The 60948-nt window shown below is 36.7% G+C and overlaps 1 protein-coding gene across 1 annotated transcript; it reads left to right on the top strand.

Moving 5' to 3' along the window:
- Window positions 1-234: 234 nt before the first annotated feature.
- TMEM65 (transmembrane protein 65) lies at window positions 235-43780 on the top strand. Its single transcript, XM_081214352.1, has 8 exons — window positions 235-974; window positions 28230-28274; window positions 31277-31344; window positions 35648-35702; window positions 36565-36607; window positions 38480-38585; window positions 40616-42546; window positions 42787-43780. Exons 1-7 carry the CDS (start codon window positions 689-691, stop codon window positions 40715-40717), a joined length of 705 nt encoding a protein of 234 aa, XP_081070478.1. The 5' UTR covers window positions 235-688; the 3' UTR covers window positions 40718-42546; window positions 42787-43780.
- Window positions 43781-60948: the final 17168 nt, after the last annotated feature.

Raw genomic sequence — 60948 nt, 5'->3', positions numbered from 1 at the left:
TTCGGAGGGGGTGGGGACACGCGTGCACGCCCTTTAGCCCGGAGAAAGCGCGGCCCGCAAGCCTGCACAATGCGCCTGCGCGGCCCCGCCTCACCCACCCCGCCTCTTTTCTTCGTCCCGCCCTGTTACCCCCTATATTGCCGCCAGGGGTAGCGGCGGCGGTTGTGGTTTGAGAGCGTGGCTGCTTTGAGGGCGCGGAAGCCGTACGGTGTGGGGACTAGGGCTGGCAAGAGGGTAGGAAAACCGGCGAGAGAGGAGGGCGGTGCCGGGGAAGGGCGGTGCCGGGGAAGGGCGGCGCGTGGCTGACTCATCCCTCTGGAAGATCAGACTGACAGACACAAACCCTTGCCGAATCCGCCCGCCCGCGCCGCTCCTCTTTGGTTGGGAGGCGCCCGCCCGCACCGCCCGCCCGCCTTCTCCGGGAGCGCTCTCCCGGCCCGGCCGCCTCAGAGAAAGTTTTTGTCGTTGGGAGGGACCGGAGGCGCCGCGAGCCTTTGGGAAGGGAAGGAGGACTGAAGAGGAGGCTCCAGCCGCACGGGCCCGGCGAGTGCATGGTTCCCGGCGCCTTGGCTGCCTGTCAGGAGGACATCGGGGCGGGGTCGGGCTGAGCCCAGCTCCTTCTTCCCACGGGCTCGCCAGAAATAGCCCTCCCGGACTGCCGCGGGGCGTCCCCGCTCCTCAGCCCGCCATGTCCCGGCTGCTGCCGCTGCTGAGGAGCCGGACCGCGCGCAGCCTTAGGCCGGGCCCAGCCGCCGCGCCCCGCCTGCCGTCCTGGTGCTGCTGCGGGCGGGGGCTGCTGGCGTTCGCGGCCCCGGGCGGCCCCCGGGAGCTGGGCACCCACCCCAAGAAGGAGCCCATGGAGGCGCTGAACACGGCGCAGGGCGCGCGCGACTTCATCTACAGCCTGCACTCCAGCGAGAGGAGCTGCCTGCTCAAGGAGCTGCACCGCTTCGAGTCCATTGCCATCGCCCAAGGTAAGGGGGGCGAGCCGGGGACGGAGGGGCGGGTGCCCAGAGCCCCCCCCCCGCCTGCGCCCCGGTCGCCCGGCCACCCCTCGGCCTGGGCCCCCTCGCCCGCTTGGCCTCGCGCCTGGGACGTCCGGGGGGGCGGGGGGAACTTTGCGCCTCCTGAGTGTCCCCGGGGCAGGTAGGACAGGCGCGGATCGTGCCAGGCAGCCAGGGCCAACGCTTGGCTGGTTCCTCCCCAGCCTCACAGTTGGAGCTTCAGCCCCAATTACCAACCGACGTTGATTTGATTTTGTTTAGATTTGCTGTGCCCCCCGTCCCCCAGCCCTCCTGTCCCCCTGTAGTCCTTGCTGCTTACTTATGAACGTGCAGCCATGCCGTTGGCCTGCGGTGCCTCCTTCCAAAGCGCTACAAAGCCGAGAGGCAGGGGGAAACTTCGCTAAATGGTTATCAAACGAAGATGTGTCAGGGTCCGAAAGAAGGGATGTCGCTTCGTTAAGGCAGAGGTGTTCTCAGCGGCTTGTTTGCGTACACCTCCAGCTGGATTCATTTAAGCAGCCGAAGGAAACATTTTCCTGGGAAACTGAAAGCGTGGATCAGACCAGCAACTGCAGATGCATACTTGCAAGCCCATCACAGGCTTGGTGCTGCCCAAGTTAGACTCCCGTTTTCGTTGTGCCCCAAGAGGGTGAAAGAATGCAGTAGTTAAGAAGGTATTTTTCAGGAAATCTGTGGCTCTGCAATAAAAAGCGGACTTCTGCTCAAAAATAATTTGGAATGGTGAAAGCCAAGCCATTTTTAAGCTAACCTATTAAAGGAGGATATTTTTCAAACCGGTGCAGCATGCTGGTATGTCAGAATTTGAGTCCAAGTGAAAACGCTAAAACGTCAGAAAATCAGGAGGATGAAAGGGGCCAATGATCAAATCATTCAGTCTTAAGATACTTTGGCCATTTAAATACCGTGATACAGACAGAATACATTGCTGCTGTTTCATGTGATACATTCTGGTGTGTTGGAAAGTGGTGTTTTTGGTTGTTGTTTCTTTTTTGTTGTTTGTTTGTTTTAACAAACAAACCCCTCCCTCAAGGTTGGTAGGTCCATAAGCATTCCATAGGTTCTGTAAGTTAAGAGCACATTGATTTGGAGCAAGGCATTTGATCTGCCACAGGCACTTGAAAGCGCTTCTTTGGTCTGTATTCAGGAATGGAGGAGAGAATTGTCTACCTCATGAGCAGGACTTTTCTACACTACTTCTTTAGAAACTTTTTATTAGTTATGCCTTTTAACTGCTTTTTTTTTCCTCCGTTCAGGGAATTGTGGACCAATTTATGGTATTGGATGATTCCAGACATTGTCTACCCACAGTGCTTCTATGGGAACAATGTGACATCACAATCAATTCGGTTACTAAATGTAATCATGTTATTACATGAAGTCATAATCAAATACTAGCATGTTTGTGAGCTATGTGTGCACTCAGCGTGTGGTTTTTAAATATTCACTTCTGAAAATGTGACCCTTGGAAAACTATAAAGACATTCATGCTAGAGCATTAATTTTAGGAATCTTTCTCCATGGGTAAGACTGTTTGAACACATATTTGGCCTTTTCTAAGTAATTTCTTGGAAATTCTCCATTAACATTGTTACAAGATTGGAGGGCTTTATTAATATGATTTTATGACAGTGCATGAAAAGCATGTCCTGTGATACAAATGGATAAATTTTGCCTCATACCTTATTGTTTTAGCACATGCCAGTAGGAATGCTACATTTTCCAGTGAAAATGGGAAATGTATTTTAAAATTTAACATGGTTTTAAATATTCTGGAAAGGACCTGTAAACTTCAGTCAATGGAGATCAGTTAGCGTCAATTAAACCTAATAATACATACGTTATATGAGAGAGAAGTTGGTAATTTAAGTTGTCTTTGTTCAAGATAAAGGATATAGGAAACAATGTGGTATTCAAATGCTTATTTGACTTAAAAGCTAAAGAACTTCAGAGTTTGAGTCAACTAATTTTGCCAATGTTGATGACTAAATTATTGCTCTTTGACTCAGAGACACTTATTGATGATGGTGGTTTAAATTTTAGTCAGTCTTAGTGTTCTTCGTTGTTTTCAATATCAATACGTATAGTTTCTATGGAGATAACTGGGATCATCACTAGTAAATTACCCTATTCATTAACCATTTAATGTAGAGAGGATTTATTATGTTGAGAATGCATACAGCTCATTCTATTGCTGAAAGCAATTTTTTCCCCAGACAAATGAAAAATTGCCATGTTTTTCTTTTATTGTTGCTTTTTGAGTGTTTTTAAATGCTCAACCCATGTATTAAATATGTGTGTACTAAGTGCACTTTCTAATGAAATAAATTATGTTAAAAGAGCTGTTTCTTACAATAGGAAATCTTACGTGTTCTTGGAAAGAGTGCTTGCATGATCTAATGAAATGTTTTGGATTTGGTGTGGAAACATTACAGGAAAAGAAAATCTGTGCTTTGAAACGGAAGTGGGCTCTACTGCTGAAATTTGTTATATTTGCCCTTATTTTTCTTATGTGTTTATCAGTAGGCATTTGATATAGTCTGTGACAAGATAAAGCTTTAGAATCAGTTTGTAACAGATAAGGCAGACTTTGTGGGATGTCTTGTTAATAGTTAAGTAAGATATTGTGATTTTTAAATTACAAACTGATTTCTTTCCTAGTTTAAAAAAAGTTGATGTTCTGTTCTCAATTTATCTGCTCAACCTGCTCTCTATTCTTCCAGAAAGAGTCCATATTCTTCTGATAGTGCACTGTTGGTTCATTGTTTTTACAAGTAGGACTGGCAAGCTGATGTTATTACTATTGCCTTTTAATTTTAGCTGAGCTTTTTAAACCAAATTTGTTTTTCAAGTTTTGCAGTTACTATTTCTATTTATAATTATTAAAAAAGTTTTAAATAACTATTTGGTTTTTGAAGGATGAGCAGTGCTCATTGCATTAGTTAGTTCTACACTGCTGTACAACAAATTACCCCAAAGCACAGTGGCTTAAAACAAACATGTATTGTCTCATGGTTTCTGAGGATCAGGAGTTCTGGGGCAGCTTAGGGGGATGTTTCTGCCTCAGGGTCTCTCATGAAGTTGTAATCAAGCTTTCAGCTAGGGCTGCATCATTGAAGTCTTGACTGGGGCTGGAGGAACCAGTTCCAAGAAGGCTCACTCACATGGCTGTTGGCTAGAAGTCTCAATTCCTTGCTCTGTGTGTCTCTCCACAGGGCTGCCTGAGTGTTTCAAGACATGGCAGCTGTCTTCTTCCAGAATGAGTGATGAGAGAGACACCTAAGCTGGAAGCCACAGTCTTTTATAACCTGGTCTTAGAATAGATAGTCCATCCTTTTTTGCCCTCATCATACACTGTGGGAGCATACTATACAGGCAGGGTGTGAATACCAGGGGGTGGAAATCATTGGGGGCGTCATCTTGGAGGCTGCCTTCCACACTTACTTAGGTGTTGTAATTAATGCTCATTGGAGAATTACACAGAAAGGTAAGAGCTGGCTTTTGGGGAGACACAATGAAAGATACGATTTGAAAAAAGGACCTTCTTAGGGAATATTTTTGTTAAATGTGTACTTAAAGTATTTTTAAAAATGAGATTCTTTTTATATATGGCAAATAAGGGATGTTTTGGGGGAACAGCAGTTTTTCTACCAATGTTAGATCTTAATCAGCTTGCATTTTTTTTGTTTCTCTGTGTAAGTGATAATTGTATATGTTTAAAAAAATTTTTTTTACAATTTTTTTTTTACCATTTATCTACATCCATATAGATACACCATATAATTCTAAATTTAATCTTGTAGTTCCCCACCGTTGTGATTATTTACTTAAGGTAGCATGAGTTTTGTTTTGAGAACTTGCCATATAGCATACTTAGAATACATAGAAACAAATATGATTTTTTGTGGAGTTCCAGTCCACTAGGGATCTTGGACTCTTAACAAGAGTATCCCCATTTTTCTCAGCTCTTTGTATAGGATTATATAAGAAAGTGGCAGTGCTGTTAAGCTGTTAGCCTCTAGATGAATTGGAGATAATCTTGGCTTTTGCTCAAAGAGAATAAGAAAGAGGGCAAGAAAACATTTCATACTCCAAATTAAGATTTGTGAATAAAGATATTTAGGTGCCTTAGTTGAAACAGTAAAAGAGGAATAAAGGAATAACTAGACTTGCAAGAGGAGAAGAACAGGATGAGGATATGAAATGTGGATTGAGTCAGGAAGAGTGAGTGATCTCTAATAAGCTGAGAGCTTCTATATCCTGGCCCTGGATAAGTAAATGAAGCTTTGTTACAATCACTTATTTTACCAATATGGAAAGAAACTAATTATAGCAGTATATTCCAACAAGGTTAATTACGATACTTTAGAGTTAATGGGAATGTTGGAGTAGCCCTGTAACTAGGGATTACTGCCTAGAAAACAGATAATATAAATAGGATTTTTTTCTTCCATTACAAAATGGATATATTCTATTTAACAATCTTTAATCATCATTTAACATGTAACTTGAGGTCCAGAGTTATTTGTGACATAAAACAACGACCGTTCCATTATTTCTCATGATTATGTGGATCAGGAATATAGGCAGGGCTCAGCTGGGTGATTCGTCTCTTTCACATGGTATCTATGGGGGTCACTCGGTAAACGGCTGACAGATGAGCTGGTCACAGAGTCCAAGATGGCTTCACTCACTTGTCTGGCACTTTGTTGGACATGGCTGGAAGGCTGGGTTCAATGAAAACTATTGACCAGAGTAGATGCATGTGATCTCACCAGTATGACAGTCTTAAAATGGTCAGGACTTCCAGAGAAAATGTTCCAAGAGAGCTAAGTAGAAGCTGTAAGACTTTGTTATCAGTTTCCCATTGTTGATGTAACAAATTGCCACAAATATAGTGGCTTAAAACAACACAAATTTATTCTCAGAGTTCTGGAAGTCTGAGGTCCAAAATTAGTCTTAAGAGGGGCTAAAATAAAAGTGTTAGCAATGCTCTGTCCTTCTGGAGGTTCTAGGGGAGAATGTGGTCCTTGTTTCTTCCAGCTTTTGGTATTCCTTGGTTCTTGCTCAAATTAATCTCTGCTTCGGTTGTCACATCATTGACCTTTTTGCCTCTCTTTTATAAGGACCCTCGTGATTACATTTAGGGCCCACCTGGATAGTTCAGGATAATCTTTCTCAAAATCCTTAACTTAATCACATCTGCAAACTCTCCTTTGCCGTATGAGGTGATGTATTCACAGGTAGGAGGATTAGGATGGGGACATATGGGGAGGGGTATTATTCAACCTACCACAGTTTATGACCTAGCCTTGGAAGTCCCAGAATGTCATTTCTGCTGCATGCTGTTGGTCACACAAGTCACTAAGACCAGTCTAGATTCAAGGGAAGGGAAATTAGGAGGAGATATTCTAGTAGGTAACCATAACTAATAATTGTAGTTTGTTCCTTTATATCAGTTCCTTTATATCCTTTATAACATTTAGAAATTAATTGTTTCTGTTGGAAATCTTGTATTACATCTTTCTTTATTAATGCATACCAGTAACATATTAGTTTTTGTTTGTTTGTCTTAAGACTTTTTTGTGTGTGTGGTACACGCGGGCCTCTCACTGTTGTGGCCTCTCCCGTTGCGGAGCACAGGCTCCGGACGCGCAGGCTCAGCGGCCATGGCTCACAGGCCCAGCCGCTCCGCGGTACGTGGGATCTTCCCGGACCGGGGCACGAACCCGTGTCCCCTGCATCGGCAGGCGGACTCTCAACCACTGCGCCACCAGGGAAGCCCCTGTCTTAAGACTTTTGACCATTCGTTCTTGTACTGAGTGCCAGTATAGTGATAGTGATTTGTTTGATTGATAGATATAGAGAGAGACAGAGGGAGACAGAGATGTGTAAGACTCTTTCCTCTATATCAGGATATCTTAGCCTTGGCGGTATTGACATTTGGGCTGGATAATTCTTGTTGTGGGCCTGTCCTCCACATAGGATATTTAGCAGCATCCCTGTCTTCTAGCCACTAGATGCCAGTAGCACCCTCCCACCCTCCTCACCCCAAGTTTTGTGTACCAAAAATGTCTCTAGACATTGCCAAATATTCCCTGGAGGAGACACTGGGTGGGAGGAAAGGGAGGATTTTAGCAAAACCAATCTGCTTGAGGGCCATCGCTTTATATGAAATGCTATATCAGACTCTTCACCTCATTATCAAGTAAATGAGCTTTGTGATAACTCTTTTCCTTGATTGTGATGTCCTTTCACTTCTAAGTTCTTAACTAAATTCTAAATATTAGACCCTTAGAAAATAGGGCTTCCAGATAAGTCAAACACTACCATAGTTGAATTCACCAGTAATTTGCTGGTGTTCCTCTCAATAGTCACTATTTTCTTACTTTTTATAGCAGTTGTGACAAGCAAATTTTTATAAAGGTGTTTATAGATAGAAAAATTGAAATAATATAAAGCCTGCAACTTTATAGGGTCATCCAAAGGGTCAGGCAGAAATAAAGATAATGGATAATCTTGAGCGTTGTGAATGATCTGATATTGAACCACTATCAGTGGTGATTGTTTTAGTTTTTCTAAAAATAGTGATGAATTTGTATAATTATACTCTTATCTGGTTTTCTCTGGCATGAGAGAATATAAAGCTAACTGGAACAAATAGGGACTAAATTCCTGAGTGCAGATTTTATTAGCATCTTGCTCGTCAGCTGAATTAATTAGTATGTAAGATTCTAGCCTTGTCTTTGACTCATAGGTTTATGCTTTAAGTGAATGAAAACAACGACATGAAAGCAAGTAGTTCTTTGTTAAAATATAATAACGTAGTTACCTCAGACCACCTGGTAAATGAGAGACTCTTCTAGACAAAGGACCTTGCAGGTAACAAAACGTCATTCCTCTTTTTTTTTTTTAATTTTATTTCATTTTTTTATACAGCAGGTTCTTATTAGTTATCCATTTTATACATATCAGTGTATACATGTCAATCCCAATCTCCCAATTCATCCCACCCCCCACCCCCACCCCCACTTTCCCCCCTTTCCCCCCTTGGTGTCCATACGTTTGTTCTCTATCTCTGTGTCTCTATTTCTGCCTTGTAAACCAGTTCCTCTGTACAAAACATCATTCCTCTTAACCTCAGAAACATTTACTTTTTTTTTTTTTTTTTTTTTTTATGCGGTATGCGGGCCTCTCACTGTTGTGGCCTCTCCCGTTGCGGAGCACAGGCTCCGGACGCGCAGGCTCAGCGGCCATGGCTCACGGGCCCAGCCGCTCCACGGCATGTGGGATCTTCCCGGACCGGGGCACGAACCCGTGTCCCCTGCATCGGCAGGCGGACTCTCAACCACTGCGCCACCACGGAAGCCCAGAAACATTTACTTTGACTGTGTTTGATGGCAACATATTTGAACATACTGCTTTTTTCTCTGCCTTAGTAAAAGTATAACGAGCACAGTTTTGCCTGTACCAGATGTCCAAGTCCGTGTATACTGTATTTTAATACGATGATTTTCTTTGGGGCTACTTAACTTCTATTTGTAGAGATACGAGTCATCACACCAGATGCCCCCAGAACGCTGTGCTGTTTCCGTTGGCATGCTTTCAGACCGTGTCATAGTGCTGGCGAGGTGTGTCCGATTTGTCCTGCCCCTGCCCCACTCCATCCACAGTGCCCTCGGACCGCGCTGCTCTATCCCCATTCGTCCCTTGTGGTAAACTTTGCTGCTGTGGAAGGAGGTCTGCTTCTCGGGCGTCTGTTGTTGTTTCTAATGTCTGCTCTTTGTCACTCTTCCATGGTGGTTTTTTTTTTTTCTTCTCATATTTCTTTCAGTATCTCTTTCTCTCTTCACCCTTATGCTATTCAGTAGGGTTTAATCTTGATAGACATTTCAGGGTCACAGACCACTACTCTCCTGTCTCTCCAGCTAGCCAGCCGCACCTATCACATTGCTATGGACCACTGACTCTTCAGATCTCACACTGAAGATCTTGTATTTCTGCTAATGTTACGATTATGGCCGTTCAAAGGATTGTTGCTGTAAATACCTGAAAGGCACTTAGGTTCAGAGAAGTTTAGGTTAGAATGGTGTTCTTTACTTGGTTTAGTTTAGATTTTCTGTCTTCTTTCTGAGTTTTAGGGTAGACTATTTAGGGCACTGGGTTATTAAAACAATTGTAATTTTAAAAATAGCATGATATTTTGTAATATAACTTCTGAATTTCTGTTGTATAATGGTTCTTGTATTTTATAGAAGACATCCCACTGCTACCACTATTGCTGCTGCCAGCACCATTTTCATTACCATTACTTAGCAGTTATTGAATGGTACAGACATACTGAGCTAATTAAGTGAGTTTTCATGTAATTATTCTGTTTACTTCTCTTGGAGAGAGAAGGAATTATCTCTATTCTATGGATTAAGATGCTGAGACTAAGAGCAGCTTGCCCAAGATCCTAAAACCTCTGTGGCAGAGTAGAGTTTTTAGCTTAGCTTTGTTTGACTTTAAAACCCCTATTCTTATTATTGCACCTTTCTGTAGATATTCATACCTGGAATTTTTTTAACACGTGCTGGGACGAAAGGTAACAACTCAAATGCTCAATAAAAGTCACATGTGCTGGTAGTATATCTTAGTCTATCTTTTATATGTTTGCATAATATACACATTCAATACAAAAGCAAATATAGCATTGTTACTTTTAAAATAAGGGAAATAGGGCTTCCCTGGTGGCGCAGCAGTTGAGAGTCCGCCTGCCGATGCAGGGGACACGGGTTCGTGCCCCGGTCTGGGAAGATCCCACATGCCACGGAGCGGCTGGGCCTGTGAGCCATGGTCGCTGAGCCTGCGCGTCCGGAGCCTGTGCTCTGCAACGGGAGAGGCCACAACAGTGAGAGGCCCGCGTACCACAAAAAAACAAAAAATAAAATAAAATAAGGGAAATCAAAGTAAAATCAGTGTGCAAAAAAGTTTATAAATTGGGGGATTTTGAAAAAGTCAGAAAACTAGTATTTGGGACTTCCAACTGTTATAAATCTTTAACTTTCTAACCGTTATTCTAATTTTCCTTTAGATTTTTAAATGAGTTAAAAAAATGAACATGCTATTCATAGAAAACCTTTCTAAACTTAGAAAATTTATTTGTGTAACAAATATTTGTTACTCTCCCTACCGTAATAGACTCGGTACTGCATATTGGAGGTGTGTCAGAGAATTAATTCAGGGAAATACTCTCATGAAACCTACATTTTTGAGAGAGGAAAGATAAGAGCAATAAAGTAAATAATAAAATAATTATAGATAGTGTGTGCTATTAGAAGAATAAATAGAAGGACATTTACTTTACTTGAAGTGATCTGGGAAGGCTTCTGTTTAGGTAATATTTAAGCTGAAAATAAAGGATTGAGAAGAAGCCATTCATTCAGACAGATGGAGGAAGAGCATTCTCAGAAGGAAAAGCAAATACCAAGAGCTTGAGATAGGAAGGGACTTCACATAGTGTAGAAATTGAAAGAAGGCAAATATGAGTGGAACTTAATGAACAAAGGGTAGAGTGGAATGGGATGAGATGTAGGTAGGCAGAAGCCAGATTAGCCAGGACCTTTCTGGGTAAACCATATGAAGGCCATTCAGGCATTTACACATTAGTGAAATAATGGTATTTGAAGAGCCCTCTGGCTGCTATTGGAGAACAGATTGGAGGGTGCAGATGTGTAAGCTGGGAGACCACTTAGGAAGCTGTTACAGTAGTCTAGGCTAGCAATGATGGTGGCTGAGACTAGGTGGCCACAGAGATGAAGAGGAGGAGATGGAGTCAAGATATACTTGTGAGAGTGAACTGATAGGACTTGCTGATGGGTTAGAAAGGGTCAGATAATGAAGGGAAAGGAAATAGTAAGTGATGACTTAGGTTTCTGACTGTACTGGCTGAGTAAAAATCGTTATTATTAACTGTGAGGGAGAAGACTGGGGAAAGAATAGACTTGGGGGTGTGGAACTTGAAGTGTTAATTTTGGACATGTCAGATTTTAGATACCTTTGTGAATATAAATGGAGATGTCAAAGAAGTAGGTGTGTGTGTTTATGCATGTGTGTGTATTTATACACTTAAATCTGGAGCTCATAGAAGTTTAGGCTGAAGATGTAAGTGTGGGTGTCAACAGCTATATATAGATGGAGAGGAAGATCCAGGACAGAACTCTGAAAAGCACCAATGTTTATTGGAGGGGAAAATGAAGAAGGATCAGAACTAGAGGGAGACTGAGGACTGTCTACAAAGTCAGGAAAAATAACGAGAATAGTGTATTCCAGAAGCTAAGTAAAGAAGACAGCGTTTCAAGAAAGAGGGAATGATCTGATGCTTTAGATGGTTCAAATAAGAGGAAGACTGGCAGGTGGGAGGGTGGAGTAAAGAAGGTCTATTGGATACAATAGCACAAAAGAGAGTGATGTCTTTGTCAAGAATTATGTGGGGAGAAGCCAGATTTTAGTTGGCTGAGGAGGGAGTATCAATATGGAAGGATTCAACTCTTTAAAGGGAACTTTGGATATGGAGGGCAGGAGGTATTGGGCAGTAGCTTGAGTACTATTAAGATTCCCTCTTTCCTCATCGGTCAGAAGTCTGAACTTATTTTAAATATATGTTACTAGTTTACTCATTTTTTACAGAGTCCTGTGTAGAATTCTAGTTTATCAGAGGAAAATGTAATATCCCAGGTAAGCAAATTATACCTCTTTTTAGCAGTATTGTATAGAAAATATACAGACCATTTAGCAAGTAATGTCTTTTCATTTTCTTTGGTAAGAAGCTTAGAGAAATCAAGAAGATGATTTGAAACTCCACTTTCAAATTAAAATACCTAAAGGCTAGGGAGAACATTTTTTTCCTGGGATGTGGGACTTTAAGTGCTAAAACTGAAAGAGTCCCAGGCAAACTGGATGGTTAGTCACCCTACCTGCCCATGGGTGACAGTATTTTTGCCTTTCTCACAGATTAAGGCTTTTGACTCATAGGAGAGGTTGAGAAAGGGATCCAGGTAGAGTTTCATGTCCCTTCTGCACTACTGCTTTTTCCCTTCCTCTAGGTCTGTACCACAATGGATGCTTTCTTAGGGCTCCTTCTATTACCTTTTGTGTCTGGTGAGATTTCTGGTGAAAGAACCTGCAAGAAGGTACCCTAATGCCTTCACACTGTTGCACTGGCTGTCACTCTGCCTTCACCTGTTCCCTTACTATTCTAGCCATATTCTTATGGTGTCCAGTTGCATCTGTCTCAAGTAAGCATGTGCTAACGTCTCCTCTGTCCTTGCAGGTGCCTGCTTCTCTTTTGATTTAGGGCCAATTGTTTGCTTTGTGACTTGAGTTCTCTTATGGGTTTGAAATAAGTCATAAATTTGAATTTAGTTTGACTTCATTTCACTGTAAGGGTGGGAGCAATACTCTTTGTAGCTCTCTCTATCCCACAGTGAAAACTAGAACCCGCTTCACAAAGTTTAATGTACATATAAAATGATCTGGGAATCTTACTGAGATACAGATGCTGTTTCAGTAGATTTGAGGTTGAGCTTGAGTTCTGCATTTCTAACAAGTTCCCAGTGATTCAGTGCTACAGGTTCAGGGGGGCAATACTTTGAGTAGCAAGGTTATAGCAATTGTCTTTGTTTTTAAGGTGAGAAAGTTGAGGTCATATAGATAAACTCAGGCATCCTTGCATTTTGAAAGGAAACAGGCAAACATGTGAGAGTGATAATATAAGATGTGGCATATTTTGTGAGCTGGCAGAATTTTGTTTGTGTGTTAGAAAGATCTTATGGTTTAAGAAAACATTATTATAGCATTTTTTCTACTCAAAGGGACCTGTTAAGAACATTACAAAAAGTGTGAATTGTTAACACTGATTTTATAAGTTATACAACGATCACTTTTGAGTAATAAATGCTGTGTAATAGATTTATTCCTTTGTTCTCATTTCTTTTTCTTTCCCATTATTACCTTGAATATGCTGTTCATTGGTTAGTCTCATTTCTTCAGTGAACCATGTCCTGTGTCATACTTTTTTTCTTCTGCTTTTCTTCATCCTGTTCTTCCTGTTTTCCCCACTCAATTTTGTATTACTTTTAAAATTTAGAAACAATCTCAAATTTCTGAAAAAGTTTCAAGTGTAGTACAGTAAGATTTTTTTTCCCTCCCCTGAATCATCTGAGAATAAGTCGCTGACATGATGCTCTGTCATCCCTGGCACAGGGTAGGTTCTTTGGGAAGCAGTCTTTGAGACAAAATTTAGCATGCAGGAAGTTTACTGGGAGTGCTGTTTGGAATCCTCACCTTAGAAAGGCAAGGGAAGGAAGGAGTTTCGGGCAGAGATAGAAGTAAAGTGATGCAGTCTCCACCGAAGCCTTAGCTGAACCTGAGGAGAGGTCTAGAGATAGAACGACCCTTCAGTGCCGTCCTGAGTTGGGTGAGAGGTCCAGGCCTCTTCCTCTGTGAAATTACATGCGGAACTGCCGTGGGCAGGGGGCTGAGGCAGCATTCTTCAGCTGAAGCAGTCGCCTAAGAAGACTATCACTGAGGGCTGTCTCTCGGAAGGACTTCGGGCAGCTAAGGATCAACTGTGCATCACGATGCCCACTACAACTGGAGTACTTTGGCCTGTACTTCCTACAAAGAAGAATATTGTCCCATATAAGCCACAGTATAACATGGATAGATGACTACCATCTTATTCTCTGTCACTCAGGTTTCACCAGTTGTCCCAATAATGCTCCTTTACACCAAAAAGATCCAGTCCAGAATCACATGTTGCATTTAGAATTTCCTTTATTTGAAACAGTTTGTCAGTCTTTCCTTTGGCTTTCATTACCTTGATAGTTCTGAGGATTACAGACCAGTTATTTTGTAGCATATACTTCAATTTGGTTTTGTCTCTTTCCTCATGAATAGATTCCAGTTATGCATCTTAAGTAGGAATATCACAGAAGTAATTTTATGTTCTTTTTTCATCCTATCCGTTGCTCATGATTTTTCTTTGTTCCTGATGATGTTAACTATTTCTTGGTTAACCATTTCCTTTGAACATTTGACGAAGTAATATCTGTCTGACTTATCCACTAGACAGTTACTATTTTCCTTTTTGTAATTAATATTTTGTGGGGAGTTACCTTGAGTCTATGAAATATCCCATTCCTCATCAACTATTCAAGTTATGAATTCATATCAATATATATTCATGAATTCTTACTCTATTTAATGGGTGACAATTCATTACTTTCATTTTTGACCCTCAAACAGTCCCATATTTCACCAGTGGTAACTCCTTCAAGTTGGCTTCTGTGTCTTTTTGACACCTCCATTACTCTTTGAACGTTTCCTTACTTTTTGGCACCATGAGATATTCTAGGCTAATCTTAGCACATTTCCTACCCTAGCCCTGGAATCAGCCATTTCTATAAGGAGCCCTGTTTTTTTTCAGTGTAGAATGGTATTTAGAAACCAAGACGTGCACATTAGGTGTGCTCATAGCTATTAGGGTGTTGCTGTTCTCAGGCCCCCACAGTGCACAGAGTTAGTGAATATATGAATGTATGTATTTATATACATAATAAATATGATTTATATTTCTCTATCTATCCATATCTATTATAACATGAGTTCATAACAATTTTTCCAATCCTGATCCAACATCACAGGGTACATTCTTGTTTCTGTCTTTCTAACTTTATTCTCTGATGGAAAAATACCTGACTCCCATTATCTTAATATATTTATTCTTTTGATCATTCCTCCTACATGTCACCAATATCCCATCACCACCATTGAATTTATGCTCATTTCATTAAATAATTCATTTTTTTGTTATTGCAGTCAGTCCCTGCTTTACACAGTTCCCGTAAGCATGAATTTTAGTAACCATGTTTTAGTTACATAACACCAGTCCCCAACAACAAGGTTCCAATTGTATTTACCACGGTGTATGAACTCTGAGTAATTACATAAAGTATTAACGTTGCTGCTGGCTCCTCAGTCCACAGATCACTGTGTAAAACGGGGGGTGCCTCATGGTTGTGGCCAATCATATCACTCTTTCACGGTCTGTCAGTGATTGGTCACTACTTATCTGTTATTCAGTTCACACACAGACAGCAAAATGTGTAGTTGTGTTGCCTCCTTGTCTCCCAGTGGTATACCTATAAGACGTTTAAAAAAAAAAGATAATGAAAAGGGGATGGCCCAAAAAAGATGAAAATGCAGCAAAGTGCTAATACTGAAGTGAAATTTTAATCAAATGTAAGTGAGGTTATAGAAGAAAGAGCTGACTGTGGGAATGTTCACACGCTGTTGAACTGCTGCCATTTGAGAGACTCCAGATGTGCAGCCAGAGGAGCTAAGAGACCGCAAACTTATGGACATGAGTGAGGAAAGTGAGAAGGTTGTGATGGAAGGGATGATGTTCCAGAGAAGTGACTCTGGTAAAAATTTCACATTAAAGGAACTCTCAGATATTTCATGATATTGTAAATATGAAAGATAAAATGCAAGTTATTTCAGACTTAGAAAGGAGTGTGACAATTCACCAAGGCATAGAAAAGATGCTTGTTCCATATTGTAAGTTATATGATGAGAAAGAGAGTGCTAGCACGATTGAAGCGACTTTTGATCATTTAATTTTTTTTTACAAAGCATAAAACACTTTATTTCTCAGTGTTTCTAATATTTTAAATTACAGTATATTAAATAAACATCAGTTTTACTATTTAAAAACTTTCCCTATATATTTATAACTGCCAGTAAGAGAATTTTTAATGTTTTCCAAAAAAATTTTTTTTAAGTCATAGAACAATTTTGATTTTTCCCATCAGTTATTGTTTGCTTTGCAGCTTGCATTGTCATTTTTATGTCCCCACACTATTGTGCAAAATGAGGACTGCCCATATTCTAGCATGTTTCACTTCAAAATTTCATATACATTTGAAAACTGATACGTATTTTATTTATATTATTGCTTGAATACATTGATTTAAAAATATTTTTAGCATGCAGGTATCCTAAACCCGAGATTGCCATTGTGAAGCGAGCGAAGGAGGTACCATCAGCAGAGGCCCCTGATAGTTTTGGTATAGTACAATCTTGCAGTATTGATTGTTTGTCAGATGTTTAATGCAACTGGAAAAGCATCTATTTGACAGAACTTCTTGCTTGTTTGAAGTAGAATGCTTTGGTTATAGTGATAGTCTTTTTTGTTTGTTTGTTTGTTTGTTTGCATCAGTGTTTTAGACTGTCTACAGAATATTTTTATTATCTAACCCTAGACCTTGTGGATATGGTCAACTAATAATTGCATGTTTAATTAACTGAAAGATTACATTTATGATCTTAAAAGACAAAATCACTTATATTTAATTATATTTAAATAACATATTTTCAAAGTTGTTGAAATAACGAGAGCAAGTGAGACATAAGAAGCAACAAAGATTATGAATATCTTTAGGATGAATGAGTAGGATAAAAGGACCACACACAGGGAAACCTTCAGAATATTGTAAAGAGAAACTGTTTAAGTAACTGAACTTTAGGAAAATATGTTTTAAGAGTATATTCTTGAATAGTTTGGAAGTCTTATGTAAGTTCACTTTAATGCCATTCATGAACTTTTTTCAGATTCAGTCTCCATGCAGCTTGATATCTAACTTCTGTTGCGCGTTGTGATGCTGATAGTAGAGGAGGAATTGTGTTAACTGAGTGTGTGTGTGTGTGTGTGTGTGTGTGTGTGTGTATGGGGGGAGGGGAGGGAGAAATAAAATATTGCAATAAATACTTCTCTGTCCATATTTTATTTTTTGATTATTATTTAATATATATGCGTTGCCTAAGAAGTATAACACAATGTTTGGAAAGGAATAAGAAATATTTTATGGGCCAGTTGAAATTTTGTAAGGATAAATATAACTCAGTTTTCTTAGGCTGTATGTATAGTGTCAAGAGCAGGAACTAAACTGTAAGAACCTCTGAGAAATGGAGAGGCATATAGTGTGTGTGTATACACATACACACATGTGTACATATTAACATATTAGGGCAGTGCAAAAATTCCCCAGTTTGCTCTACTTTGCCAGTTCTAATTAACTCTGAAGTTGAAAAGTTTAATCTCAGTGTGTATGCAGAAGTTAAGCATTTAATGAAACTGTCTTTTGAAGAAGAAAGTTTTAATTTTGGGTTATTCTGTAGATTGTTAGTCCTCATTTTTAGGACAATGTAGGGAAAAAGGAATGATACTTATTCTATAGATAATGGCAAATGATATCACTAGGAGGTAAGGTGCTGCTGAACAATAACTAATCGTAGGATTTAACCTGTCAGCGATCAGCCTTTGAGACTCAGTCTTCAGTTATAACCCTACTCACTGTAGCGTGCTTCTTCATGAATGTTTAGGTGGTATGCCTCTTATTTTTTTTTAAATCCTACTAGCTATATAATAAACAAGAAATATAGAATTAGAATCTTAGAGCTAGAAGGGATGCAGAGACCCTAAACTCCTCATTTTATGTAACATGAAACTGAGATCTAGAGGATTTATGATATAGTCAAGATTTGGTGACTAGTTATATATATATACATATGTAGCAGGGCAGGGATTAGTGTCAAGGCTTTTGGATTTTTAGTTCAGTGCTCTTCACTATAATAAATTTCTTCAGGGTTAGCAGGGGAGATTAGCACTATACTATAGGTTATCCTGTTGTTCTGAAACCAGTAGAAACCATGTAATTTTCCCATTCAGAAAATATTCTATTTGTAACCATAATAAATCAGTTGATTTCCTCTTCTTTCTTCTAACTTTGATGGATATTTGAAAATGATGTATATGAAAGGGAATGACATTTTAGGGGAGAAAAAAGGAATTTTAAAAGGTGTTAGTATTTTAATTAATTGCATTTTTACTTCAATTTCAAATACTAATGCATGACCAATGTTTTGACAGTGTTTTATGTATTCATATACAATTGATTCTTGGTTCTTTTATGTTTTCCCATTGAGAATTGACTCATTGAAAGAGAAGTAGAGCAAGAGAATGAGAATCTGGGTTCTAGACCAAGTTGTGTGTCCTTGAGTAAGTCACCTAACATCCCTGGACCAAAGTGGCTGAATCTTCAAAATGGAGAATTAAGTCAGTATACTACCAAGTGGGCAAACTATTGGCATTTGGGCTGGATAATTCTTCATTATGAAGGGCTCTCCTGTGCATTGTAGGATGTTTAGAATCCCTGATGCTAGTAGCATTTCTCAGTCATTTTCACATCCACAAACAACGCTGCATTTCCAGGCATTTTCCAGGGTGAGGTAGCATATTGAGAACCACTGGCAGATTGTTTCTAAGGATCCTTTCAGCTCTAACATGCTGTGAAAGAATTTTTATTTGGGGAATGATTGAAAGGGAAAAAGTCAATGCACTGACTGAAAAATCTCTGCTCCTTCCTAATGTTAAGCAATTTTATTTTAAAATGAATGTTTTCTGGGGATTTATGTCACCATACCCACAGATATACCAACCACTTATGATGTTCCAAGACGAATAATTTTTTTATAACTCACTTTAAGCTTTCCATCTATAATATAATGTTATGTATACTTAGTTATATGATTTTTTAAATTTAATGTTATATAGTACTGTTTCTCTCTATACCTAATAAGTAAAAGTAACAAGATCTGACTCTTTTTTTTCTTATTTTGGCCACACTGTGCAGCTTGTGGGATCTCAGTTCCCTGTCCAGGGCTTGAACCCAGGCCACAGTAGTGAAAGCACCGGCCGAATCCTAACCACTAGACCACGAGGGAATGCCCCAGATCTGACTTTTTTTTTAAAAGTTGTATTGTTGTTTTAATATCTTAGCCTTTAAAAAAAAAAAAAGGAAAGTCATTATATATAGTAATTATTTGCCTTGTCTCTTTTCCTTTGACATGAAGGAAGGGAAGGAATATAGTCTCTGTGTTAAGTAGTGTATATAATTACTCCAAATACACAAGTAAGATGTGTAAAAGCAACCACAAATCAATAGTATGTTTGATTATCCTAAACAAAAAAAAAACTCCATGAGATGACAGACATAAGAGAAATAAATTACTGTACATCTATAGTATTTACTATTTCTTAAGCCAGAGTTAAATAATTAACAGGTTACTACATTAATGAGGTTAATAAAGGTGATGATTAATTGGGTACTATCAGCTTCCTCATCATTACTACTGGCCAACTCCTGTCCTCAACTGTTATACCACTGGACTGCCTCAGACCAGGAATTGGTTAGCTGCCCTTAAGTAAACTGGATCCTAGTCTAGGTTGCATTGAAGCCCCAGGCTGCATGTTACCTTCCCCTGAAGGTTAGTGAGGTGACACTATTGCATGATCTAAGTAAAAATTTCTTTACTAAATAATGTACAAGTTGCAGTAAACTTTTAAATGCTAAATAAAATTACAAAATCATAATAATTTAAAAGTCCTTTTATAATTAATAGTCATTGTAAAAGACAAGACCTGTTAATTGAAATTTACTAAATTAAAAAGTTCTTTCAATTTCTAAAGTGTTTCATTTTTCAGTTGGAATGTCAGTTTTTATAAGTATATTGCTTAGTCATATTAATTTGTTTCTTTTAAAAAATATTGCCTTGTAGCTTTATAAACCCTTTTTGGTGCATGTTTGAGTTTTTTGGCATTTGATATGATTTACTTTGCTTAAATTATTTTGCATACAGCATGGTTTTCATTTTAAGTTTGTTTTCTTTAATGTGTTATATATTATTGTAAATTTAACCTTACCCGTTGGAACTCTTGGTTCTGTTAAAAGTCTAAGCAGATATCTATTTAGAAATATGGGTAATTGAAACCTGTAATCCCAAAAACTGTTGTTTAAATGCAGCAGTTCCATCTCTGTTCTTTTCATAAATCTCTTTTTAGGTCAAATTGTGATTTGTGTTGCCAAAGCTACTTCCTCTCCTTTCTCAGGGAAGATTCTGCGGTGGGGCTTAGAACAAATACTAGGTGGTCAAATGATCAGAAACTGCATCAGGGGACACTTCAAGGATATTGAGTTATTTGTAATTAAAGGAATAGTGCGTGCATTAAACTGTTCCTTTTATGTCATCTCAGGGTGATGTTGGCTTCTGTACTTTTCTTGCTGTCTATTATAAATGATTCTGAATTTTTCCCTTGATTTGTGATCTTATTGATATTTATGTCCATGATAATAGACTGAAATAAGTTACCACATTTAGAATTATTTTTGCTGTGAAAGCATATTGGAAACCAAGACCTTTCTTTTTGTTCTTTAGATTTTCTTTCGTTTCAAGTTTGGATTTATACTTGTAACGTATGGTTAAATTTAATGGAAGGTTTAACAACGAAAATGACAGATCATAGTTTTTTTAAAATTATTTATTTATTAAAAAAATTGAAGTATAGTTGATTTACAATGTTGTGTTAGTTTGAGGTGTACAGCAAAGTGATTCATTTATACATATGTATACATCTATTCTTTTTCAGATTCTTTTCCCTTATAGGTTAAAATATTGAGTATAGTTCCCAACAAATTATAATTTTTATTACATAATGTTATAGAACTCACTGTGTTAAGGGGGGTAGTTTTGTTTTCCAGCACCACCTTTGTAAACACGTTTTGTTTTATAGCGGAGGCTAAAATGAAGTGTAGGTGTTCCACTTACTTTTTTCTACTTAAGTATTTTGATTTTCTTTTTTTTTTTTAATTAAGGGTACTTTAATTAATTAATTTATTTATTTATTTTTGGCTGTGTTAGGTCTTTCGTTTCTGTGCGAGGGCTTTCTCTAGTTGTGGCAAGCGGGGGCGACTCTTCATCGCAGTGTGCGGGTCTCTCACTACCGCGGCCTCTCGTTGCGGAGCACAGGCTCCAGACGCGCAGGCTCAGTAGTTGTGGCTCACGGGCCTAGTTGCCCCGCGGCATGTGGGATCTTCCCAGACCAGGGCTCAAACCCACGTCCCCTGCATTAGCAGGCAGATTCTCAACCACTGCGCCACCAGGGAAGCCCTTGATTTTCAATTTAAGATATTTTTCTTAGTACAGTAACTTATTTAGAAAAGAAATACACTAGGCTTAGTTTATCCTAAAAGATATTTTAGAACCACTTGTCGATATTGGACTGAAGATTTTTTAAAAATTATTTTTAAGGGGAAATATAGTAATAAACTCCTTTGACCTGTCCTACCTATTTGTTGTATTGGAATCTTTTGCCACTTAAAATAACTTGGCAATTGATTGGGGCCTGGAAATTTCTTTCAAGGATTTTGTTTTAATGACATTTTACCTATATTCCGAAAACATGAGAATATTTTTAGTACAGTATAACAATAAAAAAATAAAAATGTAGCAAGATGGGAGTAATTTAGCATACTTTTTCTGAGAGAAATTTTGCAAAATTTTAAAAATCCTTAAATGTATGCCCCTTTTTTTGGACTCAGTAATGCCACTTAAGAATCTACCATAGGGCTTCCCTGGTGGCGCAGTGGTTGAGAGTCCGCCTGCCGATGCAGGGGACGCGGGTTCGTGACCCGGTCCGGGAAGATCCCACATGCTTCGGAGCAGCTGGGCCCATGAGCCATGGCCACTGAGCCTGTGCTCCGCAACAGAAGAGGCCACAACAGTGAGAGGCCCGCGTACCGCCAAAAAAAAATAAATAAATAAAAATAAAAAGAATCTACCATAAAGAACTTTCAGGGGAACATAAAAAGATTTAGGTACATGTTTGTGTAAGTGTTATATATAAATGTGAAAAAGAATAAAGAATAAATATCTAGTCATAGGGGATTAAACTACTATGTATCATATGATGAAATACAATACCACCAATACAATTATTGCCTTAAAAAATTTAAGGGGGAAATATTCACCACATAGTGCTTTGTGAAAATGGCGGAACACAATTTTGTGTATACCTCTCTATAGAAAAAAGATTGAAGGATAATACATCAAAATGTTCATTTCTGATAAATTATAGGTAGTTTGAAGGTTTTTTTTGGTTTGTTTTTCTGAGTCTCATTAACTTTCTACAATAAAGGTATATAACCTTCTTAGTTGAAAAGTGTAACTTATTCATTTAGATAAACCAAAGGAATTTAGTATTTAAAATGTTATTTTCTAATTTTTACTTAAAAATCACTCTTAAGTTAAAAAACTCAACATCCTTGTCCTTTTTATATACATAAATATGAATAAATAAATATTTGTGTGAATTATATACGTGTGTATATAAATATGGCTTATTTAATGTAAGATGTTTGCAGTAAATTCCTATGTTTTGGGGGTTTTTTTAATTAATGGAGGCTCTACAGTATTTGGGGGTTCTTTTGGTATCTTCATTTCATTTTTTTAAAATTTTATCTTTTTATTGGTGTATAGTTGTTTTACAATGTTGTGTTAGTTTCTGCTGTACAGCAAAGTGGAGTTCCCTGTGCTATACAGCAGGTTTTTATAAGTTATCTATTTTATACATATTAGTGTATATATGTCAATCCCAATCTTTGTTATATCCAAATTGATATAACAATCAATTTTGACTGAAAAGCACAAAGGCACAAGGCATTTTATGGCCAGGTTACAGGCACTTGTTCTATTCCCAGTGGTTCTATTCTAAAACTTGCATGTTGTATATTCCTGAAAAGCACAATTTAAAAGAATTTTCCTACTTTATTCTAAGCATTAATATAAAAGGTAAATTTTAGTATGTTCATAGCAGTGATAAAAGTATTTGAATGTATGTTACATTTTAGTTATGAAGGATTCTAAGACATTTTGGTAAAACCTAGTAGGAATTTTCCAGGATTAAAACAAATGTGAGGGGCTTCCCTGGTGGCGCGTGGTTAAAAATCTGCCTGCCAATGCAGGGGACACAGGTTCGAGCCCTGGTCCGGGAAGATCCCACATGCCGCGGAGCAACTGAGCCCATGTGCCCCAACTACTGAGCCTGCGCTCTAGAACCTGCGTGCCACAACTACTGAAGCCTGCGCACCTAGAGCCCATGCTCTGCAAAAAGAGAAGCCACCGCAATGAGAAGTCCACACACCGCAACGAAGAGTATCCCCCGCTCGCCCCAACTAGGGAAGGCCCACGCGCAGCAACGAAGACCCAGTGCAGCCAAAAAAATAAATAAATAAACTTTAAAAATAAATAAATAAATAAAACAAATGTGAGCTTTAAAATGGTGATATTTGTTCTTCTATGATTAGAGGTCATCGAAATAGTGTAGTATAGGCTTGATTGTAGGAATACTGTCCCAAAGGTATGTCTTGGGAAAAACTGCTTCTTAATCTTACCAATCAAAAAATTATTATTGTTTATTTTTCACCACAGGAAAAAAAAAAACTGATTGGAATTCAGCTTAAATTAGAGCCTACAGTTAGTTAATTTCCGTTCTCACCAGATGCCATTTTAGGTTTAAAAAAAAAAAAAGACAATGATAAACAATTGGTCAGGAATTTATTTTAAAATAAGCTTTTAGAACATGGCCTGGGGATTTGGAAACCTTTAGATCTGTGTCCTACAGCAAAGCCTGGGAACCCCTGGCATAGCTGGAGATAATATCTGTTCATCTGGTTTTCCCATAGTGCTTAGCAGTGTGTATATATTAGGAGGTATCTGTGTGCACAGTGGAGTCTGATCCAAAGGTGTCAAGTGTAGACTACCTGATGACTAATCAACAAAGAAATACAGTAGCGGGACTGAAAAAAACCATGTCCCACCAACTCATTTGCCCAGATCTAGGAAGTCTCTTTCTTGTGTGGCCTTCTCTGAGGCTCCCTTCAAAAACTCTCTCTCTCCCTCCCTTTTTAAAAATTCTCTACATTTGTTCCTCATCTGTTTTTCTTACCTTGCTCTGTTTCTCATTTCTCCCTTTGTCTTGCTCTTCCTAATCCAACTTCCCCCCTTTTTAAGTGAATATAGTATAAAACAATTCTTATATTCTTATATTTATATAATAAAATATAAAAAGCTGCTGGATTAAATATATTTTTATTCCTGAAATAGGAGAAAAAAGCCTTAATTTGTGTTTTGTTCTCTCCTGATTTTTATGTGACAGTGACCCTCAGTTTTATATCTCCTAAATAGATAATAATTGAGCATGAAAATGATGATTCTGATGCACTATAATATTCCAATTCATCAAAGAAGTATTTCTTTTTAAAGAATTCAGTATTACTTAGGTAGTAACAGTATTTTATAAGCTACATCTGTTCTCTGGTTGCTTTAGTTAACTAGAAAACTAACTGGAATACCTCATTCTTTGTACATTCTAAAAAATTAGAATTTCATTTAATAAAAGTGAAATTGCTTTAAATGTTTTAAACTGTTTTCTCTAATCTTCCTGGGTTACTGAAGCAAAACAAAATGTTGAAAGTGTTGAAAATTTTTATATTTAAGCATGGAAAGTACTTTCTTATGTTTTCAGGATTTGTAATGAATATCTTAGGTGCTTTTTAATTTGGAAAAGATTTGTCTATACAATAATTGAATATATGTTCTCAAGGACAGATCAGAAGGAGAGATAGTCCCACTTAAAATAATTTTTATTTGATTTGGTATGGTATAAATTAGCAGTTTGCAAGAACTGTCTTATTTACTCTCCCTCCAGCAAAGACTTCTAACTGTGAAATCAAAAGGAAAAAAATTTTATTTGTAAATACTATCTCATAGACACATACAGGTAATTTTCCTAATCTATATGTTTCTAGACATGGAACCTTGTTAAGCACAACTTCTCCTTCAAACAATGAGAAATATCAGAAAGGGAAAAATGTAAGGAAGTCTGAATGTTAGTTATTTTTTGCCACTATTGTGAATAAACACACTTTGGGAAAGCAGAACAGTTATCATTCCATTAAAATTTTTTCTGTCTGTGTTCATGAGGGATATTGGTCTGTAGTTTTCACTTTTTTGTAATTTCTTGGTTAGATTTTTTTTTTTTTTTTGCGGTACACGGGCCTCTCACTGTTGCGGCCTCTCCCGTTGTGGAGCACAGGCTCCGGATGCGCAGGCTCAGCAGCCATGGCTCACGGGCCCAGCTGCTCTGAGGCATGTGGGATCTTCCCGGACTGGGGCACGAACCCGCATCCCCTGCATGGGCAGGCAGACTCTCAACCACTGCGCCACCAGGGAAGCCCTTATTTTAAAATATTTAGAAAAGAAGAGAGAAATTATGATGCATGTAACACATACATACACACATAGAGTAACTGAAAGAACTGGTTTTTCTAACTCCAAATTCTGATTAATAAAACAGTAGATTAGAATACATTTCCATGTAAGTGTACATAGTTTACCATATGTCAGAAGAAAAATTTTATCGTTAAGATATATATGTAGGGCTTCCCTGGTGGCGCAGTGGTTGAGAGTCCGCCTGCTGATGCAGGGGACACGGGTTCGTGCCCCAGTCCGGGAAGATCCCACATGCCTCAGAGCAGCTGGGCCCGTGAGCCATGGCTGCTGAGCCTGCGCATCCGGAGCCTGTGCTCCACAACGGGAGAGGCCGCAACAGTGAGAGGCCCGCGTACAGCAAAAAAAAAAAAAAAAAAAAAGATATATATGTAGGGAAGTAAAGCTTTGGGGTTTATTATGACTTTTCATGGAGGTTAAATTGGAAGCCATGACATTTTAAAACTTGTATAGATTGCTGAAACCTTGGGCTTATTTCCAAGATTGAGTTTTGCTGTGTGTTATACATCTAATGTTTTTGACTTCTTTTTTTTAAATTATTTTTTAAATTTATTTATTTTATTGGTTTTATTTTTGGCTGCGTTGGGTCTTTGTTGCTGCTCGCGAGCCATCTCTAGTTGCAGTGAGAGGGGTCTACTCTTCGTTGCTGTGTGCGGGCATCTCATTGCGTGGCTTCTCTCGTTGCAGAGCACAGGCTCTAGGCTCGCGGGCTTCAGTAGTTGTGGCACGTGGGCTCAGTAGTTGTGGCTCACGGGCTCTAGAGCGCAGGCTCAGTAGCTGTGGCGCATGGGCTTGTTGCTCCGCCGCCTGTGGGATCTTCCCGGACCAGGGCTCGAACCCGTGTCTCCTGCATTGGCTGGCGGATTCTTAACCACTTCGCCACCAGGGAAGCCCTTTAACTTCTGATATGTATTTTATTTTCTTTCAGTTAATGTAGTAAAGAAGACAACTTATAGTGTCAGAATCCTCAAACTGATCAATTTATGATTCACAATTTTTTATAGATACTTTCCCATAAAATTTTCATGTTCTAGGAAATGTTCCTTTCATATTTACTCTTATTACTCCCTAGGTTCTTTATGATGCAGGAGGCAAAAATCTGTGCTTTGATTTTACTTTAATCTCTGTGCTAGTGGTTTTCTTTCCTGCTCTGTCTCCTTTACTTTATATTTCTTTCTTTTTCACTATCTTTTAAAAAAATTATTTTTCATTACCTTTAATTTTTTAATCCTTATGTGTACTTGGAAAGACAGATTAAGAATATTGGTTACATTATTTGATTTTTTTTTCCTCTTTACCGCTACACGTTATACATTTGCCTAGCCCTTATCCTTTTGTCTTAGGAGTTGTAAAATATTTTAAATATTTTGCTCAATATGTAAGGAATTTGAAGAAGTAAAAGCAAGGACTCTGTATATTCTCATTATATTGGGAAGGTCCTGCTTGTTGAATTTTTAGGTATTTCAGGATGTTCCAGTCAACTGACAAGGACTTCTCACAGTGTCAGAACTGTAGTGATAATGAGAGTAATGCAACTAGGAAATAGTTCTGGTATGTAACCACTTTTGCATGTTTACTTCACCAGAAAACTCTGTGGAAGTACAGTGATATCTTATATTTCTTGTTAAAAATTTGGAAAACTATTTGCATGCTTTCAAAGTAGATTTTGAAGTAACAGTGCTAGTCAAAGAATGGAAAGTATATTCTAAGCAGATGTAAAATTCTACGAAGTTTTAGGATATCTTCATTTCTTAACTGTTCTAAAAAAGGAAAAACAAACTTGCATTCTTAGAACTTTCTGAATAATTCAGTAATTGCCTAAACTCTAGGTTTTAGCGTATTTCTTATTATAAAGCCTTTATGATACTATATGCTTTTTAGTAAAATAACATTTACAAATATGAATCATACTCCTTTTTATATAGCTTATTAATGGAGATTTATTTGCTTTTTCCTTTTTAAAAAATAATTTCTTCAGTTCTTATGTTGTCATAGATTATAAATAAATATTTTAGAAAATATATATCCAGTTTGTAATGAATTTCCTTGGACACTTCGGTTGTTTGTACTGAATCTTTAGAGCAGAGCGATCCATGGTTTGGGTTCTTCTGTGTAGGTTGTCAGTTACTTCTGTTGGATTGAGTGAGGATAAAGAAGGTGGAATTCTCTGCCATTTTACCATAGCTTACTCTTACTTATAAATGGTGAGTTGTTTATTGTTATGAGATTAGGTAGGTAGATTCTTTGTAACAATTGTTAATTTTTAGATTTAATGATGGCACTTGAAGTTACTTACTTTGATATATATACTTGGGAAAACTTTCTGTGTTTATTATGACATATAAGTAATATTGCTATTTGTTGAATGATACTCTACTCTTTTGGGTCATTTTATTGTGTAGAATATTCTAATTATCCAGTAGTATAGGTTTCAAAACTCAAAATATTCAGTATATTATCTAGGGATATAAATTAAGGAACATAACACTGGTGAAATTACTGGTGTAATACATTGCTTTAAAATATTATTTTCCTATTTTTAAAGGACATCTAGGTCTACTTGAGTATTATCAGTGTTTGTTCGGTATATATTTCTTAAGTCATTTAGGGTTGCCATTTTAAAGAAGGGTAGCTATATTTCTGAAGTTTTTTTTTTTTCACTGTAATTTGTGTGAACAGTGTCATTATATAGATACAAGGACTTACGAAAAACCAAAAAGCAAATTATTTACTCAGGGCTATAGGGTCCATGGTAGGCCTGTAACTAAAGCTCAGTTTTGTTTTCTAGCTTTGTAATTTAATCTATACCAAGTAATATTTCCTGTATGGATAACTTTGGTCCATTAACCTAAAGATAATTTATGAAAAACTCTATTCTCTCACTTTGTAATTCTGCTGGTATTTTCTTCATTGTAATAAAAAAGAAATCATGCTATAGTAACTAATTCTTGACCACACCCTTTCTTTCCCCTTCAGAAAAATTGGAAGCTCTACCACCCACCCCAGGACAGCTGAGATATGGTAATGGTTCTATAATTGTTAAATATTTGTGCATCTGTCTTTTGGACTTGAAATAATTGTGTTACTCATTAATAGTACAGAAATCATTCCAGATAGAGTGGATTATCCTATTTATTATGGTGAAGCAAAAAGTTTGTAAACTTGGTTTAAGACATATTACAGTATTATGGAATTTCTAAGATTGTTAACCATATCTATTATTGTTTAAATATTGTTACCGTCTAGAGATAGAATTATAGTAGAGGTTTTCTTAATTCCCAAGGAGAAGGGTATGTTTAGTTTGGATTTAAGTTGGGTAATTTCAGAACTAGAATTTCTAGGCTATTTTCTTTGGTGGAGAAAATACTCTGATTTGTTGTTTGTAATAATGAAGAAAGTAAAGTTCATTTTAAACCACCAGGAAGAAGAACTTTACAGTGCTGCTGATGTGCTTTCTTTATTACGATTGGAATAAATATTCAAGGGCTAACACCAAAGTAATGTAAAATAGTTTGGGATCTTACTATAAAGACAATGGAAGAAGAGAATTATTTAGCGGTGCAGTGAATTTGAATAGGTTGTAAGTTAAAGCTAAATATTAGATGTGATTTGCTAACAACTACTGAGTTAGAGAATAATATTTCCCAAAGGAAACTGAAGAAATTGGTAGGATATCATTACATGCTGGAGAGCAAACTTATATAATTAAAATTTAGTAGCCAGTTCTTTTTAATAGTTCTTTTTACTCTCAGAGGTAGAATATAATTTGTATTAGAAATAAGTAACTTTTCCCAGATATCAAAACAATTTAAGAATTCTTTAAGACCTTTCTTTCCTAGGTAATCTTTTTTTATTCTTCTAGCCTGGATTCATACAATCAATATCCATAGCACTGTATAATGCTGTTACCATTTTGGGGGTCATATTGAAATTACCTGCTTATATGGCTGTGTTATCATACCCAAACTTCTTGAGGGCTGGTAACCAAGTATCTTTGTATCTCAAGTGCCCTGTGGAGTGTCCAGTACATGTTTATTTGACTTTCTGAAACTTACAATTTTCCTTTGGAATGAAAATAAATTTTTAGTTGCAGGACACATTTACTTAGGTCTAAACATCAAAGCATAATATATTTTATAGTTCCAGGTAATTATTATAGCAGTGTAGCAACATGCCTTGGTTTTATGACCAAGTTTTTACTAAGATAGCAATTAGTCTAATCTTAAACTTAGTTTAATAACCTTGACACCTAATTTTAAGATATATATAACTAGCCAGTTTTAGAGATGCCATCAAATTAACCCTAAAATGTTTAGTAATCCCAAAGGTTTCATAGTTACTTTGCCATATTTACATTTCAAAGATGATTGAGATGTCTGGAGAGTCTTCTCTCCAGATATACATTTAAGTAGCTCTCTTTTCACTGTAAATGTTTCATATGGTGAATTTTTAAAATTTCATTATATTCTTTTGGCATGTCAAATTTGTAATATGTTTTTGAAATTCTGTATGTGTTTTAGAAGCTGATTATAAAATTTTGAATGTCTGGTCATTAAGCAGCTGGATCTAGGCAAAAAGTCAAAGAACTAAGTCTAGACTCTTTAATTAAAAAATCCCATTTCATTAATGTGCCACTTGATTTTTATCATCTTTCATAGCTTTTAAAACAATATGCTTAAAAACAAAACAAAACAATATGCTTTATAATTTAAAAGATGCTGCTTTTTACCTGGGACATTCTTATTTGATAACGAGAACTCTGAAATGACCTAGGATATATACTATTTTCCCCCTTGATCTTAGTCTTTGACAGTGCTTGTGGGTAGAAATGTTTCTTGTTTTACTGTTTATTAGCCTTCTCTGATTGGTGTAGAGTGGTATCAAATTTTCATAACTTCTGGATTATATTTTAATTATACTTTTTGTGGACTTAACTGCATTAAAATAAAAAAGATCTAAAGGCACTGAACACATATATAACCAATCGGTTTAAGGGACTATTTTTTGGATGTGGTATAAAACTCAGAGCCTTGATGTTTATTTTTAAAAAGTCCTCAGTTGAATGGATGTTGACTATACCTTGGCAAATTTATAGAATAAAGTCTTAACTATCCCCAGCTTTTAATCTGTTTCACAGTCTTCCTTAAATTCTCTTAATCTGGAATTCTCTTCCTTTCCAAGTTAGTTGTCCTCAACTTATTTAACTAATGTTTATTGAGCATCTACTGTGCACTAGGCATTCTGCAATGTGCTGAAGATGTAAATAGGAAAAAAATGACACTAAATATATTTTTAAAATAGGTATTAGTTCTTCCTAGTTACACTTCTGTTTTCTCAGGTCATTCAGATTATGTACTAGATAAATAGGGTGAGATGTGCCTTTGGTAGGAAGAGATCAAGTTACATTTTCATTTAAATCAAATATTGTTTGTTTTAGTTGGTGAAAGCTATCAGGGATACTGATGTGTTGAGGGGGGAAAGAGGACTTTGAACACAGATGTCTAAGACAGATGAGATCATCACATTTTCCTAACATTTGTTTAAAAAATTGTTTAGTGAGTATAAGTGACCACCAGATAGCTTCCCTGATATTTGATTCAGAACACTTTTTATTATTTCTAATATGGAGATCAATTTTATGGTATCAGTCGTTAGGTCTAAGAGAGAAAAAGATTGATGTCAATAGTAATTTAACAGGTAAAACATGGTACTCGTGTATTAATTTGTTGTGTCATTAACTGTATGTAATTTGTACGTGTGTGCGTTGCCAATAAGGAAACACAAAAGGCTAACACAATTAATTTTACATGTTATGTGTTTTTTATTTTGTTTCTTCCCCAGTATATCTTCCACCAAGTATATAAACAGAGGAAAAGCAGAATCTTTTGTCTATGGGGAACGGAAAGCAAATTCCAAAACTTAAATCAAATCTATTTATGAGAGTTTAATCATATAGTCTGTTTTTGTCATTTTAAAATTATAGAAATCTTAAAACATATTTTTCTGTTTTTGATGTTTTTCAGTATTCATCCACAATGCGATACCTTTCATAGGGTTTGGCTTTTTGGATAATGCAATTATGATTGTTGCAGTAAGTTCTTTCAACCCTTCTATTTTGAGTTAATAAAGAAATTAATGTGGTCTAAATTTTCCTAATAATTTACATATTGTAGCTATAAAGTTTTAATTAATATCATAATGAACAAGGCTATTTTAACTATATTTCAGGTTAATTAGACTGTAGCTCAATTTTTAAGGCATCATTAAGACTTTTGGTAAAGCATTGACAATAATAAACACATATTTATTGGGTCTGTATTATTCTGTTCTAGTTTCAACATTCTTACTAAAGAATAAAGTATGTAAAATTTTCTAATGTTCTTTAATTGTATCAGCAGTTCTCATCATGTGTATGTTATTAATTAGTTCCTTGTCCAGTTTTCCCATACAAAAATGTTTTAAAGGGTGTTTGGATATACAATCTATCCATTTAACCCAAAGATGATTTAAGTTTCAATTCAGAATACTGTGAATAATGAACCCTTCAGTCTTTGTTTCATCATAGTGTTAAAAAGTTCTCCTTTGCTGAAGTCATTTTAATTTAAGGTTGTTTCTTACAAGTATTGTTTAGTCTCAGGGATGGCTGACTTATCTTTCTTACTCTTCTGTGACACTTCTTTGTCACTAGATACCAATACTGGATCCAGATTATAAAGTCATGATGAAAATGCAGGTCTTCTGAAACTGCCCGGTGCTCTCTCCACTTCTCTTCACTGACTCAAACTTTTAAAAAGCTCTATAAATTCTGGGTGTTTTGTAGGAGACCACTCAAAAAAGAAATAGAATGATTTTAGGATTATTGAATGTGAGGGAAATATATTTGAGAGATGCCAGGGTTTTTTTTGTTGTTGTTGTTTGTTTTTGTTTTTTGTTTCGGTGTTTTGGAGGTCACATGTACTATAGATGGATATAAATAGAATATTTGGTTTCAATATAGGGATAAAAGTATAATTTACATTGTATGGATTATAAAATTTGCTTAAAGAATATCTAAAATTGGTTCATTCAAGAATGGTTTTCTTTGGTATGTAGTCTCACCTTATGTCCAGATTGATAAGGTGGGATCAGATATCCAGAAAGTCTAGACATTCACCTGGTTGAGGAAACACAGGGTTCACACATCAGGAAGGTATCTTGCTCCTTAAGCAGTCACAGAAGATACTGTAGCATGGACATAATTTGAAGGTGATAAACACCCATTGGATACATAATTCTTTAGCAAAGCAGTCTGGTAAGAGCCTCTAAAATACAATTTCAAAATGCTAGTTTTTTTGACTGATTATGACATTTTCCTATTATGTATATAAGAATCAAGTTGGCTATTTTATATATCTGTGAATATGAGAAACTTATTCAACCATACCACACTACCTTTTCTGAAATTACTAAAACCTTGAGTTGGTTAGATTATTTAAATAGTTAATGTAAATAAAATCTAATTGTAATGAAAACCCCACTATGATGAATTTAGAAGCTATAGTTTAAGATCTGATGTGTTCTTGAATAGATTGTCCGAATTAAAGCTTCTCTGTTTCAGTTTTACACTCAATATTTTAGATTCTCTTTATTGACAGCTGGTATCTCTCATTCTACCATCTTAATAAGCATTTGGTTTTTTTCACCTCAGTTGGGCAGACCTTAGATATTCAAATGATGCAAGACTGTCCTTCCTACAGGGAAGTGTTGAGATGATATATTTTGCATAAAGAGGGGTGCAGGGAGATTTTGAAGAGATATCAGAATAGGGAAACTGGGTAGTTTCTTAGATCCTGAATAAGACCTTCACAGTATGGTCTTATTATTTCTTTGAAATAAATATCTAAAGTAACAAATATCTGTGTTTAAATACAGATACCAACAAGACAAAACAAACAGAACAACCACATTCTAAAGTCAAATTATTATAATGTTCCTATTTTGTATTACTCAGGCCTGTGTCTCATTATTAGTGTAACTGAGAGTGGACTATTTTTCCAGGCCTGAGATGGTTGACTCTAATTCAGTAATATTTGTTTTTCTGGTTTACATTGAAATCCAGTTTCAGGAACGTATTACCCGTTTTTTATTTATATAGTACTGAAATAAATAATTAAACTACTGGCTTAAACCTTATTAAGAGTAATAGGTATGGCAAAAATATTATCCTGTGATAATTGCAAAATAATTCAAGAACAGTTAAATTTTCCAAAGAGGCTTTTTAATAGACTGCTAAGACTAAAATCCATAAATAATATAACTGTAGGATCTATGAAAAGGGAAATAAGTGAACATTATTATCTTAAGAATGTTTTTCACCTTTTTTTTAAAACAAAACAAAACAAAACACTGATTGCCTCCAAACATTGTAGGATAGCTATGTTTGAAGATAGAAAGTCAAGAAGATATTTTATTCTTTTCTATCATGCCATTTGATGTTTTTCCTGTTAGGAAAAACATCTCTTAACTGCTACCTAGTTGTAGTCATGTAAACAAATTCCTATATAACTTCTCATAGTAGGTTTGACCTTTATTCTTGGCTGCTGTTCATACTAAGCTTTTGATTTCATAGTTTTTTATTACATTTTTATATTATTGGGATTGCTTTTTATAACTTATATTTTAGTGGGTTTGGGGGGGATTATTTTTCTTATAATTTAATTAGGATAGAATTGATTAAAATTCTAGCATAGATTAATCATATTAAGGTGATGAACCACGTATAACTTTAAGACAACTAGTATTAGGTTTATTTATAATTTCTACCTCACCTGTTAACATGAAATTTGATGTAACTATGGGAAAAAGGAAAGGAGTGGATAGTCCATTGCCTTCAAACCAACCTTGACTTTATGTGAGGCTTTTCATGCTGTTGTTTGAAGGATCTTCACGTTTCTTAAATTCAACCAAATGATTAAGCACTTAAATGCTTTATAAATACATGTATTGGCAAACAGATTTTTGGGGGGTCATTTCTAATGATTCATTGCTGTTAAAGATCCTGTATTTATTTTTTTATACACTATAGCTGTCAAGTGCTTCTCTTCTATAGTAATGCTCCTGATTTTGCGGGTTCCATATATATAAGGATACTTCTTCATGCCTGTTTTCTTCTTCAGAAATCTGTTTCTTTGGGTATCTTTACAACCTTGTAACTTTAAGTGCCTGGGAGACTTTTGTACATCACGCTGTTTGGTCCATACTCTACAAGAATTATATTTTAAAGGAGTGGAATCAACAGGCCTAGGGGAAAGAAAATTGAGGAAATTAAACTTAGCCTCTCTTCAATTTTGTAAATAATTGAGTAATACAATATTTCTATATTACCAGATAGGACATTCTTTTTTTTTTCTCCACAAATATCGTTGAGATTTGTAAGGCATTCTTATTTTTCTCCATAAGTATTATTGAGATTTTTTTAAAAGCTTTAGAAATTTTCAAGCATCAGTATTCAAGAGAGCTTTTGAAAATTAAGTCCACTTATGGCAGAATTGTGTAAGGATTAGAACTGAATTAGCACAATAGGTTGTAGGATTTCTTCTTTATTCTATGTAATAAACCATTAGAATAGTTTAATCTTCTTCACTTCAGTTCCTTCTCTTTAAAGTAGAAGTAAAAATACGAGCCCCTCTTTTCTTTAAGAAATGAGATAGACATAGAAAATCTTAAACTCTCAATAAATTCAGTGGAAATACAGTGGAACCTCATTTTTGCTGTAGCTCTATTGTATTAAATGCTATTGTTGCTTATAAATGAATCATACAGTCTCATTACTTAACGGTTAAAGAACTAAGTGTTTTAAGGATAATTTTTGAAGTCTGATTTTTTGAGTCCCTAGAAACTGGTTTTGTCTGTCTTTTAGATCTTTTATAGGGTAAATATCAATAGTATAGTTGTATCATTCAGAATTTAAAATGTAGGTGAGTTGGTTGTCTTTGTGTTCAAAAGCATTAAAACAACTTTCTGTGGTAAGAAAATATAAATTCTAGATTATTAATGATGAATTATATTGCTATATGTGTTGCTATTTTTTATTTTTATGAAAGCCTAATTTTAATAAATAAAATATTGATGTTATTTCTGCATGAATGTATATATTGGGTTGGCCAGAAAGTTCGTTTGGGTTTTTCCATAACCTCTTATGGAAAAATCCGAATGAACTTTTTGGTCAACCCAATATTTAATAATTAAGTGAATTGCTGTAGTATATGTGTATATTTATGCATATTTTATATATACAATTTTGCTGTGATAACATATTGCTTATTTTACCTCTTTAATTATTAATGTTTTGCTATTCTTTGATAGTCACTTCAGTTTTAATTTTTAAGATTAATTTCTTTGTAATCATTTTTCAGGGAACCCACATTGAGTTATCTATTGGAATTATTTTGGGAATTTCAACTATGGCAGGTATTTAATAATAGTAATATTATTATTCCATTGTATATTTATGAAACATTTTAGTAAGTTAGGTTTAGAAGAGGATACTTTATTTGAATGAGTTTGTTCACTGAGATGTCTCTTAATTTATCTACGTAATCCTATTCCTCTAATTTTTAATTTCGTATATGTAGCACATATTTTTCTGAGAAATTTTAGGTACTTTAAGTTAGTTAATGGGTAACAATAATCTACTAGATTGACTATATTAAAAATTCTTTTCTCTTAATTCAGTGTTACCCTAAAACCTTCCTACTCTTTTTCTCGATCAAATTATTTATTTTCAAGTTGGGCAGAAAAGTCAAGGAAGGAAATACAAGATTGAAAATCTAATTTGGTTCTATCTCCTTCTTTCCCCCCAAATGCCACTGTACTCTTCATGATGGTGACATGTGGGAATGATTCTGTGTTGTTTTATTCTGTGGAACACGTGAAGTAGATGAGTTAATGAAAGAGACATTTCCTCTCCTTGATTTTCTTGAATGTCATAGCTGTACATATAGTTTACTCTTTAACTTTCAAGTATTCAAATTCTCTTAAATATTATCTGAAAGTTAAACTACAAAACATTGTACAGGTGTTTTAATACTGAAACCAAAATGGAAACTGGCTGCCACATTAGAAAAATCCTACTACTTGATGGAAGTAGAATACTATAATCTCAGAAATATTGTGTTCTATTTTGGAGATCTCAAGATTCAGAGCTGTCGAATGAACTACTTTGGATATTGTCATTGTAGTTTAGAAATGTGCTAACTCTTCCAGACTGGTGCTTTATTGATTTTTCTGACTTCTATGTAATAATTCACTTGTCCATTTTTCATTTTTTTAGCTGCTGCTTTGGGAAACCTTGTGTCAGATTTAGCTGGTCTTGGGTAAGTTCATTCATGTATTCATTTGTGCATGTGTGTACTTGCTCTCTTTCTCTTCTCCATTCTCCTTTAATTGAGAAGGATTTTAAAAAGGGACATTTATTTTTACATGTGTGTTTTATAACTAAATTTTTAACTTTAATGTTTCTAAATCGATAGCACTAAATCTTTAAATCTTTGGTGTGCATCAAATATAGATGTCTCGCTCACATCCCAGTCATGCAGAATTAGTGTCTCTGGGGATGGGACCTTGACATTTGTGTTTAATAATCTTCTCAAGCAATTCTGATATGTGCAAAATTTTTTCTAAAACTACCATAAGGTAAGTTCAATTTTCATTTACTGAAGTGTTTATATGTATTTTATAAACATTTCCAAGGGTGAGACAGGACTAAAAGTAAGAACCCCTATCATTATTTCACCCCCACCCTCCTCCCACCAAACCCAAAGATAAGAAATATGGCTCAAATGTGAGGATACTGACTGGGCATGTTTTCTAGAGAGAGGAATTTTCAGAGAATAATGGCCAAAACATACAGGGACTTGGCTAGTTTTTGCTCTTTTTATTCCATGTGGTAGAAATGATGAAACAAACTGAGGATGCCTACTTGGAAAAGGCCAGCTTTCTCTCTTTCTGTTTTTACATTCTCTCTTCTAAGCAGCAGATGGCCTGGGCTGCTTCCTGAGCTTGGGGAAGCCTGGGAAGTATAAATTAGACTAAGTTGGCATTAATTTTTGTGATAAACATATTTTCTCTTGCTCAGTCTTTGGTTCTGTTTCTTCCTTTTTTGGTTCATTAGAATGGTAAGTTTTGAGATTTGGATCTGGGTCTAGCAGAGGTCTACTTAGCCCTATAATCTGGAGAAAAGCAGCTTTATATATGACCTAACTCTATATGTTAGACTTCTGCACTGGAGTTTGGGGCCAAAGCTAATGTTAAAAACACAGTTTCTTTGTTCCGGGCCAAAGCAAAAATTTTATATTCCTGGAATTCCTGACATAAACCTATAATGATATTACCCCTTAAACATTCCATTTCCCAGTTTCCAACATTAAGGTTAATAATGATAATATTATATAACTACTATGATAGCTTTCTATGTTTAATAGAATCAAATGATCTAATAGATCTCTAAGGCCATTTGGTTTTAGATTGTATTATTAAACAATTATTTTTTTATTAGAGATAAAGATTTGTTGGGAGTCTTATATTTAAGAACTACTTCTCCTCTGCCTTTTAAAAATAGCATTAGGTAACAAATACCACATTTTATCAATCTTAGTTGTACAGGTTTTTAGAACTTAACATATCTGACATTGAGATCCATCTTATAATTGATGGTATGCATAGTTTAATTGGCAATTTTTTTTCTTTCTTACAGTTCTTAAAGTAAGATTGTATCCAATAAGCAATGGCAACTTAGAATTGATAAATACTTGAAATTGCCCTGAAAATTGTAGGCTGTTTTTCTTAGTATATCAATATGATAAATTTTGGAAATTTTTGTTTTCTGCTGATAGTTATTAACTTATATGTTAAAGTGCTTTGCTTTGAATTTGGAATAAATGCATAAATTATAAGTGTTGTAAAAATTTTTATATACCTTGAATTGTTCTTTTTAAGGTAATGGTAGAGAATAATTACTCTAAGTTAATTAATTTACCTGTGTATTGAATATGTCAGTCTGAAAAATTTTAAACCAAATATATTTATACACAATGAAGATGAAAGTTGTAAAAGAATGTTTATACCATTTCTAGAGTGCCAATTACAGGTATAGAATTATCTTATCTTTGTAGTAATTAGTTTTTCCTATGTGAGGACATTGTGTTTCTCTTTAAAAACTTATATTCTGTCCTCTTGTATTTTTAAAGACTTGCAGGCTACGTTGAAGCTTTGGCTTCCAGGTTAGGTCTATCAATTCCTGATCTCACACCAAAGCAAGTTGACATGTGGCAAACACGTGTTAGTACACATTTGGTGAGTACTTTATATGGCTTATGATAGTGAATTTGGGTAGCCAGAGCAAGACACTGTATTCAGTCCCTTGAGAAATTTGAGACTAAAATTGATTTGAGTGGAATTTTTAACAAAAACTGTCCAAGCCTTGACAGGTTCAGAAAAGCAGTAATTTTTTATTGACTACTTTTTGTAGGTATACTTGATTTTTGAAAAATTCTTTATATGATTCAGTTACTGTTGAGGAGTATCAGTTATGTGCTGAGACTGAAGGACATAAAATGAGTAATAGACTATAGTTCTTTTTAAGGATTGTGTAGGTAAGGAACCAGACATATTAAATAAATTATAATTTAGTGTGACATATTCAGTAATAGAATTATGCACCAGATATAGCAGAAGCACCAGGAAAAGAATTAACTCTTTGTGGAGAGAAATTTCTTTTGGTGTGGAGATTTCTTGGTGAGTATTAGATCTAAGCTTATTTTGAAATTATTGATGAGACATTTGCTAGGTGAATGAGAGAATTCCAAGTATATTGACTAGCAAGTAGAAAAGCATGATAACTAACTGGAAGTTCCTAGCGGAGAGAGACAGACTGCATCTGCTTGGACCCTGTCTGTCTCCCTGTTACCTAGCATAGAATTTGGTATTTTGTAGATTCTCAGTAAATGTCTGTATGAAGACATAAAACTTAATTCAAAAGTGTATAACCTTAATAGTCATCATAAGAATGCATCATTTAAAAATCATTTATAAAAACTTAAAAATAAATTTTTAATGTAGGTGAGATCACAGAAAAATTGTGTGTACGTATACATATAAATATATTGCAGTGGGTATACACATATTTACAGTTTTGTCTAGAATAGATAGCATGGCAGTATCCTATGGTTATGCACAAATATTCATATTATTTGATTTTTAAATAAATCATTGAGGAAGAACTATACACAGAAATGTTTATTGTTCTGTCATTTGCAATGGTGAAAAAGTAGCAATGATTTTTAATGGTAACAAGAGCTTGAATTCCCTGGTGGTCCAGTGGTTAGGACTCGGTGCTTCCATTGCATGGGGCCCAGGTTCAATCTCTGCTCAGGGAACAAGGATCCCACAAGCCACGCGGTGTGGCCGGGAGGAAAAAAAAAAAAAAAAAAAAGAGCTTTACGTAGATTACAGGCCCATCAATTCAGTGGAATTTAGCAGTTTTTTTATTAAGTTTATGAAACAGTTTGGAAAGGAGTTTATTATAACATGTGTGACTGTGGGGGGAAGGAATAAGGCAGAAAACAAAGCTATGTTTACATAATGACTAGACCTACATATAATTAGGTGTACTTGGGGATAAATATTGAAAAGGAATATATACAAGGGGTAGCAAATCCAAATATGTTGAGAGTACTTGGTGAGATATTTTCTTTCTTCCTATCTCTGACATTTTTAAAAAGTGTTTTTCTACTTGAATACTTCTCTAATGTTAATTTATTTTTTAAAATAAATTTATTTATTTATTTTTGGCTGCATTGGGTCTTCATTGCTGTGCGTGGGCTTTCTCTAGTTGCGGTGAGCCGGGACTACTCTTTGTTGCAGTGCGCGGCCTTCTCATTGCAGTGGCTTCTCTTGTTGCGGAGCACGGGCTCTAGGTGCGCGGGCTTCATTAGTTGTGGCATGCGGGCTCAGTAGTTGGCGCACGGGCTTAGTTGCTCCGCGGCATGTGGGATCTTCTCGGACCAGGGCTTGAACCCGTGTCCCCTGCATTGGCAGGTGGATTCTTAACCACTGCGCCACCAGGGAAGCCCCTCTAATGTTATTTTTATGGCAATTTGAAAAAAAAAATTTTTTTTCCTTGCTGCTTTGAACTTTACATATTATTTGTTCTAGAACCTTTTGTACATTATTTTTATATTTAAGTTACTATGATCAAAAGAAATACAGTCACAGTTGAATTTTATAGTACATAGTAATTTTTAATTTTTATCAGATACTTAAGCAAGGATTCCTCTTACAGGGGTAAATTAACTGTCAAAAAATCTTTTCTTTTGTTTCCATAGGGCAAAGCTGTTGGGGTGACTATTGGCTGCATTCTAGGAATGTTTCCTTTGATTTTCCTTGGAGGAGGTGAAGATGATGAAAAACTGGAAAAGAAAACTTAACTCACCTAGGATACCTATAAAAAGATGTAAACTAATGTACCTCAATCATTAACTATGCTGTCACAGCATTTAGGAATTAAGACAGTAACAGTGCATAGATATGGGATCACTAATTCAGCATGTATTATGGAAAACACTAACTTATTGTGGCTTGGTTTTCTTAGGACATCTTTTTTAAAAAACTTTTGTGTCAGTTGTTGAAATGCTTTTTCATCAATGGCAGTCAACATTTTACCTTTTCTTTTTCTTTCTTTATATACCAAAATATCATTTAAGTATCAGTCATTGATGTGCTGTGCTGACTTGGGGTTTGCCTATTTGTTACTTGTCACGTGTACATGCATGAAAGCATTTTCTGTTGTTGTTCCCTTATAGTTACAATTCAACCTTAAGATTTTTTTCCAAATTACTTAAGATGTTTAACATCAGTTAAAGATTTTTTCCCCTCTTTTTGGCAACATCAATTTTGTACTGTTTCACAGCAAACACTTACAATCATATAATTTCAGTCATTTAAAAGAAACTCCCACATCTATTCAAAATGGACAGAGACTTTAAGTATTTTAAGTACCTATCACGCATTTTAATTTTCAGACCTTACTGTCTCAAGAGCCGGACATTAATCAGGATGAACAATTATGTGGTCTTCCTACTACATAAAACCATATGTTAACAAGTGTATTATTTTGAGTTGGTTTTTTTACCAATTAATTTCTCAGTTTTGAATAATTACATAGTGATTTCTGCCTCCTAAGGGAAAATCATTATTTTAGAGTTTTTTTTGCGGTACGCAGGCCCCTCACTGTTGTGGCCTCTCCCGTTGCGGAGCACAGGCTCCGGACGTGCAGCCTCAGCGGCCATGGCTTACGGACCCAGCCGCTCCGCGGCATGGGGGATCTTCCCGGACCGGGGCACGAACCCGCGTCCCCTGCATCGGCAGGCGGACTCCCAACCACTGCGCCACTAGGGAAGCCCATTTTAGAGTATTTTTAATGGGGATTGTGGAATTAAGGTGTGAACTAAAGGGTTTGACATGACACTTGGAAAATTAAGAGGCTAAAAAAATTTTTTTTCACAGAAGTATAAAATGGAAACTGTCAAGAAGGTTTATGGTATGAGTGGGGAAGTTGAGGTGATATTTGTAAGGTTAATAAAATACAAATAATACTGTTTGGGAAGGCTTTTCTCCCCACAAATGTCTTCTCATCTGAATTGAATGAGTTTGAGTACTCATAATTTTGACATTGTTATATCTTCTTTAGCGGATTTTATTTCTGGATAACTTCTTTTGAGGTGAAAAATAAATATTTTATATTTTGCTTTTTGCTATATATAGCCTAGTGGTCAAAAGACATATGAGGAGAAATTCTTTCTCCCTTTTTTGGTCCCTTTTCTTTTTTTGTGGTGTTTAAATCATATTTTAGATTGAAGTTACTTATGTCCAGTCTTGTGTATCTGATTTAGGCATAGATAGGATTCATACCTGTACTTGTGAATCATATATTTTAATTTTATGAACCCTTAAAGTTTGTTAGCATGTGGTCTGTTACACAGGCTAAAAAATTACTCTTAATTGTAAGAGTTGTTGAACACATCATGGAGGAGAAAAACAGAAATTAAAGTTACTATTTGGGCCACTGAAATTATTTATTTTGCTAAATAGATGCAAAAGAAGGGAAACTTAAAGATGGCTCTATATACAGCTACCTTATTTTTAAAGTTTTATTTGCACATATTTACTTTGAGGTTTTATTTTCAGAGGAGCTGTTTTTTCTCACAAGGCAATTTGTCATACATTCTCTTCTGTGTACTTCAAAATGATTTTAGTGGTATCCTTTAATCATAGATTTTTTTTTTTTTTTTTTTTTTTTTTTTTTTTTTTTTTGCTGTACGCGGGCCTCTCACTGCTGTGGCCTCTCCCGTTGCGGAGCACAGGCTCCGGACACACAGGCTCCGCGGCCATGGCTCGCGGGCCCAGCCGCTCCGCGGCATGTGGGATCTTCCGGGATAGGGGCACGAACCCGTGTCCCCTGCATCGGCAGGCGGACTCTCAACCACTGCGCCACCAGGGAAGCCCTAATCATAGATTTTTGAGGGAAAAATAAATCATAGAATATAAAAATAAATATATAACATTCTTATTATGTACAAATACTATGACAGTCTCATTTGATCAAATTAGAATTATAAAACTTAACATTTTAAATAGAACTGTGGTTTGTATCTTCCACATAATACCACAGACACACCAAAATTTTTTTTATTATTTCAGATGATAGGATTAGAGTGATTATTTAAAAAAAAATAATTTGGGGCGGGGGGTAAATGTTTAAGTGCTTTTGTCCCTAACTGTATTGCCAGTCCTTTCTGTTCTCTAAAAACATATTTTATTGTGGTGCTTAAATTTTCTTTTTATTAATTAAATCCCATATCCAGAAACTTTGTCTGTGAGTTCAGAAAGGGCTTTTGATTAGTGCTTTCATTTTTTTTGCTCGTGAAAATAACCCAGTCCTACAGAATCTTTTTAGCTGAGCGTCTGTAGAATTATTTAAAATGTCAAAATATGGAATATATAACCTTCATATTGAACAGTATTTTAATTTATGGACACAATAAAAATTTGCATCATTCAGGTAATTAGTTAAAAAAAAAATGGAGCCCTTTTGTCCTTAACCTAAGGTAAACATTTTTTTCAAGATCTTATTCTATATACTAGTATGGTGCTTTGCACAAAGTGACTTCTGAAAAATGGTTCCCTTTAAGATAATGACTTCATATAATCATTGTTTCATATTACTTGTCACAAGGAATTTTATTTCAGATTGAAACTGGAATTCTTATTTCTCATATTAGCTATTTCTTTTTTGGGAGCAACTATAACTATGGTTAAATGCAACATGAGCTGTGTTAGTACTCTTCGTTTGAAATTCATGTTGTCTGTGTACTATGATTTATTGACTTGTTTATGCATGTAAATTAGGTGCATTTTGTTGGCACTGTATGTTAAATGGTGACCAATGTTTTTACAAAGGAATTGAACAAAGAAAAATACCTTTTAAGAAATTTTGGAATGTGGTTTTGATTTTGAAATTTGATTTTCTTCTTAATCTCAGAAAACCCTGGTTATTCTGTAGCTTAAAAGATAGGAATAATAAATGCAGATTTGTTACAGGGTTGTAGCAATGACACTGAGACAGTAAAATGGAACTATTTACCATTTCCGTGAAGTCCACACTCGAGATACAACATTACACATTATGAGAGAAGGATGATTCCCATATTGAGATAATTTGATCTTTAATAGGATGTCAAAAAAGCTTTAGATAGAGAGATTGGCGAAAATTACACTGATGGGTATTTATTTATAGCAGAGATATCCAAGCTTTCTATATAATAACGCCTCATTTACTTTACTCTGTTTTTCCAGAAGATGAATTTTGAAGGTAATGAAAGTTTATCTTTTACACCAAAAGTTCAGGTAAACCATTTTGAAGTAAATCTTCCTAATTTTAGAATTATATTTTCTTGCCATCTTACGAGTGTATTAAATGTAATATAATGTAATCTTTTTCTTAGTGGCATCTTTATGGACATTGTTATTGTGCTGTAATGCAGTACCTTGGGAATCTGGTTTTTATAGTTTTTCATTTTCCTCCCATTTTTTTTGCTGCTGTTACTTCTGGCAATTGCTCTCTCTCTCTTTAATTTGCTGCTGCTTTAATTTGCTGCTTCTTAGAAGCTAGATAGTCAGTCTTACCATAAATTATTTGGGAAATATTAGAAAACAATCTGTGGAGCCTGAGTGAGATGATGATGTTGTCAATGGTGATGATGATGGTAAATATAATGTTAGCTCCCTTTTATTAAGTACTTATTTGTTGCTATGTACTATAGTATTTTACATACATAATCACATTTAATCACTGTAATAACAGTGTTAAGTTGGTGCTGTTATCATCCCTATTTCGTATCGGGTGAATTGAGACATGGAAAGGCTAGTTTGCCCAGGGTGTCACTATTCATAAGTGGACTAGAGTCTGGTTTTGTCCAAGTGTGGAGTCTGTGTTCTGAACTACTTACTATGCAGTTGGGACATCAGTTGCATGGACTCTGTAATGTCTGTTCTCTGTTCAGGTTCCTTTCTGCCTCTATATTTATGGAGTTATTTTCTCACTTACAGCTTAAGGGAATTGTACTCAAAATCTCCAAGTCCATTTAACAAATCCTGTGTTTTTGGTTGCATATTATGTACTAGGAACCCTTCAAGGCTCTGAATGAACAGCCAGAACATCCGTATTCTCATGAAGGTTATTCTGTGGGGGGCATGAGTTGGGCAGGAGAATATAGGAAAGCAAATGTACACTTAAATAGTGGTGATAAGTTCTGCAGAGATAAATGAAACAAGGCGGGTAGAAAGTACCAGTGGTCATACCTGGGGGCTTATTTTTATACAGGGTGGTCAGGGAAGGCCTGAAAGAAGTGAGAACATACACAACACAGATGTCTGGGAAGAGAAGGTATCACGCTACATTCTAGGAAGTTGGTGTTAAGAAAATCCCCACCATGTGAAATATATTTCAGTTTGGAATGCACTGTAAGTTTTTTTTTTTTTTTTTACTGAAGTATAGTTGATTTACAATGTTGTGTTAGTTTCAGGTGTACAGCACAGTGATTCAGTTTTATATATATATATATTTTTTTCAGATTCTTTTCCCTTATAGCTTATTATAAAATATTGAGTATAGTTCTCTGTGCTATACAGTAGGTCCTTGTTGGTTATCTATTTTATATATAGTAGTGTGTTTATATTAATCCCAAACTCCTAATTTATCCCTCCCTGCCTCCTTTCCACTTTGGTAACCATAAGTTTGTTTTCTATGTCTATGAGTCTGTTTGTTTTGTATATAAGTTCATCTGTATCTTTTTTTTAGATTCCACGTATAAGCCATATCATATGACATTTGTCTGGCTTACTTCACTTAGTATGATAATCTCTAGGTGCATCCATATTGCTGCAAATGGCATTATTTCCTTCTTTTTTATGGCTGAGTAGTATTCCATTGTAGAAATATACCACATCTTCTTTATTCATTCGTCTGTTGATAGACAATTGGTTGTTTCCATGTCCTGGCTATTGTAAATAGTGCTGCAATGAACATTGAGGTGCATGTATCTTTTCGAATTATGGTTCTCTCCGGATATATACTCAGGAGTGGGATTGCATGTAAGAAGTTTTCTTGTTTGTTTTGATTATTCATGTTTTCTGAATTAAGCCTAAATATTAATATTTAAATATTAAGATTAATACCCCTGCATATTTACTTACAGTAGTAAATGGAAATGACTCAGAAGCATGGGGAAGCTATCCTAGAATTCATAAAGTCAGTGGATAACCAACCTATCAGCAAATAATTTAGGGTTTGTTGTGTGCTCATAATGAAACCTTACTAACAGATCACTTGTTTTAACCAAAGTAATGAATGTTATTGACATATGGGTTGTAACACTGAAATTAGTTTTTCTCCTCTAACATTTAGAAATGAAGTAGTAATTAAAGCAGGAACTTGTAACATTTTAATTTTGAAGCTTCAGAACTTTCAGGATCTATTGATCTTATACTGACTGCCGTATGAAGCACATGGTGTTTTGTATTGGTATTTACATGAAATTTTACAATGTCATACATAGGTTAATGCTATTGATAAGTTTATGAATGAAAGAAATTTCAGCAATTTTTTAATTGACTTTTAAAGATTAAAAAGATGGAGTAGGCATATGGTAGATTATATAATTTCTCCACAACTACAAGTCAAACCTTTGTTTAAATGAGTAAAATGTGAGAATGGTGACTGAAGAGTTAAACTCAAAGGAACTACTTTCAGGGGGAGATGGGGGGAACCCTCAAAACCTGTACGATAAAGGAATTTTCTGTGAGAACTGAAATTCAGTAAAGATTTGGTATCTGCTAATAATATGAAGGCTATACATTTATATAGTGCTTTACCACTTATAAAATATTTATGCAGATGCAAGATATAAATGGAGTTTAACAGAGGTAGTTGAGTCAAAGAAAGCTGTTAGGCACCTTAATTAAAATTAAGATTTTTCCTTTTGCATATCAACCTCCCCACCCCCACCATTCTTGCTCTGCAGTATCGATTCTGCAGTGTGTCTGTATCTGTCTCCTTTATGTCTCAAATGTATTTTTTCTCTTCCCTATTTTCTCTTCTTTTCCTCAACCTCAGACTGATGGAAAGTGCAGTTTTTAGAATGTATTTTATGTCCCACACTGTTACTTTAAAAGCATATAAATCAAACATTTTCTTTCCCACCCCTACTTGGGAGAACAAGAACAAATCTTAATTTAGTCCATTCTTTAATTGTTAACAGCTTTAGCTGTTCTTTCTTCCATACCGACTCAGGTAAAGAGCCCACATTTCATAAGAGGAAAAAGATCTGACTAGTTGTGCTTAAAATGTCAGTGCCCCAAAGGATGGGGTCTCATCTGTCTTGCTTACATCTCTATACTTAATGCTCCGTACAGTGCCTGACACACGGTACATGTACAATAGAGATTTGTTTAAAGAGTGAATCACCACCCACATCACTATGCTCTTCCCTCTAGGTATTTGAATTCTGGCTTGACTCCCAACCCATTCTGTATCAGTACTGTATAAAAACTGTATCACTTCCTATGTCACATTCTGTATCACTTCTGAACTTCACACATTTTGCTTCAAGTTGATTGGTTTGTGGTCTGTTTTCTACCCATGAACTCCCTAAAAAAATCAAGAGCCTTCAGACCACACATCTATACTTGGAGAACCACTGCCCTGAACTTTTCTAGTTAGTTTAGATTAGGTTTAGCTGTAAGTAACAGACCCCCAAAATAACAGTAGCCGAAATGAGATGGAAATTTATTTCTCTTATATAAAGTTATTGTGGCATGTTTCCCAGGGTGAGTATAAAGGTTATGCTCCACAAATTAGTCAGAGACCCAGATTCACATCCTCCTGCTTCATCATGTGTAGCTTTTATGCACAAAGCCACTTCATGGTCTAAAGTGGCTGCTTCAGCCCCAGCTATCATATCCATACTCTACCCAGGAGGAAGGAACTAAAATGAAAGGTGAAGGGCTTAACCAACTTCTAAGTTACCACATGACTCATCTACTTATCTATCAAACCTCTATTACGTGAACACACTAAGCTGGAAGAGATACTTGTAAATCTCTCCATTCTGTATGGCCAAGTGTATAGCCAAAAATTGGAAGAAGGGAGGGCATCTTGGAAGACACCCAACCACAAGGGATTGGGCTCAAGTTTACATGCAATGACTGCACTCAACTCTGGGAATGTGCCATTTTCTCTATAATGTCTTAAACTGACTCTGGTATCGGATAACCTATAAGTGAAAGAAGTATCTGCCCTTATACATCCAGTGTGCAATAACAATTTCTTTTCAGAAAGGGAAAGAATGAGCAACACGGCTATCACTAGTTGCTATAAATTATTAAATCCACTACCACATCACCTAGCTTTTTTATTTGAAGGCAGTGGAAACCCATCATATCCTAGTTTCTTAGAGGCTCCCCAATGCCTTCAAGCAGATTTTAAAAATGGTTCTTCTAGTTGATCTCTATGTGAGAATTGATCTGTTGCAAGTAACTACATCAGTAGTTCTCAAACTGGGAATGATTTTGCCGCCTCCCCAGGGGATATTTGGTAACATCTGGAGACATTTCTGGCTATCATAACTGAGGGGTGGATAGCGGGTGCTACTGGCATTTAGGGGTTTGATGCCAAGGATGCTGATAAATATCTACAATGCACAGGGCAGCCCCCATAATAAGAAATCATCTAGCACAAAATGTCAATAGTACCAAGATTAAGAAACCCTGCATTATAATGTTTTGGCTTTAGTATTTAAAAATTTTTTTTCAGACTTTCTGATTTTACATTTAAAAGATTTTTTTAATGAAGACTTTTTTTTAATTAATTATTTTTTGGCTGCACCAGCGGCTTGTGGGATCTTAGATCCCCGACCAGGGATTGAACCCACGCCTTCGGCAGGGAAAACGCAGAGTCCTAACCACTGGACTGCCAGCAAATTCCCTACATTTAAAAGATATTCCTTGGTATACAAAGGTATAAATTCAAATTAAGGATCTTATTTAATTCAGTGTCAGTTAACTGAAGAGAATAGACATGGAATTTTTATCTTACACGTATTTATCTTCATAGATGTATGTGGAGGATAACCTGGTAAAGTACATTTAGAAGTTGAAAATATTGGTCTCAATTTCAGTTGAGAATTTGTGATGAAATATATATGCTTGTAAGTTATTTACACGCAGATGTTAGTTAAAGCCATTATAATGTACAGGTCTTTTCATTTTGTAGAACATAAGAGAGGAGGTCCAAGGACAGAACTCTAAGGGTGGCTGGGAGTGGGTGTAAGGATAACAATCACTGGTATTTAAGGACTTAATTCCTCTACATGACCATCTCAAAAGATGCAAAAAAGAAAGAAAAAATAGAAAAAATCCAATGGAACAGTCAAACATCCATACTTGATAAAAATTCTCAGCAAACTACAAATAGAAGGGAACTTCCTCAACCTAATAAAGAGCATCTATGAAAAACTCACAGCTAGCATCATACTTAAAGTGAAAGACTGAAAGGCTTTTCCTCTAAGATCAGGAACAAGGCAAGGATATATTCTTACCACTTCTATTCAAATTGTACTGGATGTTCTAGCCCATGCAGCAAAGCTAAATGAATGAATGGCATTCAAATTAGAAAGAAAGAAATAAAACCATCTTAATTTGTAGATGACAATCATCTGCAATTAGGAAATCCTAATTAATCTACCAAAAAGCTACTAGTAGTAATAAATGAATTTCTTAAGGTGGCAGGATATAAGGTCAACATACAACAATCAATTGTATTGGGTATTTTCCTGTCTTTTATTTATTTTATTGAGGTATAGTTGATTTACAATATTGTATGTTTTAGGTATACAAGATAGTGATTCACAATTTTTAAAGATTATACTCTATTTATAGTTATAAAATATTGGCTATATTCCCTGTACCATACAATATATTCTTGTAGCTTATTTATTTTCTACATAGTAGTTTATACTTCTTAATCCCCTCTCCCAACTGGTAATCACTAGTTTGTTCTCTATATCTGTGAGTCTGTTTCTTTTTTGTTATACTCACTAGTTTGTTTTATTTTTAGATTCCCCATAGAAGTGATAACATACAGTATTTGTCTGTCTGACTTATTTCACTAAGCATAATATTCTTCAGGTCCATCCATGTTGTTGCAAAAAGTTGTTGAATTAGTGTTTTCATTTTCTTTGGATATATACCCAGGGGTGGAATTGCTGGATCATATGGTAGTTCTATTTTTAGTTTTTTAAGGAACCTCCATACTGTTCTCCATAGTGGCTGCACCAGTTTGCATTCCCACCAACAGTGCAAGAGGGTTCCCTTTTCTCCACACCCTCTCCAGCGTTTGTTATTTGTGGTCTTTTTGATGATAGCCATCTGACAAGTGTGAGATGGTATCTCATTGTGGTTTTGATTTGCATTTCTCTGATGATTAGCATTGTTGAGCATCTTTCCATGTGCCTGTATGGCCATCTGTATGTCTTCTTTGGAAAAATATCTATTCAGGTCTTGTGCCCATTTTTTAATTGGGTTTTTTATATTAAATTGTATGAGGTGTTTATATATTTTGGATATTAATCTCTTATCAGTCATATCATTTGCAAATATTTTCTCCCTGTAGGCAATGATTTTAATATTGCTATGAAGCTATAGTAATCAAGACAATATAAAGATAGACACATGAAAAAGAAAGATAGACATGGATCAATGGAATTTGTCCAGAAATAGACCCATGTATATATATTCAATTGATTTCAACAAAAGTGCCAAGCCAATTCAGTGGGGGAAATGGTAGTTTTTTACAATAAATGATGCTGGAACAAATCAATATCCATACACACACACACACACACACACACACACACAAACACACACACAAAACCCCAAAGCAAAACAACAAAGAATCCAAATGAACATCAACCCTTACCTTAAACTAATATACAAAGAAATTCAAAATGAATTATAGACCTAAATGTAAGAGGTAAAAGTATAAAACATCTTGAAGAAAACATAGGAGAAAATCTTAGCAACATTGGTTTGTCAGTTGTTTCTTAACTGGGATACAAAAAGCAAGAACTAAAAAAGAAAAATCAATAAAATGGACTTCATCAAAAAAAAACACTTTTCCTTTTCCAAAGATATTGTTATCAAGTGAAAAGGCAAACTACAAAATGGGGGGAAAATATTCAAAAAACATATCCAAGAAAGGACTTCTATCTAGGATACATAAAATCTCCTATATCTCATATCTAATAATAATAATGTAAAAAATAAAAATACGCCAAAGATTTTTAAAAACTTTTATTGGAGTATAGTTGATATGCCAAAGATTTGAACAATCACTTTACCAAAGAAAATATATAGGTGGCATATTAGCACATGAAAAGATGCTCAGCGTCACTAGTCATGAAAATACAAATTAACACCACCCTCATGAGAATGGCTAAAATTGAAAAAACTCACCATACCAAGGGTTGATGAGGATGTGGAACAACTGGAACATAATACTACTGGTAGGGTTTTCAAATGGTACAACCACAGTAGAAGTCAACAGGTTCTTAAAAAGTTAAACGTATACCTATCATACTACCTAGCCATTCCATCCTGAGGTATTTATGCAAGAGAAATAAATGTATATGACCACACATGTGCACTAAAGTACATAGCAACTTTATTTGTAATAGCTCCAAAATAGAAGCAACCCAAATGTCCATCAACAGAAAACTGGATAAACCAATTGTGGTCTATCCATACAATGTAATACACGTTAGCAATGAAAAGGAACTATTGATACATGCAACAACTTTGGGTGGGTCTCAAAATAATCAAGCTGACAGAAGACAAAAAGAGTACACATTGTATGATTCCAGTTACATAAGATCCTGGAAAATGCAAACTATAGTCATGGCAAACATCTGGTTGTCTTGAGGATGGAGAGAGCAGCAAGCAGGATTATAAAGGGGGTCACAAGAAAACTTTTTGGGGTGATGAAACACATACATTGTCTTGATTGTGATGATGTTTCACAGGTGTATACATATGCCAAGACTCATCACATTTTACACTTTAAATATTTGCAATGAATCTGTATAAATTACAGCCCCCCCCGCCAAAAAAAAAGAATAACAGGAAAAGCATTAAAAGCCATTACTACTGTAAAGTTTTCTTTACCACCATCACCCCCTATCCACTGAGCAGGAAATACTTTCTAACTCTTTATTCCCAAATCACTTTTTACTTCCATTATAGTACTTAACAGATGTCTCAGTTGTTTATCATTCCAAAATTTAGTGGATGAAACCAATTATTTACTGTCACATTTCTGTGGGTTAGCTATGCAAGTACTCTGCTAGTTTTGCCTAGGTTCGGTCATGTGACTGTAGTCCAACTGGTGAGTTGGCAGAAGCTGGAGGGTTTAAGATGGCTTTGGCATAGACAGATGGAAGGCTGGGATCTCTCTCACCACTTCGTAGTGCCATTTCGTAGTCTAGCCAAATCTTGGCGCGGCAGTTGGGTCCCAAGAGAGTAAAGGTAGGAATCATGAGGTCTCATAATGCCTACACTCTGGACCTTACACAATGTGACTTCTGCCACCTTCCCTTGGTCAAGAGAAGTTATAAAACCAGCCCAAATTCAAGAGGATGGAGAAATTGACTCCCCCTTCTGATGTGAGGAACAGCAATGTCCTATTGCAAAGGTGCATGGACACAGGGAGGCATTGCTCATTGGAAGCCATTATTATAATAATCTATCCTTTCAGATTATGCTTTATCATGGACATTTTTTTGGTACCCATATCCCTTCTATTGTAAGTTCCTTGGAAGTAGTATCTTATTTATCTTTTATTTCCCTTTGCAACGATCACAGACCTCGTTTCCTGGATGATGAGAGAAGTAAAAGTGAGAAAAAACTAAAATTGAAAATGTATCATTGTCGTGGTAGGGTGGAAAAGATCCCAAAGTGTTTAAAATAATTTCCATAGCAAGCAAAAGCAAACAGCAGCTATTGATAAGCCATCAGAATATCTTAATAATCACAGCATTTTTATAGCAAAATAGGTAAGGGCAATACAATCCTCAATTTTATAGATGAGAAGACTTGCAAAACTGTTTTAGTAGCTAGACCTTATTTAAATACAACTCTTCTGATTCAAAATTCTAGGCTTTTTTTCTTCTTCAAATTTTATAGTATTGTATTATGTTAGGCAATTGGAGAAAGGGGTGGATTACTTTGGGATTTAAAATTTACAGAAAAAAACATTCTGGTGGTTAGTACCATGCTTTTCATATTTATATTTTTCTGTGTAGAAAATGAAAGATTTTAGAACAATGCTTAAGGTGCTTAAAATAAACGTTCATTTATTTCAAGTCCTTTCTGTTTCTAAGCACTTAGATTTCAAGAGATGAAGTATGTTGCAGAGCAGCTCTGCCAAAAGCTGAGTCCAAATTCTTTAGTCTTTCCTAGAAATTGCAGCCAATGTTTTGCCTATCTGCTATTAACACATTTACCCTTTGCATGCCATCTGATATTTGGCATGTTTTGTAAATAGGCTGATGACTCTAGGCTGGATCCCGGCTACATTTAGGTTTTATAATTATATCTTCCTGCAATATTCTTCCCACACAGACAGCTAATAAATAGTTTAACTAATTTAAGATTCAGCCTTTCTCCTTGTCTCTGTAAAATTTAGAAATTGAAAATGCAATTCAGAAAAAACTATTTTCTGTACTCACTCCTATTATTATATGTTTGGTGTCCAGTAAGGAACCAGGTTATGAGGGAGGTGGGTCAACAGAATCATGAGATTCAATCCCTTTCCTTGAGGATCCTCTGGTATCAGAGAGATGGACAGTCTTTGGGTGTCTGCAAGCTCCAGAATTCTGTGATTCTAAGTGAGTGACCCACATGGTGCACAGTGTTGCTGTTAAGTTCTTGTAATGAATTATGTTATAGTTTTTTTGTTTTTATATAATTCAACACATTGGGCAATAAAGTCATTTTGACACTATTCATATTAATCTTCACTCTGCAGTAAGATTTAATGTAACCATTTAAATAAAAACATTGAATTATTCCAATTCAGGAAAAGTATAAATGAAATATAGCAATCTTAGAGGGCAAGACATCAATTTAGTTAAATTCTCCATGATCCCATGGCTCCCTGTGGATACCATTAATTCACATCCGTTGTGTGATGCCCAACACTGAGGCCAAGGCTATAACTAATTCATTCTCATGTCCTTAGTATTTATCACGATAGCATACTGTAGGTTTTCCTTCTTTCTATTTTTTCTATTAACCTCAGTATCAATTTTGAACTTCTGAACTCTTGGTAAGAGACTTGCAAATTCATTAAAAATACATGAATAGATTGAAACCCATTTTTAATGCTCTTTTTAAGCCTTCAGCCTCTGAGCCTCTGAGGGGAGTGGTTGCTGCTGATAGATCTAGCAGTTGGTTATAGAGGAAGATCTTTATTTGTTTATTTATTTTTATTTTTGGCTGTGTCAGGTCTTCATTGCGGCGCGTGGGCTTCTCTCTAGTTGTGGTGTGCAGGCTCCAGGGCTCGTGGGCTCTATAGCTTGTGGCACACGGGCTCTAGTTGAGGCGCGCGAGCTCAGTAATTGGGGCACTCGGGCTTAGTTGCTCCGCGGTGTGTGGGATCTTAGTTCCCCGAACAGGGATCGAACCCTCAGCCCCTGCATTGGAAGGCGGATTCTTTACCACTGGGGAAGTCCCGAGCAAGATCTCCTTTCACAGCTGAAGTCCTTTGCTTTTCTAAAGTCATGTTAATAGCATTGATCATTTGGAATCAACAGTTCTAAGCTAATCAATTCATAGCTGTGGGAACTTACACTCAAGAACTAATCTCTCTGAACTCTCAAAGTGTCCCCATTCATAAAATAGAGACAGTAATACCTCCTTACAGGGTTGTGATTACATATTTATCATGCCTGGTGAACCGCTTGGCGTATAGAAAGTGCTCGGTAAGTGGTTGTAGTAAAGATAGCAGTGTTTAGGGCTCTTCCTGTCTCAATTTGGTGGTTAAATATTTGGGGAAAAAAATGGAACCTGTTGAATATGTTTGAGCTGAGAAATAATGGGAAAGTGAAAACATTCCACTTTCTCTTTGGGCAGTTATAGTGTGACTTTAAGTATTGAAATCTCTGTCCATCAGACACATCCTTGATGAAAGTTAAGCAACCAAAAAGATAACCTAGATCAAACACATGGTTTTGAAGTTATTTTGCCACTGCTACCCCTAAAATAACTGCACTGAAATGCAATGATTTGGAGCCTTCCAATATTTTTCTTGCGTGTTGTGGAAAGCTGGTAAGGTCCTATGAAACTCCTATAGTTTCACTGAAATAATACTTAAAACTAAGTCTCCAGGTCTTTTGTTTACTAGCTGTTTGATCCTAAGCAAGTCATTCAGCTCATCTGCAAAACAGTCCTAGTCACTCTTATTACTATCTCACAGGTTTGTTTTAAGATTGAATGAGACATTACCTGGGGAATGGCTTTGTCATTGGGATGACTGTTTTCTTAAGTTATATTAATACTAAACATCCATGGGGTGAAATGGCGATTCCATTTAATGGAATACTTCAGAGACATCTCCTTTCTCGTGTGAAATGTGACTGACTACAATACACTGGATCCCTAAGTAGATACTTAATCTCATAGCACTAAATTCTTTTTTTTTTCCGTCTATTTTTTGGCGGTGCCACACGACCCGCAGGATCTTATTAGTTCCCCGACCAGGATCGAACCCCCATCCCCTGCAGTGGAAACTCGGAGTCTTAACCACTGGACTGTCAAGGAAGTCCCTCATAGCACTAAATTCTTAATGGGCTGTCTATTTTAACAGTTTTAGCCTTTCTCAATCACTAACCTGGCTCCCCCTCTCCCCTAGGTTGTATGTATCTACCATATTTTGCTTATGATGGTTGGACTGGGGGAAACTTGTCACTTACTGGGTCCCCTTTTGGATCTGCCTCTCTGCAGAGAAATTGGCCACTTGATAATTTTATTAGAGAACATTTTGCTCCTGCCAAGAAAGGCCCACGGTTTACAAAAGATGCATATGACTTGGTAGCTGGTCTGCCTAGTTCTGGAGTGCAGAATTATGGACCCATTGTTTCTGTACCCCTAACCCATATTTCCACCCTAGGCTTTATCAGCAATAAGGCTGCTATTTTTTTTTTTTTTTTTTTTTCAGTACACGGGCCTCTCACTGTTGTGGCCTCTCCCGTTGCGGAGCACAGGCTCCAGACGCGCAGGCTCAGCGGCCATGGCTCACGGGCCCAGCTGCTCCGCGGCATGTGGGATCTTCCCAGACCAGGGCACGAACCCGTGTCCCTTGCATTGGCAGGTGGACTCTCAACCACTGCACCACCAGGGAAGCCCAAGGTTGCTCTTTTTATCTTCAACTGCCTGGCTTATTTGTTTCTCAAAATGTTAAGATCTAAATCGGAAAAAGAAGTATCCTTTATTACTCCACTGAAAAGTAAGGGCTAACTTACCTAAGATTGACTCCTCATAGGGAGTCTGAAAAACGCCATAGAAACTAGCTCCAGCTGAGAGCTTAAGACAATCAAACCAATGTATGGCAGAAATCTGAGGGGCAGTTTAGTTGGACTGGTGCTCTCACAACCAGGATACCACGGTAGCAGACCTGGGCTGCATACTGAAGTGCTGCCATGTTATACAGCTGTGACCCCCCCCAGATCTGACTCCAACCTCTTGATTTTGACAACTGATGAGTGCTGGGGTTATGATGTAAGAATGGAGCCAAGGTTCTGCCCCATCATATTGCTGAGATCACAAGTTTTGGACCTTAGCCCTTGGTCATATCATGTGAAGGACCTGTAGTCTCTCAGTCATGCACCTTAAAAACCCCACAGCCCAAAGACTGAGCTTTCTCTTCCAGAGCCTGAAGTTCGGCCTTGCTAGATCCTTGTGTGCTCTTTGAATACATTGGGAAACGGGGGCTCACACACCTATTATGGCTTTTGTCTCTGAATTAAGCCCCACCCTTTACATGTTCCAGAAGATTGGTGTGTGTATGCCTTGCTTGTTCATCTTTGGTTGCTGTCCCCTCTAAACTTCAGCATTATCTGCTCAAAAAGAAGGATTATAATTTGTCTAGATCTCTCTAGACAAAAAATTTCATACAGATTATTTCATTTGACCATCACAATAACCTTGAAGACACGGGTATCCCGTACCCCACTTTATATGCAAGGAACTTGAATTCTAAGAACTTCAAGGTCACATGCAATGAATGACAGAGGTGGTTCTCTGGTACCCAGGTCTTTGGCCTCGGAATCCTGTGCTCTTTGCTTTGTAACCCTCTCTTGGAGTTGGTGGTTCTATAAACATCTATTGGGTCATGTAGAAAAGCCTCATTCCCTTGTTGCTATGGGAATAGTTCAATGCCTTGTTTTCCAAAAGTCTTTTTCTTTATTCTAGGTAGCAGTTCGAGTAACGGATTTTGCTTCAAATAAAAATAGCCCATCTCTCTGCTATCTAGAGTTTATTTTTCAGTAAAATTTTCAAAATTACACCAAAGCTAAAGAAAAAAGAATAGATGTTGAAATCTCTAGCATCCAGATGCTGCAGAATTGGTACTGCAGGTGAAAGACAGAAGAATACCAGGTTGGGATGCATGTATTCAGAGCCCAAAGGGTAGACTAGATGATAGCAAAGGAAAGGTGGAAACATCAGAAAAAAGAAGGTGTTAGAAAAAAGAGAAGAATACACACACAACCTCGAAAATTGTGGCTCTGCACATTGGTAAATAACGTTGTTACACCCATTGCTTGGTCCCAGGGAAAGTTCTTGGCATGCAGGGCAGTCAGGCCACGTTCAGCACTGACAGGACCAGAAGGGATTATGACCGTGATAATGCCTGATCAATGGAAGTGGGGTCAAACAAGGCGAGGGATTCAATGGATTAAGGCTAAATTAGGAAACAAACTTAGAACCTCAAAGGACAGTGAAGATGGAGGGGTGTTGTAGTGAGTACTGTACAGGGGATAAGGCTTGATATCTTAATGAACTTATAACCAAATGTGGCACATGAGGCCACACCACGGTTTTTACCCTTTGCTTCTAACCTTTGTTCCTGGGGGAGACAACTAATATTAGGGGACAAGAAGGATGGGGAGTTGGCAGAATTCCAGTGTGCTTCACAAGATCCTAATAGGCTTCTCAGGGTGGTGTTGAATCCTAACAAAAGGCCTTTCTGCCATGTTGGTTACACGGAGGGAGCACGTGGAGGAGAAAGTAGCATTGGTAACATACTCTGTCCTCCTCTTGATGTTCTTTTCAGGAAACTGGGATCAGAGAATGTTAGAAATGGTATGTGTTAATTTAAAATGTTCCATTTCCAAGAATCTTGGAGTCAAATGTACACTCGAAAAAAGCGCTCTGTGTTTAAGCTATAGCTTCTTATACTCACTAGGATATGACCATATGCCAATTTAAGAAGGTAGGTCTTACAAGACAGTGTTCAAACTCCAGAGTATGATGCTTAGGTCTTTTGTGATCTGGTCCCCTGTGTCATGTCCTCCAGGCTACAAGCCTCCCTTGTCCCCTGACTCCTTCAGTCTTGTGCTGTTTGTGCTCAAGTTTTATGAGTCCTCTTGCAGTTGTCCCAAGGTGCCATTACTTGGCCCCTACACCCCCTCGTTGAGATTGAGATTCTCACTGCGTAGAGCAGCCTTCCTTTCCTTGCCCACCTGACAAACTCCTGCTCATCCTTTTTAAGTCTCATTTCAAGAGTCAGCAAAACCTTTCCTGACCCTGTGGGAAAGGGTAGAGTCAGGTGCTCCCCCAGGCATTTTTAGTACCCACTACAGTACCTGACTTATAGTATGGTGTGCTCAAGGAATACTCAAAAGGAGAGAAAGAATCAAAAGCAAATGATTATGGAGTGTCCACTGGGCATTGTTCTAATCACTCTATATGCGTTACCCCCACTTAATCCTTACAACAGCCCTGTGAAGTAGGTACTATCACCATTCTATTTTATCTGAGAGGAAGCTTAAAGAGCTCAAAAATTAGTCCAACTTTACACATCTACTAAGTAGCAGTGCTGGTGTTTGGACTCAGTATGACTGCAGAGTGAACACTCTTGACTACAGTACTGACCTGCCTGCAAGGAGCTTAGACTGGCAGGGAGGCAGAAAAGAAGAGAAGGACACCTGGAGGGTCCGATGCTTTGTACACACTGATGTCTGCTTATTTGGCTATTTTTCCTAAGCAGCCAAGCAACATGCGTTAACGGTTGCTGCAGTATAATACCATTCTGCAAGAAACTTTTGTGATTATAACACTGCACCATTTTTTTTTTGTCCTGGCATGTGTTCAATTATTAATTAGGGTATAGACTTTAGAGTTAAGAAAAAAAGAAGCTCTCTAACAAATACATTTTCCACCCAGAACTGTCTAGAGATACATTCATGTAGAAAACAAATGAGCAATGAAAAATATAACTCTCAGGAATCAGAACTGTCCCTGGAGCAGGGGGAATTGGTAATATAGGCCCAGCTGGATTTCAGAATTGCTACGGACCAGCAACTGCTGTGTGCCTTCCATTCCTTTCCATGGTGAATGGGAGTATCTACTGTGATTATCCTGTCTCTTTCTCACCAGTATATGGGGAAAAACAGTTTGCCTCAAGTTCACAGGTTTTCAGATCTAGAGGAAATATACCTGAGGAGTCTCACCTACACTTCAAACTGAATTAGATGAAAAGACCTTGGACCCTGAGCCTGAGACTGATGCTGTAATAAGATGAGACTCTTAGAGGTCTTGGAATGTGGGACGATTGTGAGCCATCTGGGACCAGAGAGCAAACTATTGCAGTCTGTTTTATTGGTGGCCCCAGGAAATGCCTCTTGGCATTCACAGCCTTGTGTAGTCCCTTTGCCATGAATCTGGGCTGGGCTTATGACTAGCTTCAACTAGTGGAATGTAGCACAAGTGGCAGCGTGCTTTGCTTTGGTGCTCTTGGGAGCCTGCGCTGCCATATAACAAGTGTGACAACCCTGCCAGAGGGTATGTGAAGTGGCCTGAGAGAAATCCTGCCATCCCAGCATATCAACTCAGCCCAGCCCACAGCCAGCCCACAGCTGAATTCAGCCAATGAGTGACCACCATCAAAATCAGCAGAGGGCTTGTCCAGCTAAGCCCAGTCTGGATTCCAGAACAGTGGAATACAAAGGTTGTTGTTTTAAGCCACTCAGTTTGGGGAGCATTTGTCACATGGCAATAGATACATGAAATAGGACCAACGTGAACTAAAATAGTTATAACACTACCTCCTAAAAATAAGAATGGAGATATTTATGGAAAATATATCTTTGGTTTGAGTGAAGTTAATTGACTAAGTTGACTCAATCACAGTCTGAGCATAAATCACAATTGAAAAGACTGGCACTGCAGAGTAAATGGAGCAGGCTCAAAATGCTGACTGTATCCAGCGTCTTCTTGGAATTTGGTGTAGGATGTGCGTGCATGTTAAACTCAGGAAAAGGGGGGAAAATCAACTCCTAGTAGAGCCTGCAGATTTGTTTATGATTTTTAATGGGAGAAACTTGAGATGGCTTTCCTCCTCTGAGGAAGGTATACTTTGTAATTCTGCACAGCTAAGAAAACATGTTTCCACTTTCCCTCCAAATCTCACTCCTCACCTTCCAGCCACGTGAAGAATGGTTGCAACCCCTCAAACGTGCCCGGGGCTCTCGCATCTCTCTGCTTTGTTCGTGTTATTCCTCCTGCTTCTGTGCCCTGTCCCCATCCATCCATTAACCTCCACACTCCACCCACTTTTTAAAAATATAAATTTGGTGTTTATCACATATACAAGCAAGTAGGTAAATGAAAAGAGAAATAAAGGCTTACATTTAAATGGAATCTTCATCCTTTTAAGTGAAGAGGATTTGATGGTATAGAGTCCTTGACAATTTGTTCTTCATGCTATGTGCTGACTCCTTGTGATTCTGGTTTTTTCTTCCAGACACTCACAAACCATCTGCTTCAT

Source organism: Mesoplodon bidens (genome assembly GCF_964165515.1).
Source record: "Mesoplodon bidens genome assembly, chromosome: 16".
NCBI classification, from domain to species: Eukaryota; Metazoa; Chordata; class Mammalia; order Artiodactyla; family Ziphiidae; genus Mesoplodon; species Mesoplodon bidens.
The sequence above is the reverse complement of the archived record's forward strand: the minus strand, read 5'-3'. Positions and strand labels throughout refer to the sequence as shown.

Excerpts from the sequence above, each read along its gene's own strand:
- TMEM65 (XM_081214352.1), top strand. The coding sequence starts at position 689 with ATGTCCCGGCTGCTGCCGCTGCTGAGGAGCCGGACCGCGCGCAGCCTT. Across the intron at positions 31,345-35,647 it reads ATGCAATTATGATTGTTGCA|GGAACCCACATTGAGTTATC; the intron begins GTAAGTTCTTTC and ends ATCATTTTTCAG. Across the intron at positions 35,703-36,564 it reads GGGAATTTCAACTATGGCAG|CTGCTGCTTTGGGAAACCTT; the intron begins GTATTTAATAAT and ends TCATTTTTTTAG.